The sequence below is a fragment of the Lolium rigidum genome, chromosome 4, assembly GCF_022539505.1.
Source record: "Lolium rigidum isolate FL_2022 chromosome 4, APGP_CSIRO_Lrig_0.1, whole genome shotgun sequence".
NCBI classification, from domain to species: domain Eukaryota; kingdom Viridiplantae; phylum Streptophyta; class Magnoliopsida; order Poales; family Poaceae; genus Lolium; species Lolium rigidum.
Genome location: NC_061511.1, coordinates 164650867 through 164722955, shown reverse-complemented (window position 1 = coordinate 164722955; position 72089 = coordinate 164650867). Strand labels below are relative to the sequence as shown.

At 43.3% G+C, this 72089-nt stretch overlaps 3 protein-coding genes and 1 non-coding gene across 4 annotated transcripts; 2 read left to right on the top strand and 2 right to left on the bottom strand.

The window, feature by feature from the left end:
- Positions 1–17152: 17152 nt before the first annotated feature.
- LOC124705535 lies at positions 17153–18300 on the top strand. The gene has a single exon (XM_047237237.1). The coding sequence runs from the start codon at positions 17153–17155 to the stop codon at positions 18035–18037; it is 885 nt and encodes a 294-aa protein (XP_047093193.1). The 3' UTR covers positions 18038–18300.
- Positions 18301–27003: 8703 nt separating this feature from the next.
- On the top strand, positions 27004–29391 carry LOC124706216 (flavin-containing monooxygenase FMO GS-OX-like 4). Its single transcript, XM_047237863.1, has 7 exons — positions 27004–27656; positions 27889–27959; positions 28049–28201; positions 28321–28403; positions 28510–28645; positions 28731–28907; positions 29032–29391. Exons 1-7 carry the CDS (start codon positions 27128–27130, stop codon positions 29209–29211), a joined length of 1329 nt encoding a protein of 442 aa, XP_047093819.1. The 5' UTR covers positions 27004–27127; the 3' UTR covers positions 29212–29391.
- A 203-nt stretch (positions 29392–29594) lies between these two features.
- TRNAG-GCC lies at positions 29595–29665 on the bottom strand. The gene has a single exon. It is a non-coding gene; the product is annotated as a tRNA-Gly (tRNA).
- A 387-nt stretch (positions 29666–30052) lies between these two features.
- Positions 30053–31631, bottom strand: LOC124705973 (probable xyloglucan galactosyltransferase GT19). The gene has a single exon (XM_047237656.1). It carries the CDS (start codon positions 31629–31631, stop codon positions 30261–30263), a length of 1371 nt encoding a protein of 456 aa, XP_047093612.1. The 3' UTR covers positions 30053–30260.
- Positions 31632–72089: the final 40458 nt, after the last annotated feature.

Below are 72089 nucleotides of genomic sequence, written 5' to 3'. Positions count from 1 at the left end.
TCATGAAAAGTCTTTGCTATATGATTCAATTGTTTACTCATTGCATTAACATTGTTTTGAATCGCTGCATTCATCTCATATGCTTTACAATAGTATGATTAAGATTATGTTGGTAGCATGTCACCTCGAAATTATCTTTTATCGTTTACCTACTCGAGGACGAGTAGGAACTAAGCTTGGGGATGCCGATACGTCTCCAACGTATCTATAATTTCTGATGTTCCATGCTTGTTTTATGACAATACCAACATGTTTTGTTCACACTTTATATCATTTTTATGCGTTTTCGGAACTAACCTATTGACGAGATGCCGAAAGGCCAGTTGCTGTTTTCTGCTGTTTTTGGTTTCAGAAATCCTAGTAAGGAAATATTTTCGGAATCGGACGAAATCAACTCCGGAGATCTTATAATTTCAGGAAGCTTCCAGAGCACCGGAGAAAAGTCAGAGGGGTGCCAGGGGGGCCCACCCCACAGGTCGGCGCGGCCCAAGGGGGGGGCGCCCCCCTATGGTGTCGTCACCCCGTGGCCCCTCCGACTCCGACTCTCGGCCTATATAATCGTCCCTGACCTAAAAACATCGACAGAAAAGACGGAAACAGAGAAAACCATCCAGAGCCACCGCCATCGCGAAAGTCCACCTCGGGGACAGAATCTCGTTCCGCACCTCGCCGGACGGGGAATTGCCCCCGGAGCCATCTCCACCGCCGTCTCCACCGCCATCTTCACCGCCATCGCCGCCTCCATGATGAGGAGGAGTAATCCACCCCCGAGGCTGAGGGCTCCGCCGTAGCTATGTGGTTCATCTCTCTCTTATGTGATCTAGTTGAATATCATCTATGTGCTACTCTAGTGATGTTATTAAAGTAGTTTTATTCCTCCCGCACGGTGTAATGGTGACAAGTGTGTGCATCCGTGTTAGTACTTGGCGTGGGCTATGATTGTAATCTCTTGTAGATTATGAAGTTAACTATTGCTATGATAGTATTGATGTGATCTATGCCTCCTTCATGGTATGATGGTGACAGTGTGCATGCTATGTTAGTTCTTGGTCTAATTGTGTTGATCTATCTTACTCTCTAAGGTTATTTAAATATGAACATTGAATATTGTGGAGCTTGTTAACTCCGGCATTGAGGGTTCGTGTAATCCTACACAGTTAGCGGTGTTCATCATCCAACAAAAGAGTGTAGAGTAGTCCTATTATGTGATCATTGTTGAGAGTGTCCACTAGTGAAAGCAGGATCCCTAGGCCTTGCTTCCAAGCATCGAATCTCCGTTTGTTTACTATTTTGTTACATGTTTGCTCGCTGCCATATTTTATTCAGATTGCTATTACCACTCATACTCATCCATATTACTTGCATCTCACTATCTCTTCGCCAAACTAGTGCACCTATACATCTGACAAGTGTATTAGGTGTGTTGGGGACACAAGAGACTTCTTGCTTTGTGGTTGCAGGGTTGCTTGAGAGGGATATCTTTGACCTCTTCCTCCCTGAGTTCGATAAACCTTGGGTGATCCACTCAAGGGAAACTTGCTGCTGTTCTACAAACCTCTGCTCTTGGAGGCCCAACACTGTCTACAAGAATAGAAGCACCCGTAGACATCAATGTCTCACTTCCGTTGCCCTCCTCAGATCCGTTGCTGATGAAGGACAACAAGACGGCGGCCGTGCCGACAGTGGTCATCGATGCCACGAACATTGAAGCCATCGCCTACAACATCGCTTCGACGGCGCCGAGAGTGCGAATCGATGACAAGAAGATTGAAGCCATCGTCTACAACCGCGTTGCAAAGCCGCCGATCCAACCCTCCGCAGATCCGTCGCTGATGAAGTACACCAAGACAGCGGCGGTTCCGACAAAGGGTCATCGATGCCACGAACATTGAAGCCATCACCGATAAAATCGCTTCAACGGCGGATGGCGCATATGACCACCCCTCAGCCGCCCGTCGTCCCGGCCTTTCTTGCCCATCGCTGCGCGGCCATGTTCGACGCCGCAAATTGGGATAAATTATGATAAATTTGTATTTTTCAATTTCCAATTGGGATAAAATTGTTCGAACTACTACCTCCATCTCAAAAAAAGCTTCTCCACATTCTTGATGTGTCCATGTACATCCGTATGTATGATTTGAATTCTATCCCAACTTGATTGGGAAGATATTGATATGTATTTGATCCGGGAGGCTAGTACATGCTTTCACTTTTGGGATCCCTTCACTTTTATAAAATGTTCATGCATGCTAAAATTATCGTGCACATTACTTAGCACAACTAGGAAATTGTACGCCAAAATACAAAGGCTTAGAGCCACAACAAAATACAAGTGGTTAGAGCCATCTAACTGAATAACAATTCTATACTAAATCGTCTACCAGAACCACATAACTGCTAGGACAGGGATGACACCTAATAAAACTGCCCAGATGAATCTACTTTTATCCTCTCCCATCACTTGAAGTTCATGTGCTAGATTTTCTACCACTTGATCAAATACGGCAAGATCTGTCTCAACTCTCAACTTCTCCTTGCGAATAAGCTCTGAATTCTTCTTTTCTTCCTCCACAGTACGCTTCAGCTCGAATATCATCGGGTTTTTACGGGCCAATTCATTACCTAAATTGGCCACCTTCTCCTCCAAATCCATCCTCTGGCTATACCACTGGGTTGATTCATCTTGGTATGCAATGTACCATGGATCATCGGCTTGCCTGGCTAACTGTAACAATAATGGAAAAAGGAACAACTGAAATCACTCCAACAGGCCATGACGGCACTTCAAATTCAACGGTACTATAGAGAGCTGAAGCTAGATACCTGCACTTCCGACGAGGTAGGAGAAGTAGAACGTGGCCACGACATGATCGAATCCCCACCCTCGCCGGTGTACCCGCTACGACCAGACATTAAGGACTATTTCGTACCTGCAAACTCCAATAAATTACGGGAACCGAATCGATTAGGGGGCGGGGGAGGCAGAAGCGGAGGTCTTACCAAGCTATACTACTAATTGGTGCGCGAAAAAAATCCCGGTCGTCGTGGGCGGCAGATCTGCTTGCGGCGGACTTTCCTGCGGTGGGTACAATGCGTGCGGACGAAACAAGTGTTGGAGTCGTGGTTGACGTGCAGCGCCGCAGTCCATCCGACGCCACCGGGGGAAAGACCCGGCGGCGCGACGAGGCGCCGGCGATGGCTGCTCCGTCCGACGGTGGGGAACTAGCTGCCAGCGGTTCTTCGGTGACTAATGATCGGTCTAGCTTAAGAATAATTAATTAGCAAACTTGTTGCTTCTCTCTATGATATTCTCTAAATAAATAGACGACCACACTTGTCATTGGCTGCGGCAGCCCCATAGAGCGGCAATATATGTCTTTTCCTGAAAAATAGACGACCCCACTGGTCATTGGATGCGGAGGCCCCACAGAGCGGCAATATATGATTTTCTCTAAATAAATAGACGACCCCACTAGTCATTGGCTACGGCAGCCCCACAGAGCGGCAATATATGTTTTTTCCTGAAAAATAGACGATCCCACTGGTCATTGGCTGCGGAGGCCCCACAGAGCGGCAATATATGATTTTCTCTAAATAAATAGACGACCCCACTAGTCATTGGCTGCGGCAGCCCCATAGAGCGGCAATATATGTCTTTTCCTGAAAAATATACGACCCCACTGGTCATTGGCTACGGCAGCCCTATAGAGCAGCCCCATTTGTCATTGACAGCACCGCGTATAAAATCATGAAATAAAACGGCCCACACGTCAGCCATAGATGGATGGCTGCTCCGACGTGTCTCCTGACCCTACCCGTCAGCACGAGACGGTCAGGGAGGAGTTTCCCCTGTGCAGCCCCACTCGGTCAGACTAACGGTCAAGGCCTCTGACCTGACGGCTACCGACCGTTCTAGCACTTGTGCGTGTTTCAAACTAGAGGAGGGGAAAACTGAGGAAAAACTAAGGGGCTGGGGAAAACTGAGTACAACTAACGAACCAGGGGCACGAAAATAGAAATCCCAATATATTTTAGCAATCGGCCATATGGCCAAATAGGCATAATATCTAAAGAATGATAAAAACACATAAATATATATATAATCTTTATTACACAAATAATTTGTACATAAATTAAATATCATAGTGCGTGAAGCAAATGAAATGTAAATTTCAACAAGATTTAGACAAAATAAGACAAAGTGGTCTACGCAAGGTTTTCTTCATTGTGTCTAACGTTGTTGCCAACATACTCTTACATATGTTGAACCAAATCAGTTTGAAGCTGATTGTGAACTATTTAATCACGGATTTCGAAATGCACATGAAGAATATCTTAGAACATTGCCGAACCACCCTGGGGAACTACCAACTCACCCTAGTCTTCCCAATCATTATCCAAATAGTTAATTATTCTGCTATTCCTCAACAATCATGTTATGTATGATCACATAAACGGTCATCACCTCCCACATGGTAGGCACACTCCATGTCAAGTACGGTGCCGAACAATAACCCAAGAAGTTTTGAGCGCACCGAATTCCCGCTCAACATCTTTGCAAGCACCCTCTTTTCTTTATTAAATCTTGACAATTTCTCTTTGGTAGGATTCCAGATTGTCTTGACCAATGTAGCCCAGGGTGGATAGATCTCATTTGTTAGATAGTACCCCTAGTCATATCGGTGGCCATGGGCCTCAAATTGGACATTAGTTGACTTGTATTCGCATGCCTATCAAACATTGGAAAGCATTAAAGCATGTTTATGTCATTATGTGAGCCATCCATTCCAAAAAAAGTGCCAAATCCATATCGGTTATTTGAAGCCACAACTTTAAGTATGACTGTGCAACCCTCAAACTGTTTCTTGTATTGTCCCTGCCAACCAAATGAGCAATTTTTCCACTATCAGTGCATGCATCCTATGTTGCCAAGCACCCTCAAGAAATCATCTGGAAGCGTTGATTGACAATACAGATGGGCATGGGCAGCCCGACCAGAACGACCTGATCCGACCCGGCCCAAAAATTCTGGGTTGGGCCAGGTTCGGGCCTGAGTTTCTAGCCCTAACGCCGGGCCAGGTCAGGCTGGGCTCGGGCTTGCGGAAAACAGAATTTACGCCTAGTTCGGGTCGGCCTTGTCAGGCTGGGCCAGGCTTTCGTATTTTCGGGCTGGTTTCGGGCCTGATTTGCATGCCCGAAGGTCGGGCCGGGCCGGGCACGGGCCTAGGAATTTAGGTTCAGGATTTTCCAGGCCCGGCCCATCCCATGGAATGCCCAGGTGTAATTGAAAACATACATGTTGTGTCCGCAACATTTGGTTGTCTCGGATATTTTTCCCAAACACAACAACCACTGCTCTACAGAACATGTACATTGATTCTACGCAACTGGAATCGTTCATCCGCACATACTCATCTATTAGATCACCGACAACGCCGTATGCAAATATCCTAATCGCTCACATGCATTTTATTGGTAAGAAGATAAGCTTACCTTTCCAATCACATCATGTGTACAGATGAAGTAGTCGTCGTAAGTTTCTACGCGTTCCATGATTTGTCGGAACAACGATCTTGACATCTGGAACCATCGACGGAACATATTTGGAGTGTACAATGCTCTTGTGCGGTGGAAGTAGTCGCCAAAGTGTTGCAAATGGCCGACTTGTCTTTTTTGATCCAAAGCCTCGACACGTCCCTTGACCTAGCCCACGGTACACCAGAATCTGTGCGTGACACTATGCTCATGAATGACTAATGCGGACAACATCAACAAGTCTTCGTCGGACTCCTCATCAAACGATGTATTGATGATGATGTTCTTGTACTCCCTCAGATCCATATTAGTTGATGCTAATATGGATGTATCTACAATTAAAATGTGTCTAGATACATCTATATTAGAGTCAAGTAATATGAATATGAGGGAGTAGGATAACTCATCTCTTCTATCAATCATGATCTCCGAAAAAAACATCAACGAGTTAGTTCAGAGAAACCGAGCAGGTCACTTGGTCGAACACCTTGTGGGCGGTGTAGGACGCTGCCGTGTAATAGGGTTACGGACGGCGTACTAGCCGAAAAAGAGTTCACGGCAGAATCTCACCTCTGACGATGCCGGCAAAGTTCACGCTAACTAGGGTGGCGTCGAGCGAAAAGGATGGGGATAGAGGTGCTCTGACGCCGGCAAGACCACCCGACCTCGTCCGACAAACAACCCCGAAACAAGGTTGACATCGAGGCAGGAGTTGGAGACGGTCGAAAAACGACGACCATGGGCCAACATCATGGCAAAGGGTAGGATTTCCTAGGAGAAAGGATGGGTGGACTAGCACTGAGACACCCACTGGCAGGCCAGCGGGGGGGGGGGGGGGGGGGAAGGATAGGATCGATGTCTACACTATGTCCGTGTTCACACAAAGTCGGGCCAGATTTAAGCTAGCTTTGGGTTTTCCCAGGCACAAAACCAAACATCTAGGACGCGTGCAGGGCCAATTTTTGCATGGGCTGAGAAGCGAAACGGGCCTTTTGGTTGCCTGAAGTCGTCCACGTTGTTGCACGTACCGGGTTTTAAAGCACCTCTAGGATATGCCCTGGTGGAACGCCCAAAATGGCAGTTTATGTGGAGCCTGGCCCGTTGTCGTGAGAAGATTGCACGCATGGGGAAGGGAGATGGAAACACCGGCGTCCCTTCGGTAACATAAGCCACAACTAGCCTCACCGCCCCCCTCTCATTCGTCTCACTCGCCTCTTCACTCTCATCGCCCCAAATTGTCACATTACAACCCCTACCGCCGGCAAATTCGCCGCACCGCCGCAAGGAGGAGCAGCGGGGTCGGAGGAGGAGACGACGACGAGGTGCACCGCGACCTTGGCCGGAACCTGCACCACGCTCTTCACCGACATCTCGAGTTCGGGCGCGACCTTGACCTCATCCTCGACCTAAACAATGGAGGTAAGCTCCTATTCCTCTTATCTTCGTCTTCGTTGTGCGACAACATGCCATGCTTGACCATTTGCGATGACATGCAGGATCTGCTAGGGTTTCCATTAGGATTGGGTTCAGATAGACGATTGCTTGGTGTTCGTCGTGATTGCTTGTTGTTCGTGTCGATTGCTTGGTGTTCAGAGTTGCGATTTGATTAGATCTGTTAGGGTAATCTTCAATCACGGTAGATCCTTTCTAGATCTGACTGAGATTAGTCAAACTGTCTAATTTTATTGTACATGCAAAGAGGGGAAGGGTTTTTCGTGCTGGGGTTTTGCATGTTGTGATTGCTATACCAAAGATTAAGCTGAGTCGCGCTAGTTTGTTTAGACCCGAGCGCTAGATGAGATAGACGAGTTGAAGAACGAGGTTGCTCTGCTCAAGAATGTGCAGAGAACTGAAGCACAAGTTATGAGGTCTAAGAAAAAGGAATGGGAGGCAGAAAGAAATGAATTGGTGGCTGAAAAGAGAAATCTAGAGTATGACATATACGATCTGCTCCAAGTGAATTTTGCAAACAAGGATAAGCTCAAGAGGATCAGGGCTATTTGTGATGGGTGATGAATGTGCTGGATATTTAGTGTAGGAGATTCTGCTAATGGTTGAGCCAGGTAGAATTTGTAATGTACCCTAAGTAGCATTTGTAATGTACACTGGCCTGCATTTTTAATATACACTAAGTATCACTCGTAATGTACTCTATTTGAACTGGTACTTATGTTGTTTGTGATTGAACTAAGCTGATGATTATAACTAGGAATCATAGTATGGGGAGATGATTGATCAGAACCTATGGCATAACTCAACATGACCATGCTATTGGTTCTGATCAAACATCTCCTCCACATGTCCTCATATTATGAGACATATGTTACCTTGCTTTGCATGTTTCTGCTTCTTCAATTCTGTATTGGTCAATGATTCAACAATGACACACTGGAAGGTAAGGTGATGCCCTCATACTTAGTCGTGTGTGCCATATTCCTTGCACACTAGACTTAGTTTGTAGACAACCCCTCTGCCCGTCGTGTGACCCAATATATGAGGCGTCTTTTTGGTGTGTTTTCTGCGTTGGCCAATAATTCAACAGTGGCGCAATGGAAGGCAATGTGCTGCCTTCAAACTTAGTCGTGTGTGCCACTTTCCTTGCACACTAGACTTAGTTTAGGAACAATCCCTTTGCCTGCCGTGTGACCAAATGTATGATGCCTCTTTTGGTTTTCTTCTGCGTTGGCCAATGATTCAAATATGACACCATGGAAAGCAAGGTGGTGCCCTCAAACTTAGTCGTGTGTGCCACAATCGTTGAACAATACACTTAGTTTGTGGCCACTCCCTTTGCTTGCCTTCTGACCCAATGTATGATGCCTTTTGTGCTTTTTCAATTCTACATTGGCGAGTGATTCAATAATGGCACAATGGAAGGCATGGTGTTGTCCTCAAACTTAGTTGTGTGTGTCACATTACTTGCACACTAGACTTAGTTTGGGGACGTTTGTAATATCCCAGGTTTAGAGACGATCGAGGGGTAGAGTTTAGAAAGGGATGTGCATTGCATCGTAAAATCTGGGGAAATTTCGCGCTTTTAAATAAAAACTGCATCTTAGGGGGGACAAGTTTCTCTCTCGACACCACATAGGGTTAGGGTTTCGAGAGTGCGATAAACTTGGACCTATCTAAACTCAACTAGGGTTTTCAAGAAGAGAGGGGAACATATATCCTCTCAACTTAAGTTGCATGATTGAAATCAAACAAGTTATGTTTGAATTTCAAATTCAAACATTAATTAATTACATTATAATTCAAATAGGGATAATTCATTAAATAATTTAATAATCAGGAATATAAAAGAATATAACACATATTTAAAGCTCAATAGATAAACCTTGAGCTTTATTGATTAACACACAAGATACAAAGTCATTTACAATATTCTTATGAATTATACTTATTACAACACATTACAGAAATTAAATAAATGAAAAAGAAAATGAAAATTACAAAGTTATGCAAATGGCTAAACTACTAGCTAAATTCTTCAAGAATTTTTGATCAAGAACTTCTTGAGCATTCCTTTGATCCATGCATATTAACACAACACATAGAAAAGCAAATTATGCCATGTGGCAAAGCCACTTGGCAGGTTAGTGCAAAAATGATCAAATTGAGAAGATAATCTCAACACTGCCGGGGAAGCCAAGCCAAAGAACCAAGTCCCAACCTGTGAAGCACACAAGCAGCTCACAGGGTGTGTTGCATGCACAACAGCACACACAGGCCAGGGGAGAGTCACCAAAGTGACCTGGTGGTGATGTCGACCACAGGAGCAAGGGGAGAACCATATAAAACCTTTTCACAGCCCAAACCCTAGCTGTTTGATGGCGTGTATTTCACACGTTCGTTGGGAACCCCAAGAGGAAGGTATGATGCGCACAGCAGCAAGTTTTCCCTCAGAAAGAAACCAAGGTTTATCGAACCAGGAGGAGCCAAGAAGCACGTTGAAGGTTGATGGCGGCGGGATGTAGTGCGGCGCAACACCGGGGATTCCGGCGCCAACGTGGAACCTGCACAACACAACCAAAGTACTTTGCCCCAACGAAACAGAGTGAGGTTGTCAATCTCACCGGCTTGCCGTAACAAAGGATTAACCGAATTGTGTGGAAGATGATTGTTTGCAGAGAAAACAGTAAAAACAAGTATTGCAGACAGATTTGTATTTCAGATATTAAAAGAATGGACCGGGGTCCACAGTTCACTAGAGGTGTCTCTCCCATAAGATAAAAGCATGTTGGGTGAACAAATTACGATCGGGCAATTGACAAATAGAGAGAGCATAACAATGCACATACATGTCATGATAAGTATAGTGAGATTTAATTGGGCATTACAACAAAGTACATAGACCGCCATCCAACTGCATCTATGCCTAAAAAGTCCACCTTCGAGGTTATCATCCGAACCCCTTCCGAGTATTAAGTTGCAAAGCAACAGACAATTGCATTAAGTATGGTGCGTAATGTAATCAATAACTACATCCTCGGACATAGCATCAATGTTTTATCCCTAGTGGCAACAGACACAACACAACCTTAGAACTTTCGTCACATCGTCCCGGATGTCAATGCGAGCATGAACCCACTATCGAGCATAAATACTCCCTCTTGGAGTTACTAGCATCAACTTGGCAGAGCCTCTACTAATAACGGAGAGCATGCAAGATCATAAACAACACATATTCAATAACTTGATAATTAACATAACATGGTATTCTCTATCCATCGGATCCCGACAAACACAACATAGAGTATTACAGATAGATGATCTTGATCATGTTAGGCAGCTCACAAGATCCAACAATGAAGCACAATGAGGAGAAGACAACCATCTAGCTACTGCTATGGACCCATAGTCCAGGGGTGAACTACTCACTCATCACTCCGGAGGCGACCATGGCGGTGTAGAGTCCTCCGGGAGATGAATCCCCTCTCCGGCAGGGTGCCGGAGGAGATCTCCCGAATCCCCCGAGATGGGATCGGCGGCGGCGGCGTCTCCGGAAGGTTTTCCGTATCGTGGTTTTTCGCATCGTGGGTTTTCGCGACGGAGGCTTTAAGTAGGCGGAAGGGCGAGTCGGAGGGCTGACGAGGGGCCCACACCATAGGGCGGCGCGGGCCCCCTTGGCCGCGCCGCCTTGTGGTGTCGCCACCTTGTGGCCCCACTTCGTATGCTCTTCGGTCTTCTGGAAGGTTCGTGGCAAAATAGGCCCCTGGGTCTTGATTTCGTCCAATTCCGAGAATATTTCGTTACTAGGATTTCGAAACCAAAAACAGCAGAAAACAAAGAACCGGCACTTCGACATCTTGTTAATAGGTTAGTTCCAGAAAATGCACGAATATGACATAAAGTGTGCATAAAACATGTAGGTATCATCAATAATATGGCATGGAACATAAGAAATTATCGATACGTCGGAGACGTATCACTGTTCATCGACAACAGCTCCACAGGGTAAGAACACAAGAACAGAAAGAATTCATAGCCATCAAAATCATCCAGAATCAGTTCCACCAAAGAACTGTCTTCTGTTGAGCATCAAACCATGGAGTAGATCAAGCACAAGCCACTAGGAGGAGCAGGGCAAGCACAGAAATCATCCAGAAGCAAAACCTCTACACCAACACCATTTTCTAGGAGCTGGAGTGAGGTATAACATAATCATGAACAAACCAGATGGTTTTGTTCACTATTTGCACAGCCATGATTACACAGACACACAAAAGAGGGGAATAACCCAGTATTGATCATCACTTGGTCATAGACCAAGAGTAACCTGGTGGAAATGGCAAAGACTAGGGATCAATCACAGCCTAAGACCATTGTTATGCCAACCAGGAAAGTGGTAGCATATTTTCAAATGGAAATAGGAAGAAAACTATCCCAGACTTTAACCTATATAGACCAAGGTTACTCTAGCCCATTTAAAACCATCAGACATGCAGAGAAATATGTTTCTGCAAGTACTTGTCAACATAAAAAAAAGCTTCTGGCAATTAAACTTGATCAGCCAGTAAGTATTTGTCCATGCACAGCAAGCCACCTGAGGTGGGAGCTACCAAAACAGCAAGGAATTGTTGTTGAGGCCACCTCAACCACAAAATCATCAAGCCAAATAGCATATCATTACCCAAAAGGGTTCAAATGGAGCTAGGGTCCCCAACAAATGGTTGGCATCCCTCTAGCTCTACTAAATCCACTTATGTGATCATCACTGCAAGGCAGTTCACATCATTTATCTATTTAATAAATCAGAACTACACAGATAAATGAAACAGATAAGTAAACCATGCACTAGGCCTTGCAGATGATTCAATGGATCATTGCAAGCAATAGCAAGGGCCTGAGCAAGCACCAGCAGGCATCAACACCAGCTTGAGCATCACATAAACTCTAGAAGAGCAACAACAATAGATTCACATGCAACAACAACCACCAGTACATGGTGAAGAGCTATATACACAAGCCATAGCAACATCCGAATTGAATCAAGCATACACATAAGCCACCAGTAAGCCTGATGATCACAGGATCATCCAAGACAAAAGATAAACAACCAATCTATCTTAGATAATCATATCAGCCCCTTATAATTGTATGCAGAAGCACACTACAACAAGGTGTAGAGTTGTATAACTAGCAACCATGTTCCAGAGAACATCACCATGAGGCACATGCTCTAGGAGCAACAACTAGGAGCACTGGCACTTGCCATTGGCAAGGATTCTTCACAGAAATCAAGCCAGGGGCAGATAAATGAATACATAGCAAAGACATAGCATCATTAGCAATGAATGGGAGTAGCTGCAGACAAGAAATACAGGCATAAGCAAGCCAGTAGCATCTAGGATCACACAGAACCATGCACAACATGTAGGGTGGAGCAGCATAAGCTAGGGCATGGAGAGAGCAGCAGCATAAACAGAGCAGCAGCACATGCATGGTCATAGAAGCAACATCATAGGCTGCATGGAGGTAGCAGCAACAACACACAGCAGCAGCACGGCACCATGGATGCCAAGGCATCCAGTGGTGGAAGAGGAGGAAGAACAGACGAGAGAGAGAGAGAGTGGAGCACACCTGGGCGAGAAGGCAGCAGTCGCGGCCATGGCGGCCACGGCGGCACACGCCGGGCGAACAGCGGCGCCAGGCCAAGCCAAGCCAGGCCACGGCAGAGCCGCAACACCCAGCACACCAAGACGGGTCTCATGGCGGCGCCATAGCGTCAGGGACGCCGGTGAGCGACGGATCGCCACGGATCCGTGCGGCCCGAGACACAAAGAGGTTGGGGGCGAGCGGAGACGGCGGCGAATACAGATCGACGCGGACCATGAGGTGCGCCGTCGAACGGCGGTTCGTTTGCGACCGATCTCATCGCTGGAGATGGCCGGAGGCGGCCGGAACAAAGCGGCGACGGCGACCACGGTCGCAGGAGCGTGCGGGAGAGCTAGGGTTAGGAGAGGAGGAGACGACGAGAGCGACTGGGTCGGTTGGACCAAGCCCAGTTGGCTGGTCCAACCTAACCAGCTCGGGCCGCCTGACAGGTGGGCCCGAGGGGCATTTTGGACATTTCAAAAATGCCTATTTAAGTGAATCTTTACAGAATTTCTAAAAAAATAAATATAGCTCTAAAAATAATATGAAAATCACTCAGCATAAAATTATCTATCATAATAAAATATGAAATGGAATTTTTGAGACAAATGAAATTAAAGCATAATTTAATGAATATTATAATCATTAAAAATCACACCTCATATTTTTAATGATAAAAATAATCCATAAATGCTTTTGGACTTTAAAAACACCTTGACATCATTCCAAGGTAGTATTTTACCCTAAACAGAGTATCCCTAAATTATTCTTAGTAAACACCTCTTACATGAAATAATAAAGCATCGGGAAGAGGGAAACAAACCCTAAAAGTTGAATCATGCATAATTGCTTCTTTAACCATTGCCCTTATCGGACAATGATGCTATCTTTCAGCAATAGAGGACAAGGGTCAGTCCACACCATCGAACTGCAACACTTTGCAGTCTTCAGGCAAGTTCATCGCTTGCTCATGTCATTTGAGTATTTTTTACCAAATTACTTGCAAAGTACTATACTTATCACTCTTGCATGAAAATCAAAAGTACTACTTTCATAACTATGAATATGACTATGTGGTTGGCAATGGAACCATGGAATGTGTTGACATGGTGGAGGTTCCATTGCAATGGGTTTATATCCATCTAGGATTAAACAACAAATGTCGTCCAGTGATTCTTGTGCCGTAAAACTCGTGTTAACCATAAGATCTGGAGTGGGACGGAGTAGTCAATTGTACTTCCACCTCTTGTTCATCAACGGATGCGCTAACCGTAGTCACTTGATCCAGAGAAGGACAAGCGGAGTGGTTGGGGAGCCCCAAGTCCCCACGGTAATGCGGTCTATGATGGGTTGCATCTACCGGCGAAGGAGTTTATGGTAGAGCTCTGAATTGTCGTCGTGGTCGGGGGCTATCCTTAAGTGGTGTAAATGCAACGACGTGGACCCAGGGTCGAGGATTGCAACAAAGGGTGGGTGTGCGAGGTAGCGGAGGAGTATAATTGGCTAAGACCTTATCCCGGGCCTCACACCAAAGGAAGTGTGGACGGGAAAGCTTCCCGGTTGGCACCATGGTTAAGATCTCTTATGGGTAAAGCAGCACACCTCCGCAGAGTCTAATGAATCGTGACCTGTCACTCCCTGTTCCGGGTTTTTGGAACTGCGAACGCTGCCGGAAAGGAACTCCATGAAGTTCTAGTAAACCGGTGAAAGCTGACGGACATAGTTCTTCTTAATAAAAGCAATCTTTTTAAGAAATGGTTATTAAAACGTGCATTGGTATTAGACTTTCTGGTCTAGTATCGTAGCTAGTGCATTAAACACCTCTTTCCTAATATGAACTTGTTGAGTACGCTCGTACTCATACCACTCTTAAATCCCCTGCTTAGATTGCCTGAATCGTCTTGAGGAGGACATCGACAACCAAGAAGGAGCAGAAGAAATCTGCTATGAAGAGCCAGACCTCTCCGGAGGTGTAGAAGGTGTAGACTATCTCATAGTCTACGGAGCCGGGAACGGTTCCGAAGGAGAACAAGCCTAGGATCATGGAGTAGTAGTAACTGAGCAGTAGGAACACTTAGTACTTACCTGCTCGAGGAGAATAAATGTATAACCTGCTAAAACTTCTATATTATAAGCTAAGCTGGGTTCACCTCGAACCCAGGAGTATTCCTCTCTGGACCCAGGAGGAACTCCGTGATGATATGTACATATGGTTTGTAATAATAAATGAATGGGTTATGGACCAGCTATGTTCTGTTGTACTACTCTGAGGGATGTAATATTTGCGGATTGGTACTTCGTGAATGTTATATCAACGACTGGTATACTACAACATGAAGTGGTATGCAAGGTCACCACAACGTTCCCTTGAGCTGCCATGTGAGCCAATGTATGAGGCTGCACTGATGTTTTCCATGCATGTTTTCATCTATACTTGTGAGCAGCCACACCTCTAATGACATGTGTTCTTCGTGCAGACTGAGAAAATCATGCTTGGAGCACCTGCTGAGGTTCCCGACGAGGGACCGTCGAAGAAGCGTCGGGGAAGGAAGGCTAACATCGGCCACTTCCACGACGAGGTAGGGTCGGACCACTTCGTCCGGATCATATTCAAGCCTAACTTTGGCCAGCTCCTAATCCCTCACAAGTTCTTCAAGTGGTTCGGACCCATCCCTTCGAACATCATCATCCGCACCAACACTGGCTGCAGCTGGAGGATGACTACAAGGAGAGAAGGTAATGACGCATTCATCGACCAGTGTGGACGACGCTTTGCTATCGCCCATCAGCTCAAGATAGACCAGTTCCTCACCTTCAAAAAGGTGTCTAGTCTTGAGTACAGTTTAGTCATCTTCGACCACACATGTACTAAGGTGATGAGCATGTGCCCGGACTATGGCGATGCCAACACGTGTGTCGTCTTCGAAGAAGAAGTCTGAACCATTAGTGGTATTGTCTCGTTGCTACTATGTCGTTTCTACTATCTAATGGTGTCGTGTCTGAACTATGGTGTCTGAACAAGTGTCGTGTCATCTCGTGAATTATGGTCGTGGAACTATGGTGTCTGGACACATGTCGTGTTGTATTGTCTCGTGAACTATGCGCATGTGACCAAATGAGAGTTCTTTTCTGATCCGTGATCCGTCTAAAACGTGCAAAAAAGTTCTTCTCCCTAACGCAGTGGTGCAAGAAATCAACCAATACTACCAAAGGCGTCCCTAGAAAATGGGTGACCACCCATTAAAAACAAGAGCACGAAATTGGCGGCCACCTTAAAGATGGCCTACGAAACAGAGGGAAGCCAGTCAACAAAAAGAAATAGCCAAAAGGGGGACATGGTGTTTCTGAACCCGGGTGCATATGCACCCTTTATTTGAAATACATATTAAATATATTTCTAAACGTTAAAAAAATAAAAATAAAAATGCCTCGTGTATACCTTGACATGTTACATGTTCACAAAGTTGTTTCAGCAAAAACCGATATGTTTTGTGCCCTGTACTAAAAAGACAAATTTTTGGTGTTAAAATAGTCTATTTCTCGAGGCATTATTTGTCTTTTTTACACAGAGTATAAAAATTGTTGGTTCTACGTGAAACTTTACGTGTACACATAGAACATGCCCCTCTACATGCTAAATTTTTTTCTAAATTTTTTTACTTTTTAAAATATATTTTATACATACCAGGTGCATATGCACCCATGATCAGTTTTGGTTTTCCGCCAAAAGGAAAGCTTCTTTCGTAGATACCCATATACCAGAGGCACAAACCAAACGAGACAAGCGCGTGCCACCCGGAGCTCCACGAAAGAACTGGACTCCACTCCATGGCCAATTACAAAAAGAGAAGAAGCAAGCGGCACGCACCACCGGCCACGGCTCCAGCAAAAGAAGTGAAGAAAAAAGGGGCAGAAAATCCAATTGCAAATGATCACTCCCACCCTTGAGTTCATCTGGGCCCGGTCTCAGGCGGTCACCCAACACCACAAATCCAGTCAAGATAAAATTTTAAAACACGAATCCAAACCAAAGCAAATCGAACGCAGAGCACAGCTCGAAAGACCAGCGCAAAGTGCTGTAGTAGTACCTGTTTTAATTAACTATTTTTACAAGTACGTCGATTTCAAAAGGATAAAAAGTACGGTAGTACAACAGCCATTGTCTGTAGATCAGCTGATCGTCTGGAGCCGCCAAACGTTTTGACCGCTCGCTGACGTTGGGTCCCTGTGTTCATGGGGGCCACATGTCGGTGAGTGTAGATAGGTATGGGTAGAGTGAGCCGGTGGAGGTGGGAGGCAGGTGTGATGTCACTGACACAGCGCCCCACGGTGGCGAATGAATAAATCGGCCCGCCATAATAACGCCCGGAGCCAAGCCAGCCAGCCGCGCGGCCACCACCACCACACCAGTCACCACCCGCCCATCCACCACCACCACCACCGAGCGCAATCCCCGAGCAACAGCGCGCCGCCGTTTCCCCTGAGCTCTGCTCCGTGCTCGTCTGCGGTGGCCGTCACAATGGCGACGGCGTGGGTGCGGTCCCTGAGCTGCAGATCCTACGGCGTGGCGGACGCCGTCGTCGCGCCGTCCCCAACGCCGAGCAAGAAGATGACGCAGACCTTCCCCGTCTCGTGCGCCGCCGCGGAGGACGTGAGGGACTCGGTGGCGCCTCCCGCGCGGCACGCCAGCTCGAAGCATGAGAAGCCGCCGCGGCGGGAGAGGCGGAGGGGCGGGCTGGACGAGCGGGAGAGGCGGCAGCAGGACGCGAGGCCGCGGGCCAGGAAGAAGCCGAAGCAGGCGTTCATGCCGTCCCCCTCGCCGGCCGCCCCGGCGCCCACGGCGTTCCTGACGATGGCGGAGCTGCCGGAGGGCCACTCGTCGCGCCAGGTGGTGGAGCTCATCTTCTCCTCCGGCTGGGGCCCCGCGCAGGCGCCGCCGGAGGTGGAGGCGATGTTCCGGGTGCACAGCGCGGCCAGGGCGGTGGCGCGGTTCGAGGACGCCAGGGCGGCCGCCCGCGCGCACGGCGCCGCGGCGCGGTGCGGCGCCGACGGCAACGAGATGATGCGCTTCCAGTGCCGCCCGGCCGCCGGCGCCGTCTTCGGCGCCGGCGTCGCCACCTGCCAGCTCGGCCCCTGCAGCTCCGCGGTGCGCACCTTCGCCTGCAGCGGCACCGCACACGCCAGGGCCGCCGCGTCGTTTTCGCCGTCGCCCGGCGCGGGCCGCAGGGCCATGCTGGTGTGTCGGGTCATCGCCGGGCGCGTCCGGCCTGCGCACGGCCAGGACCAGCACGGCCGCCACCACCGCTCCTCGGACTACGACTCCGTGGACATGGGCGACGGCGAGCTCGTCGTGCTCGACAGCCGCGCCGTGCTCCCCTGCTTCCTCATCATCTACAAGGTCTAGTATCCGCAGGGCGGCGCGCCAGTTAACCACCCGTTGATCCCCGTCCACCCGTACTTAAAAATCACCATCCTCTCATCTTTTTTGCCTCTCGTTTAACATTCCGGAGGCGGCAGGTTCTAGCCATTGCCACACTCCGGCAGTACGTAGGATTAACAGAGATTGGAGACCAGGCCCGTGTGTAAAACTGTAAAAGATTGCTTCTTTTCTTCTTCTTCTCCGCTTTGAATCTTGATGAAATGGTATAGAAATGTTTTTTTTTGCTTCTCCCTGCTTTATTACCATCCATTCAAACATCTCTTTCTCCCCCTCTTTCTCTGCATTGTACCATGTACGAATTCAGCTCTGAAATTTCATCTTTCTGTGGCGCGGACATCTTTTCCGGCGCAGAGATTTGTCGCCCTAGGTTTAAAGCTTTCTTGTCGCACATCTCTCGTGTTCGCTTCTCCTTTTGGCATTGCCAGGCAGAATTTGTCGCCGCCCTCAGATGATTAGGAAGCCGTATGGTCTGTTTTGTCAGGTAGGATATAAGAGGAAGTTGGCAACATCTTCAGAGTGCAAGCGCAAAGTTTTCGGGCTCGTGGTCTGGGTTTTACAGGAAACTGACGTTTTTCTGCAGGGTTGGCTTCGTTCTTGGTCCCTTTGCTAGCTGCTGCTTGTCCGTATAAATCCCTTGCCAAATTATTTCTCTAGCTAGTGTTCTAGGCTCTCCTGTCAGGAGTATGTAGAACTAGTAGGCATTCTTGGTATAGTTCTCTTCAGGTGATCTTGCCCCCGCTGGTTTGCACTTTTGCTGCATATATGTTGCAGTGTCGTTTTCGTCGATACCCTGATCCTGTCAACCACACATCACACTGATTCCAAGTAGCATGATATAATAGAGTTTCTAGGTTGTTGTATAATTTGCTGTCTTGTCTGTACCACCTCCTATGTTGGTAGGAGTACTTGTTTTTCATGTTTGTTTCAACCTTATGTCGTCTCATCCATGTTCATGCTACTACTAGGTAACACGTAGGCCCAACAAAAGTATATCCCCGCAAAGATTTCACCCCCTAGCTCTTGGATCTTGACGAGGGATCATGGTGTGTAGCATGACATGTTATGGTGTCTCTTGTTGAGGCAACTGAATCCAGCTCACTGCAGCTAACACTCGGCAGCATGTCTCGCCGCTCGCCGGACCACCCTCTGTGTGAATCATTGGGCAGACAAGGATATAGGAACCCTGGACAAATGGATAGGATAATATGACTTTGCTCTTATGGTAAACGCCTACGTGTTAACCGTCACTAGTGGCACTAACAGCAACTGCCTTCTTATTTTTCTTCTCGTTGCTGTTGTCACTCTGAGAAGGGACGTGCCAATCTACCGGGAGTGCAGGAAGAGACCTGGAGCAACAGGAATTATTAGTCTTTCGCTTAAATATTTAGAGGATTGGGATGAGATGCAGTGCTGCATATCTGACTGGCTAATTACTGCAGATCACGACCATGTGGTCAGGTCAAGCAGTCTGAACTTCATCTGAAGAGTATAATACACTACACCAGCGCTTGTGTTATCTACTACTCCCTCCGGTTCATATTAATTGACTCTAATATGGATGTATCTAGACATATTTTAATTCTAGATACATTCATATTGAAGTCAATTAATATGAATCGGAGGGAGTAGTATGATCCATCATCGATTCCTGGAGCCCATGCCAGTTATTCATCCTCGCCTGCTCTCGTTATGCTGCATCGCACTGAAGTTCTACTGTGCCTGCACGACCTGTAGCAGATGGCCGTATATCTCTGGACGGGTATAATTGGGCATATATAATTTGCCTGTGCTCCTTGCAGACCCCAGTACATGGCATTGTACGCACGTACCAGTAGACATGTAGGTACGTCAAAGAGTTCATACCACTTTGACTGCTACCTGGCTTGGCCTTGTCAAGTCTCCTTCAGTGCTACCCTGAATCCTGGAGAGGTAGACAGAGATCGTCGATGCATGTTTCTCTGACGGGCGGAGTAAATCTGGAGCAATGATGCGCGCAGCGGATGTGCGAGTGCGAGAACTTGCTGTGCCTTTGCCGCCTCCCACCGACCAGATCAGCCCTTCATTACGAGTAGATGTGCCACTACTGAATACTGATCAGCTGCTGCTGCTGCTGCTGCTCAGGTCATCATGGTGAGATCCTGTGTCTCGCCGCAACACTAGTGCGTCATGATATCTCTCGTTGAGCGCACAGCGATGAAATACCTACGAACGGCGCGCCTGCGAGCTTCATGAACGAAGGAATAGATGGCAGATCTCCGCGTGTTTTTCAGCATGTTCAATCGAGTTCAACACGGTGGATTGGGCTTTTCTCATCGTGGTCTTGAGGAAGATTGGCTTTGGAGAATGGCTACTTGCATGCATATATGCGCTGCTCTCCACGGGTCGGCGCGTATACCGCTGAATGGCTCCTTGGGTTTTCGGGTGACCAATAGGCTTGGACTTTGATAAAGGAACCCCTTCTCCCCGCAATTGTTTATTTTAATCATGAAGGTCCTGCATTTGATGATTGAGAAGACCACGAGAGAGGGGCTGCTTACTCGCCTAGTAGCATCGGGGTTGCACCACCGCACCTCCATCTAGGCGGACGATGTGCTGACTTTCATGCGTCCCATGGTGATGGATATCCGGATCTTATCCGCGATAATCTCAATGACTTTGGTGTATCGTTAGGCCTCCGCACCTTGACGAATGCCCAACAAACCTGATCCGCTGCACCAAGACAAATGAAGTACTTGTGGTATGGTATCCTATGGTGGCCTTCCCTTTGAGGTACCATGGGCGGCCCCTCGATCTGAGGAAGTTGGCTGTTGCCTAGTTGCAGGACCGGGTGGTCACAGTGGCAAACAAGTTACCATGCTGGAAAGCCTTGCTGCTCTATCAAGGAGACCGCCTCCAGCTCATCTGCGCGACACTCTCCGCAATGTCCATATTTGCCATGATGTCCCGATCAATACCTTAGTTGAGATTGAGAAGATCATTTGTGGATTAAGGATGTGAAGCAGGGGCGTATCCAGCAGGGTGGAAGGGTGGGGCCAGCCCCACCCTAAGAATTAGGCCCATATCGTACATATTAGTGCTACGATTCTGCCATTTAGGCTCAACCCAGCAGCAAAAACAAAGCTGTCTGTTCTCGATCACAAAAGTCCAAATGGATAACACATCCCGCCCCAGCTTAGGGGATGGCTGGCGAGGCGGTGGCTGATTACAGCGGCCTTCTGCCGGCGGGGCTGCAGCCAGAAGCCACAACTGCGTATGGGCGCGATCGCCCAAACGGCAGCAGTTTCCCTTCCATGCCCCTTGCATCTAGAGGTGCTAGATCCTTTGCATCTTTCAATTTTATTCTGAATTTTGTGTGCAGTTCGTACACATAAATTTCAGGTGCTTTGCCATAACTTTTTTTGCATTGCAATATTTCAACGCCAACGTTTCATTAGTGATCAGTGAGTATGAATATTTATTAAATATTTCAATCTAGTTGGAGATCCAAATGTAGATTTGCAGTTTTTATGATAGCATTTTACAAATGTGCTTTGCCATGTTATACTTTTAGCATTAAAAATTTACAACTAGTTGCCCCACCCTAGCGTAAAATTCTGGATCCGCCACTGATGTGAAGGGAGGCTATTGTACGTGTACTGGCATGGGGTAAGGTGTGCATGCCTAAGGAGTAGGGTGGGCTTGGCATACCTAACTTGGGTCTTATGAACATGGCATTGCAGGTTAGGTAACTATGGCTTAAACTAGTTGATGACTCCAAGCTATGGAAGGATTTGTGGGGGCCACACCATCGGCGACTATGGTGGTTAGGCGGATTTTCGCCGCATAGATCTCTAGCGTATGATAGGGTTGTTTCAAGGTTGCCTTGCCCTAGTGGACATGTGGAGTATTCAGGAGTACTTGGCTATTGTGTGTCTGTGTGCGCGTGCGTGCGTGTGTGTGTGCGCTGCCCTTGTGGAGCCTTAGTTGCGTTCATGGTGTTTGTGCCATAGCGCATTGTAAGGTGGCCTCTTGGCCTTTCTTCTATGAAACTGATATATCTATCCATCGACGTATCATTGAAAAAAGCATGTTGAATCGAAATATGTGTGTAGGGTTCTTTGCATACATGGAAGGGTTTTGTGTTGAAGTCAAACACATACAACATGGGTTGTTCTATCCTTCACTATTTTAGGGTAAACTCTTGTTATCACTATACGAGGAAGTTTCTTATGACATCAATCAACTAAGTCCATCAACCGAAGAACTTTCCATGCCTTCATTATTTAGAATAAGCGTTAAGATATTTTGGTTTCTTTTTCCGATTTTATCATCTAGCAGTAAGCCATATGGGCATGTTCTGAATCTCTAGCTCCCTCAAACCCATTTGATAGAGTTTGAAATCACGATGTCAAACATAAGGAAGTAAGATGTGAATGGCCTCAAGATGGGCATTAGCGTGAACTTAAGTCTCACTATTGTCTAGACATCTGACTTATGTGAATGTTTGTGTCATCGATCTTGCGTTGTTTCTCACAACATCTTCATCTTTATCTTGCTTGTTTTGTAAAGATCTTTTTTGTTTTCGTGATATTATTGCACTTCCACTAGGTCTCTCAACTAGAGACCACACATGTTTGTGGGTGAAGTTATTGAGTTCTTCATGCATATCATTCGCCCAATTCAGGTTTTTCAAAGCATATCCTACGCTCATAGTTTTAGCAAAATGAATAAATTGATTCTCACCATCAGATTTTAATTATAGAGTGATAACTCCCTTTACCGAGCCAACAAGAATGTTCTTGACTTCTGAAAGGACACGGATGTTGCCTAGGGCTGATGAATGGACGATTATTTTTTACGTTATGGGCTTAACAAATGTGAAATATAACTAGCGTTTAATTTGTTAAGCACAAAACCTATATAAAGTAGGGTTCACCTATGTGTACCAATAACTTAAGAAAGACAAGCTACTATGTGATAACAAGATATATAACATCAGGCACGAAGGCTATCACAAATTAAATTGCATAAGTAGAGAGTTCGGTTATAGGAATAAGGGTCGAGATCACGTCGATGGAAAGAAGAAGGTTACGAACCAAAGGACTACCGACTACAACAGCAAAGAGGACATCATGCTCTGCCATTCTTGGCTCTTTATTAGCCCAGATCCTATATGCGGTGACGAGAAAAAAGGCCAAGAATATTGGAGGAATGTCACCCAAGAATTCCATGAACGCTGGAAACTAGCTCCCTACCGCATTCATAGTACCCGCAACCAGAATTCTGCCCAAAAGAGGTGGGCGTACATCCAATAAGAGAAAAACAAATTTTGCGCGGCGATCTACCAAGTCATATCGGGCAAAGTGAGCGGCCTCAACGTTGTGGACGTGGTAAGGCTAATGCGTGCTTCATTTGAGCAATGTAGATGACTTGGCAAAACCCTAACAAATTGTGTATGTGCAGGTGCCCCAGACCTTAGATTGCTCAAGGCAGCGTGGGGAAATGGCTACCACATGGTCCAGTGTTGGCATGTGGTCAAGAACCCTCCAAAATGAAAGCTAGGCTACGCGGCATAGATGGTCAACATCAAGAATGGCAGAGCCGGTGTGGTGGTGGCCATCAACGGCGAAGAAGAAGCCCCAGTCCAAAATGCCCTTGCATATCGGCCAAGGGGCCCGAAGGCCACCAAGGTAGATCTAAAAGCGCGAGGCCAGGCCCTCGCGTTGAGGGAGACCCTACAGAAGATGATGGCAGAGACATAAGAGGCCCTGTCCAAGATGGAAGAGAAGCGGCGCTAGGAGAAGGAGGCCACCACCGCCACCTTCAGCGACCACACCAAGCAGTCCATATTGGCCAGAAGATGGAGGCCGCAACCAAGTTGCTCACCGACTTAAACATCATGGATCCGGAGTAAAGGGCATGGTTCAAGAAGAAACGAGCCATCATCCACGAACATGACCCTTGATCGCCCACATCTATCCTATTTTGTTTGTGCCCCTTTTGCAACTTGCCTAGCTTGTACTCATATGCACTTGGTGATTGAATAAATTAGCAGAATTTGGAACCAATATTTTTATTTTTTATGGCATGTTGATGAATTTGGTTCAAAATAAAAAACTTTGGCTAGCCTATCCCACCCAAATGTCATTAATGTAAATGAGAGTAAATTAATATCCCCGAGACCGCAATCTAAATGAAGCAAAACAAATTTTTTATGTGTCCAAAATAGGCCGGCCCGCTGAATACCCTTATGATAAAAAGCAGATGAGCTGCTTAATTCTCTCAATAGAAAAAGAGGAGAGTATAGGAGGGGGAAAAGGAGGATTATCGGATTGTCTTAGTTATCTTTTGCATCCAACAACAACATGGCTAAATAATTGATCTACCCTAGAGTGTAAGGCTAGCAATGGGTCGGATTTGGTCGGGTCAACCTAAACTAGACCCATGTCCATCATCCTTATCGGGCACACATGTACGACCCTACCCATGGGTAAGGAATGAGACCTATGCCCAAACCCATCGGGCAACCCGATCCTATCGGGCAACCCGATCCTATCGGGCAACCCATCGGTTACAAAAAATGGAGAGTTTGACGCAACCAAATATTTAGAACACATCGGCACATTGTTGGGCTGCCAGGACAAAGAGTGATGTGTTCTCGTTCATGGCTTTGTGACTGCAAGTAGTACTAATATGCACATGTTTGGTGTCTGGATATAAGAGCTTTGTGTGTAAACGATGTATACTATCTACATGTATAATGTATGTGTATCATAGCCCACGTACCATACAAAATAATTTAATTGTTTTAATTAGTAAATATTAATCGGGTGACCCATCGGGCAACCCGTGGGCATAGACTGATACCCATGCCCAACCCACGACTAATCGGGTTGCCCATGAGTCGTTTCGATGGGCGAACATCGAGACCCATACCCTACCCATTTGGGTCAGGTGCCCATGGCAGACGTATCCATGGGTCGAAAGGCCGGCTTGACTAGAGTGTAGCATTTTATAGGACGAGCTACATGTAGCTTTTTTTTTTGCAAAATTTGAAAATCATATTTTAAAGTTTTAAAAAAATTGAACATAAATCTGCATGTAGTTGGTGATATATATCACAAGTGTGTAAAATTTCAGTACGAACTACCTTTTGATTTGGTCTATACAAAAATAACAAAAATATAGAGCTGGGAATAGTGAACAATACACATTTTCAAAATTCCCAAAACTGTCAGAATTTGTTATTTTTGTGTAGCCTAGATTACAATGAGTTTTGGATTGAAACTTTGCACGATTGTGGAATACATAATTACATACAGCCAGATTTTTTCCACAATTTTTTAAAACTTAGAAATACTTATTTTAATTTTGTTTGTAAAACGTTCTATGTGTAGCCCGAGCTACAAAGTGAGTTTTCGGTCTTCCCTTGTGGAATTAAAAAGTAGTAGCTTCATCCCAAGGTTTAAGGCTTATATTCTTTGAAAAAATTAAAGCAAGTAAAATTTGACCAAAATTTTAGAATAATCTATCAATAAATATGATATTTTGTAGATAGCACATGAAAATATATTCATTATCTACGTAATAATATTAATTTTATATTTGACATGTTAATGATTTTTTTATAAAAACTTAACTAAACTTAACATAGTTTGACTTTATGAAAAAATATACCTTAAGCCTTGGGATAAAGATAGTACGTAGTACTTAAGAGCATCCCCAGCCGATGGGGCTCCCCAGGCCGAAATCCGGCGCTATTTAGCGCCGGATGGATGTATTTTGTGCCCTGGGGAGGCCCATTTTCCCAGCGGCGAGCCCATGGTCGCCTGATGACGCTCACCCACCGCGTGCATATCGACGGTCCAGTCGCCGGGAAGGGGAACCGTCGGAGTGGCCTCGACGCGTTGAACCGCCGTAAATGGTCCGCGAAGTGGTCTGGGGAGCCCAAACGCCTCGTCGGGAACCGTCGCAGTGGCCTCGACGCGAGAACCGCCGTAATGGAGCACGAACTCCGCGGAAGAGCAACCGCCGGTCTCTTCGTCGATAGACCTACATATACGGTTTTCGACAGCCGACGCCATTCATCTATTCTCTCCTCACCATCCTCTGTCAACCATGAGCGATCTCTCTTGGCCATCGGACACGGACATCGAGGGGAAGCAGCCTGGATGGCGCCATTGGTGGGATCAAGCTGCATCGTCCAGCAGCGACGATTCCCCACCGGCCAGCGAGGACGAATGGGATGACGACGAGGAGGAGAACGAAGAGGCCGAGGAGCATGCCGAGGAAGAGGAGGAGCAGGAGGAGGAGGAGGAAGAAGAGGCTGAGGACGATGACGACAAGGAGGACTCAACTTCCTCCAACGAGGAGGTGACGAGCCGGAAGCGTCGCTGCCACGACGATGAGGCAGAGCCATCTAGGAAGAAGAAGTAGTTTAACTTTGTTTTAAAGTTTTTATATGTAATTTTTATATTTATTCGAATTATATATAATATGTCTATGTTGCACCACTTGAGAGTTCAAAGCTTTCGTTCGACGAGGATATTATCGTAGATCAGGAAGACGAGGGTATTGCCGTAGATCGGGAAGACGAGGGTATTGCCGTAGAAACCTAGACTATTGTCGCCGACAGGTCGGGGCCACCAGACTGTTTTCGCGTTTTTCTCTCGTCCGGAATCCCGAACGCTCCCCGGGGGACCGAGGATGGTCTGGACTCTCCGGACAGATAAAAGACCTAATCCGGAAATCGAGAAGTCGGGACGCGACTGAACCGTGTTCGTCCATCCAGATGAAAAACACGCGTCCGGGGACCTCGTCGGGAGACAGCTCGGATGCTCGCATTGTGCAAGTGAACCATGATCCAGCAAGCAGCTAAAACGGTTGGTGAGGCCTAGAAGGCGCCGTCTTCCCTCCAAATCTCCGACGCCCACACGAACAAAACAAACAAGAACTCAAATCGAACACGACTCCTCCCTCGGCTGAAAAAATCGGGGATAGCACAGCGATTGCAAGCCATTCCAGCTTCTAGCTCCGCACACGCCTCTTCCCTCTCCTCTGCGGTCGGCGCCTCCCATGCCGTCGCCCTCGCTCCGCCTCGCCGTCGTCGGCGCGGGCGCGGCCGGCCTGGCGGCGGCGCGTGAGCTCCGCCGCGAGGGCCACAACCCCGTCGTCTTCGAGCGCGCCGCCGCCGTGGGGGGCACCTGGCTCTACGCTGCCCCCGCCCCCGCAGCCGCCACCGACCCGCTCGGCGCCGCCGCAACCCACTCCAGCCTCTACGCCTCGCTCCGCACCAACCTCCCCCGCGAGGTCATGGGCTTCCTTGACTTCCCGTTCGCCGCCGCCAGCTCCTATGTTGACGCGCGCAGGTTTCCCGGCCACCAGGAGGTGCTCCGGTACCTCGAGGACTTCGCGCGGCGGTTCGATCTGTACGGGCTCGTCAGGTTCGAGACGGAGGTGGTTGGAGTCAGGAGGGAGGCCGGCGGGAGGTGGGCGGTGACTTCGAGGAAGCTCGGGGAGAAAGGGGAGCAGGACGAGGAGGTGTATGATGCCGTCGTGGTTTGCAACGGGCACTACTCAGAGCCTCGCATCGCTTCCATACCCGGTAAATCATTCCCTACAGTACGAACTTGGTAATTCTGCAAATTTGATTTGAACTCCAAAGCACATTGATGAATTCTTGAACGAAGTGACGCAATTTAGTGCCTTGTCTGTAGTTTAGGTACAAACTTGCGATGCCATGATAATCAGATCCACAAACACAATTGTCAGGCACTTGAAATCACATGACAGGATTGAGTTTGGTCATGAAATCTGTATTTTTCAAACATTGACAGGGGTAGACGCCTGGCCCGGAAAGCAGATGCATAGCCACAATTACCGTGTTCCCGAGCCATTCCTTGATCAAGTGAGTTCGATTCTGACCGTGATTTCTCATTCCCTTGTGTGTTGCGGTGCTTAACTATCTTGAACTTGAAGCACACATTGCATTGGTAGGTAGTGATCGTAATCGGAGCCTCGGCAAGTGCTGTTGACATTTCGAGGGACATTGCAAGCGTTGCGAAGGAGGTTCATATTGCTGACAGATCAGCACCGGCTTCCACTTGCCAACAGCAACCTGGATATGATAATATGTGGCTCCATTCCATGGTAAACACCAGTTTTTTCGGTGTGAGTTGAATATGGAAGCTTCATCCATTAAAGGGTCCACCAGTGTTACGAAAGATTACATAACATATTATTATAACATAATTATGCTCTATTCGCAGATTGACCGAGCACAGGAAGATGGCAGTGTGGTGTTCCAGGATGGCCACTCAATCAAAGCAGATGTCATCATGCACTGCACTGGGTATAGTCATGTAGCATACCTGAAACCCATCTGTTACACAAACCTTTCCATATCGCTTTGTTGGTTCAAACTAATCATGTGTTCACTGCTTCTGTATGCTGTCTAGCTACCTGTATGACTTCCCATTCCTTGGCGATGATAGCACCATTTCGGTGGACGACAACTGCGTTGATCCATTATACAAGCATGTTTTCCCTATAGAAGTGGCTCCTGGCCTATCTTTCATCGGATTGCCATGGAAGGTCAATCTGCTTGCAACTTACTGCTCTTTACAAGTGCCTCTCCAATGTTCTAGGATCTATAACTCACGGCCTCTGTTTAATTCAGGTTATCCCTTTTCCACTGTTTGAACTACAAAGCAAATGGGTTGCTGGTGTTCTGTCTGGACGAATCAAGCTTCCATCCAAAGATGAAATGATGGAAGATATCCAAAACATCTACTTGAGACGGGAAACTCGTGGATGGCCTAAGAGATACACCCACAATTTTAGTGGTGGCTATCAGGTAGCCTACAGATGCATTTGAAGAGTTCTAGTTAACATATGTTTTTTATGAATTGTGAATGTCATACATGAACATTTCACAGTAGATGCAATCCTTGTACCCGCTAAGCATGATGCGTTTGCAGTTTGACTATGATGATTGGCTTGCGGAGCAATGCGGCCATCCACCAATTGAAGAATGGAGGAAGCTGATGTATGCTGCTAATTCCAAGAACAAGGCAGCTCGTCCAGAGACGTACCGTGACGAGTGGGACGATGATCATTTGGTGGCACAAGCAAATGAGGATTTCAAGAAATACCTATAATCTATGTTGTGGATCCTGATTCTCATCCCTATTTGGAGATATTTTACAGGTCAAATATGTTCAGTGCATACGAGGTCCCAAAACTAGAATGCGATTTCTGATCCCCATTGCTTTGACTTGTGAATCAGTTCATAATTTGAGGATTCCTGAATGCCATCTCAAATAATTCTCAGTGCATAAGAGGTCCCAGCTCCCAAAACTGGAATGTGAATCTTAATCCCCATTTCTTGGACTTGTGAATCAGTTCAACATTTGAGGATTCCTGAATGGCATGTCAAGTAAAAAAAAGACTGCAAGGTCATGATCTCTATTGCTTTGACTTGTGAATCAGTTCATAATTTGAGAATTCCTGAGGAATGGCATCTCAAGTAAAAAAAAGATTCTGCACCAGCCGGGAATCGAACCCGGGTCTGTACCGTGGCAGGGTACTATTCTACCACTAGACCACTGGTGCTTCTTGAGTGCAAATGCTAATGAATTTACTAGTCGATTAGTCCTTGAAGTACTTGGAAGGTTTGTTTCAAATTTTCAAGAAACAAATATTTTTTTAACAGGATCTTATTATGCGTTAGTAAATAGTAAGATGCAAAACATACCATCCTGTGGCTTAATTTACGACAGTACCAGTATGGTAACTGATGTCTGAAAACCCCCAGCAGCAAAAATCTGAAAAGAAACCAGCATGCATATACACATTCCTAAGGTACCTTATAAATTTCAGGAAATAATATGTTGTATTCTGAGCTATAAAAAGGTTAAATTTCTGATAAAAATAGTTTTCCATTGAAGTTGGTGCTAAACCATTTTGGAAGTGCGCTACTAGTCTAGTACTATGGAAACACTTAGAAAGTTAAAATGCAATTTCAAATGACTTGAGACATTTGTAAGGAAAACAAAACTAGCAAGGACAAAGAGGAAATGTCCACTCGACAAAGAGATGGGGAAAAAGAAAGATTGAAGTGAACCGTGAACTACACATTACAAATATGGGAAATATTCCCCAAATCTAGGCTAAGAGAATGTCGTCAAGAACATTTCATTTCTTAGTCCTACGTCTCGACAATGTCATCCTCCTGCGCGTATATCCTCTCCGGCTGGCCTTGGTCCAGCGCGAGCACCCGCCTGCGTATCCTCCGGAGCACTCCGTCCACGGCGAGGTCGATCGCGTCCTTGCCGGCCTCTCTCAGCTCCGTTGTGCTCCCGTGCCTCCGGTACAGCACCCTGGGCGCCATCTCCAGAGCGCGCTCCCGCATCCTGCGCACCTCTGCATCGGGCACGGCCGCGAGCGTCTCGGCGATGTTGACGCCCCCGAGCACCACCGTCTCCTTCTGTATGTGCACCGAGAACTCGTCGTACCGCCCGGGGGGGAGGTGCCAGCCGTACTGCCGCCTCGCCGCCGCGTCCTCGAAGAACACGGGCACGCACCCGGCGAGGATCGCGTCGAACGTCGACCGCCGCGTCGGCGTGTCCCCTGGCGGCTGCAGGCAGAACTTGGCGCGCAGCATCGGACGCATGTACCGGACGGGGTCGTGGGAGCACTTTCCGGCGGAGCAGTCCACGACGACGCAGGCGTCGGTGCGGTTCGCGCACTCGGCGAGGATGGAGCCCCGGATGTTGGGCCTGGACGGGCGCGAGACGCCGCCGGCGTAGAGCATCAGCGTGGCGCGGTGGGAGCGCCGCGCCCGCGCGAGCCAGGCGTCGAGCCGCGGGAGCGAAGCCGGGTGGAACGAGGTCGGGTGCGGGATCGCGTGCTCCTGCCACGGCCACGAGCGCGACTCGAACGCCAGAAAGGTGAAGTTCTCGAACTCCGGCAGCCGGACCAGCGACGTGGTACCCCAGAGCCGCGGCTCCGAGTGCGGCGGCTGCGAGTGGTCCCACGCGGACCCGGCCAGCACCATGAAGTGGTCGTGCCCGTGCCGCCGCGACAGGATCTGGGCCCGGTCGCGCGCCAGGAACTGGGCGAGGGACGCGCCGTGGAGCGCGGAGGAGTTGAGGAGGGACGGGTCGAGCACGTAGGGGAGGGAGTCGAGCGCCGCGTAGTACGGGATGAAGACGGCGTCCGCGGTTGAAGGGTCGGCGACAAGGCAGCCGCGCTCGAGGAGGCGGCGGTGGAAGAAGGGCTCGAGGAGGCGCGCGTCGGTGCGGTACCAGGAGTGGCTGCGTGCGTGGGTGCGCGGGCCGAGGCCGTGGTTAGCGAGCGACTCGCAGGGCGGGGCGGAGGTGGCCGCCGCGGACGGGTCGGCGAGCGGGAAGGCGGCCTCGCAGTGGCGGAGGAGCTGCGTGTTGAAGCGCGGGGGGAGGGTACGGATGTGGATCCGGCGTCCAGAGCATGGGTCTGGCGCGTCTCCGGCGGCGTCCCCGGAGTCGCCGGCAACGGCGCGGAGGACGACGAGGAGGAGGAGCAGGAGGGAATTGGGCATCTTGCGGGAGTGGGCGAGTGAGTGTGAGAGTGGGGTCCTCGTGTAACTGTCAGGAAGTTGTCAGATCACACATGTAATAAGGCCGTAACTGTCATGGGCTGAAGTCCTCAGAGGCTTTGAAGCCCAAATATAAAATAAAAAGCCCGCTAAATATAAGCAAGATGGTAGACCAAAGAGGGAAAACCTATACACCGACCAGGTCGGTGGCTACGGGCCACCGCACACCCCCTGGTCGGGTATGGACCAGGCCCAGTTCGCTGTGTCTTTTCGGTTTTCTGTTTCTTTTTCGTTTTTTATTTTTTTTCCTTTTTCTTTTCTTTTCTGTTTTCTTTCTTATTTTGGTTTTCTTTCTTCTTTTTATTCAAACTGAAAAAATTTCAAATTTCAAAAATGTTCAAAGTCAAAAAGTGTGCAAATTCGAAAATGTTCAAATTTGAAAATTTTCAAATTCGAAAATCGTTAAATTTTCGAAAGTTCTTCAAATTCGAAAATCGTTCAATTTTCGAAATTTGTTCAAATTTGAAAATCGTTCAATTTTCGAAATTTGTTCAAATTTGAAAATCGTTCAATTTCAAAATTTATTCAAATTCAAAAAATCATTTAATTTTCGAAAATCGTTCAATTTCAAAATTTATTCAACTTTGAAAAATCGTTCAATTTTTAAAATTTGTTTAAATTCGAAAATCGTTCAATTCGATTTTTGTTCAAATTTGAAACTGTTCAGATTTAAAACAGAGAAAAATGAGAAAGGAAAAAAGAAAAACAAACTTGGGCCGGCCCGTCCGCACCGAATCCACAGCAAACCAGTATCAGCAAATCGTGGGCCGGCCCAACAAAAACCTAGGGGTGGTCGGTGGCTGTTATACACCGACCAGGTCGGTGTAAAGCAGCTCCCGACCAAAGAAGACGGTATTATGCTATTAGCCCATTTCTGTTCGGCCCACGGCAGCAGCTCCTTCTCTCAAATGTTTCGTACCTGTTTTATCGTCGATGCTACTAATACAGTACCTGATTTAAAAAAAAAAAACTAATACAGTACCTTTTTATCTGAACATGCTAGTACCTTCATACCGGTTTATTAAGATAATACTCCCTCTGAAATATAAGATATTTTTAGATACTTTTAAAATAGACTAGATATAAACTAAATAGGTTGTCTGCTTAGCTATAACATGAATTGTCTCGCTAGTACACATCAAGTCAACTTGCGGAGAAAGAGCGATCAGGAGGCTATCGCGGAAGTTCCCAGCCGCCTCCCGCCGGCACCACCGATATGCCCCAAGTCTGTGGCCTTCGGGCCATGGAGGAAGGATGGATCTGGTTCCCGTGGCGGGAGGGCTTCGTTTTTCTGGTTTTAAGTTGAAGGTTTGGATGGGGTGACGTCTTCTCCAATAAATTCTTCCTGGCTTCAGCGCCATCTCGGCAGCGACGTCGAGAAGCTTATGGGAGTGTTGTGGTTCTCGAGGACCTTGTAAGGGTACATTGCCCATATGTGTGGTTTTGTTAATAAGTGATAACCCTATGGACTAATGTTTTCATTAAGTTTATATGAAAGAATATTCCATAGGTAATATTTGTAGTCCATGTATTGGATTCAAGTATGGATGCCATGAAGATAAAAATATATACCTTGAGTATTGGCATCAAGATCATCAATTTGAGATTTAATATAGCCCATGTGACATAGGCATGCCAAATAAGCATGCCGAATAAGGCACCTGGATTATCTGGCAAGGATACGAGGCCCACGACCCAAAGCTTTGAAAGCCCAGAAGCTCAGAGAATCTCGGATAAGCAATATAGAGTTGTATTAGGAATCGTGTAACAATACGAAAAAGGCCCGATAAACCTTCCCGCAGTTTGTAACTATTATACGGCACGCAATCCAGAGAAGAGGATCGATTTATTGTCAACAAAACCAAGTCTATAATCCGTAGGCATTAACAAGTTAATATCTTTGTCGGCTGAAACCTTCGAGATCTACTTGCCCTCTACTTCTTACGAAACCCAAGTCTATAATCCATAGGTATTAACTTAATACCTCATCATCATGAGAGGATGAGATCAAGTGGTGATCAACATCAAGGTTGAGTTGGGAAAGTTCAAGATGAGCATCTCAAATGGATCATATGCTTGAAGCTTTGCCGTCCATTTGGTGATAATGTACACGTGAAGATGTGCATGAATGGAGCTTTCCCAACATGGTGTATGGGGGAGCATTTGTGAGTCTTCACGAAGCAACAATGATCAAATGAGGTATTCCGGCTTGACTGGAGCTGAAGAGTTATCATCAAGATCAAGTGGGATGCGCAAGGCAAAGGTATGTCCTTGCTAGGTTTTCCTTTTACCGGTCTCAAGGTGGTTGTTAGGAGATCCTATCAAGAGGGGCTTTCAGTTGAGTAACTTGATCGCATCGTCTTAGGGAGCTCAATCCTTTGCATATCTTGCATCCCTATATTCTTGTTGCTTCTTGGTGTTTCTCTGTGTGAGGTTCTTGAGCTTTTTGCTAGATTTACAACAAGCCCAAGTTCATCAAAAACGGAATCCATATGCATCTTCTATTGCGTTTTCAAGTTTGGAGGTTTTACTAGTTTGATTTTTATAGGTCAAAACATTCGTCTTGTGGTTTTTACTCCGTGGGAGGACAATGATTTTTTATGCATAAAGTTGTAGGGCTTTTTTTTCTAATCCCAACAAGCCCAAGATCATCGAAATCGGAGTCCGGACGCAAAAGTTATTAGTGTTTTTGTAAACATGTGTTCCTGTTGGCGAGGCTCCTGGTCGACCGGCCGCCCCACCGGCCCACCCCGCACCACGCCTGGTGGCGCCGGCTGGCTCACGGACGGCCCGGCATAGGCCGGCTCCCACACCGGTGCACACCGGACGCAATCCAGGGGGCACTCAGTGCCCACCCGGTATCTCGCCCGGTTTCTGTCGGGCTGGCCCGGTGCCACTCCCGGCGTGACCGACTCTCCCACCAAGCTGCTAGGTGCCACGCCCGACATGTCGGCCCTCACGCCAGGATGCCCGAAAAATCTCAGATTGGCCCCAAACGGTCATATTTTTTTGGCTATAAAATGAGCTTCTCCCCCAACAGTTTATAGGGTTCTTGAGCACGTTTTTGACCACCATTGTTGAACCTCTTTAGCTTGCTTCATCTCCCTTTCCCTCCTATGATTCTTGCATATTCTTGGGAGATTTGAAAGAGAAGATCTAGATCTATAACCTCCTCCAATCCATTCCTCCTTTAAGTGAGGGGAACTCTTGAAATCTAGATCGTGGAGTCATTTGTTGATTTCCTCCATTGTTCTTCCTCTCTAATTCCATACTAGCATTTGTTGCTTTGGTGGGATTTGAGTGTGAACGATTTGAACACCTTTGTTGTTCTTGCTTTGCATCATTGCATAGTGTTGAACTCTCCACCACGATTAGTTCGAGTGAGAGATCGTGAGCTTGTTACTTTGGAGGGTGACCTCCTAGTTGGCTTGGTTGGTGTCCCGGTGATCTCTTTGTGGAAGGTTGTGAAGGGGTCCGGGCTTCTCCTTCGTGAAGATTGTGAAGTGGTTGTGGAGCTTGCCATCTCCGGAGTGGAGGAAAAGCTAGACATAAGGAAATGGCCATTATCCTTCTTGGAATTGGCTCGGAGAAGAAGGTGAGCCTTCGTGGCATTGGGAAATCCTTCGTGGAATCACCACCTCTCCAAATGTGACGTAACTTCTTGCAAATGAAGGGAACACGGGAATACATCTTCGTCTCTGCGTGCCTCAGTTATTTCTATACCCGACTTTACTTTCCTTTGTGATAACCATCGAGCATGAAGTACTTATTATATCTTGCTATCACTTGTTGTTCATATATATATATATATATATATATATATGTATATATATATATATATATATATATATATATATATATATATAGAGCAAGACTATTCTCGAACCCCCCTTAAGAGTGGTTCTAGAATAGCTATTCTAGAACCCCCCCAGGATGTTATAGACTAGTTATTCTACAACCCATCTCTAAAGACCTTCTAAACCCGACACAACCACCCAATCCGATCCAACCTTCCGCCGGCCCAACCCACCCACCTCCCGCCAACCCCACCCCACCTAGCTACCGCCCGTCGACCCCACCCTACCTCTCGTCGACCCTACCCCACCACCACCACCCACCAACCCCACACCTCCAACTTCCGAAGATCCCACCCACACCACCTCTCGATGACCCCACCCTACCTTACCTCCCGCCGACTCCATCCCGCCTACTATCAAACCCACGCCACATACCGCCGAACTCATTTTTGAAAGTTCGCTTCATTTTTTGGAAGTTCGCTTCATTTTTCGGAAGTTCACTTCACTTTTTGGGAAGTTCACTTCATTTTTCGGAAGTTCGCTTTTCTTTTTGGGAAGTTCACTTCATTTTTGGGAAGTTCACTTCATTTTTCGGAAGTTCACTTTACTTTTTTGGAAGTTCACTTCATTTTTTGGGAAGTTCACTTCATTTTTCGGAAGTTCACTTCATTTTTTTGGGAAATTCACTTCATTTTTCGGAAGTTCACTTCATTTTTTGGGAAGTTCACTTCATTTTTGGAAGTTCACATTACTTTTTCGGAAGTTCACTTCATTTTTTGGGAAGTTCACTTCATTTTTGAAAAGTTCACATTACTTTTTTCGGAAGTTCACTTCATTTTTCGGGAAGTTCACTTCATTTCTCAGAAGTTCACTTTAGTTTTTTTGGAAGTTCACTTTACTTTTTTGGGAAGTTCACTTCATTTTCGGGAAGTTCACTTCATTTTTTGGAAGTTCACTTAACTTTTTTTCGGAAGTTCACTTTACTTTTTCCGGAAGTTCACATCATTTTTCGAAAGTTCACATTACGTTTTGTCAAACAAGCTGAAATACTTTTTTTGTCAAAATTCACTTAGGTTAAAACAGTAGTTCACTTTGTACACTACGAGGAAGTTCACTTGGCACCACGTAGAAGTTCACCTTTTTGCACGCCGATAAAATTACTTCGTGTGGGAATTCACTTTTCTAAAAAATAAATTTCACTTTGTACCGCGTGGAAGTACACTTTCCATCTCATGGAAGTTCACTTTAAAATACATCGTACAACTACATTTTGTTGAAATTCACTTTGGTCAAAATGACAGTTCACTTCGTAACGTCCTGAAGTTCACATTGTACCTCGAGGAAGTTCGCTGTAAAAAATTGAACACGAAAAAGTTGCACCTAATCAATATCTTTTCAACAAAATTTCAGTTGGAACTCGAAAAGTAGAATCATGTTTTTTTCAAATCTGCTCTTAAACTGTGAATAATTGGTGAAAATTATATATATAAAAAAGTTGCGCCTAGTCAATAGCTTTCCAATGGCATATCATATGAATCAATCCAATAAACTGTTTGGAAATTAGACCTCAAAAACTGCACGAAATTAGTGAAATCCGCGAAAATGTTGTTTTGTATATTCGAAATTATTTTTAAACAATAAAGAATTTGGAAAAACAATGAACATGAAAAAGATGCAAAATTATTATACGAATCCAATAGTATATTATATGCATCATTCCGATAAGCGATTCAAAGATTAAATTAAAAATACTGTCTGCATAAACATTTAATTCTAATGTTCCGGAAAATAGAATTATGTTTTTTCAAATCTGCTCTTAAAGCTGTAAAGAATTGGGGAAAATGATCTATATGAAAAAGTTGCGCCTAGTCAACAGCTTTCCAATGGCATATCATATGCATCAATCCGGTGAACCGTTTAGAAATTAGACCTAAAAAAGCGCACGGAATTAGTGAAATCCCGCGAAAATACTTGTTTTGTATATTCAAAATTATTTTTAAACAATAGAGAATTTGGAAAAACAATGAACACGAAAAAGATGATAAATTACTGTACGAATCCAACGGTATATTATATGAATCATTCCGATAAGCGATTCAAAGATTAAATTAAAATTACTGTCCGCATAAATATGTAATTCTAGTGTTCCGAAAAGTAAAATCATGTTTCTTTTTCAAATCTGCTCTTAAACTATAAAGAATTGGAGAAAATGACCTATATGAAAAAGTTGCGCCTAGTCAACAGCTTTCCAATGACATATCATATGCATCAATCCGATGAACCTTCTGGAAATTAGACCTCAAAAACGGCACGGAATTGCTGAAATCTGCGAAAATGTTGTTTTGTATATTCAAAATTATTTTTAAACAATAGAGAATTTCGAAAAACAATGAACAAGATAAAGATGCGAAATTACTATACGAATCCAACGGTATATTGTATGCATCATTCCGATAAGCGGTTTGAAAATCAACATGGAAATACTGTACGCACGAATATGCAATTACGGTATTTCGTCGAGAAGTTCACTTGTGAAACACGCGGAAGTTCGAAAGGGTTCGAGAATAGTTATTCTCGAACCGGTTCGAGAATAGCAGACCTATATATATATATATATATATATATATATATATATATATATATATATATATATATATATATATATATATATAGAGCCCAACTATTCTCGAACCCCCTTAAGAGGGGTTCTAGAATAACTATTCTCGAACCCCCTCGACCAAACCGAACCGAACCTACCGGTGGAAACCTGACCGGCCGAACCCACCCAACCGCCCACGAACCCACTAACCTCGCACGCAGTCCCGGACCAAACCGAACCGAACCTACCTTCTTCGAGAAGCCCGACTTCCTCACCGCCCCGATCTCGCCACCACGCCCTTCCCCCGGCGGCGCCCCATCTCCTTCCCCCGGCGGCGCCCCACCTCCTTCCCCCACCAAGCGGCGCCTCACCTCCTTCCCCCGGCGGCGCCCCACCTCCTTCCCCCACCAAGCGGCGCCTCACCTCCTTCCCCCGGCGGCGCCCCACCTCCTTCCCCCCGGCGGCGCCCGCCGCCCCCGGCGGCGCCCACCTCCTCCCCCCGGCGGCAGCCACCTCCTTCCCCCTGTGGCGGCCCACCTCCTTCCCCCGGCGGCGCTCACCTTCTTCACCCCGTGGCGCCCCACGTCCTACCCCCGATGGTGCCCACCTCCTTCCCCCGCGGCTCCCCACCTACTCCCCCGGCGGCGCCCCACAGGAGTCCACCCTGCTTAGGCACAGGAATCCACCTGCGCGACCACGGGCAACCGGACTGGTCGCCGCTCATGCTCCCTCCCCGTCGGTGTCCTGGAGGGAAGCACCACGTGGTCTTCCTTCCACCACTACGTGGTGGTGCCCTAGTAGTCTACCGACCACTGCAATTGGAGCTCCCCGCCCCTGACCCAAGCATCCACAGCCGTAGACCTGGGAGTCGCGAGATCGGATTTGGAATCCCAGCAAGCACAAGGTTTGTGCCGTACTTGCCGGACCATGCCGCTTCTTCTAATTTATGGAGTTCACTCACATTGCCTGATACTTCTGTTTAGATTATTCATCCTTGATGGATTATCGGTGAAGTTATTTTCTAATGCTCTAGGTTGCGTGATAGACGATTGCCATGAACCACCGACGTATGGATTATTCACGCATAGTATGTAGCTACTGAGCCGCCTTTGGTTCGGTCGTGAATCACCGCTGGTTCAATACCGAACTATTGTTGCCGATTAATTGAGTTTCACATGCACCAACGCTGATTAGCTTGAGATGGAGCTTGAGAGCCATCAGGCAACGGTAACTTGATGATTATGTCAGGCAGTTCATTTGATTTATGCTTGTGTTTTCATTTGATCGACCAGTTCACTTGTTAGTTTGAGCAATTTGAATTGGGACAAAAAAGGAGTTCACGTACTTGTATAAAAAAGTGTCCGCATTACACTTGTTTATTTAAAAAAGTTCATCTGTTTGGTTTAGGCAGACCATATGTTCATTTACTTCAGTGTGAAAAGTCCACTACTCTGTCGGAGTTCAGTTCTATTGTCCGGAGAAATCACTTTATTCGTTAGAAAAGGTTCAATTGGTCTAGTGTAGGCAATTCACTCTATTTTGGCAAATGAGTCCAATTCATACATGAGGGAAATAGTTTGCATTTTTTGTCATGAAGTTCACTATTTTTAATCCTGGAAGTTCGAACCTAGTAAAAATGAGTGTTAACGAAAATTTATAGTCGTGTAATATAATGAAAATGATGAGGCAATCAGTAAAATAGGTCCACTTAGCCCGGAGATGAAGTTCACACTCTATTTTGCGGGAAGTTTGTTACATCGGCGTAGGTTTTAGGCCAAACACACAACATATTGCATCTTAAATAAAAAACTAACAGAGTGAAGTTCATGTTTATTTTCTGGAGAAGTTTAATTCATCTAGCATGGGGAGAACCTCCTGCATTGACGATGGCTGGCAGACCACACACATGAAAACATCAAACACAAATCCACTTTTTATTTTTGCCTAGAAGTTCAACTTTTTTAGTCAAGAAAATTTACTAAAATATTTAACAATGATTACTAAATATTTATCCGGCACTAAGACACACTGCACTCTAAAAACTATGAGCACCTACAGTATGTTCAGTTTAGTCCCTTCTCAAACAAAGCATCTTAACATTCATCCAAGATATTATCCAATCGGCCAATGCATGAGGGGCGACTACCCTGGAGTCTCAACGGTGTGAATTGCAGCTCAGGGCTGACAGTGAATTGCTGGCCAATGGGAACTGCACTGCTGAAATTTTATTGTTTTCTGAATTTCTGAACTCTAGTGTGTGAAATAATGATGTACTCCCTCCGTTCATGTACTTGTGTATATTTAGTTCTGAACTGTCATTAAAATGGGAGATAAGGATGTACTATAAAGTTCATTTGTTAATAAACATGAGATTCACTTGGTAAACTGCGCAAGTTCACTGCATACTAGTCTATGAAAAGAAAATGAAAATTCACTTTATAGATTACAAAATCAGAAAATTTCACTTATTAAGCTACAACAGTTCGTTTATTAAGTTGGAAGTTCACCTTCAACCGCGGAACTCCATTTTAAACGTGTTGGAAGTTTCAGCTTTGCTAGTGCCGTTGAGATTGTGATCTGCTACGAAGTTCAAATGATGAAAATGTGAAGGTTCATTTTACATTTTCTTGCAGTTCAGTTCAGAGAGCATTATCAGGTTGAGTTCATTTTAGGTTTTACATATTTTGATGAAAATGTGAAAGTTCACATGTTCTATCACATGACCTTGCTTTGTCTGCAGTACAATCCAGTTGATTGAACTACAACTCTTGGAGTCTACTATCGGTGTCCCGGGAGTCCACTGATGTCAGAAAAGGGAGTCCATCGACCATACAGGCCACTGCTGTTGTGATGCAGCTCTCTCTCTCTCTCTCTCTCTCTCTCTCTCCCTAGGTGCTTGTGATGCAGAGTTTTTTTTGAAAGATATGCAAAATGATCTTATTTTCTCATAGCAATTTGATGCTACCTAGGTGCTTGTTAATCTGCTGTTAGAACAAATATTATTATTATTCATGCAAGCAAAAATAAAATGCAGTATATAAGTACAGTGCAATACCAACATAAGCTTACTCAATTTGGTTAGTTTGTTTTATTTTGTTACAAGTTCAATTCGTATGCACTTAAAAAGTTCACAATTTCTGTAGGTAAAATGGTAGAGATAATATACTCGGAAAAAATGCAATTCACAATTTGTTGATCCACTGTTATATAGGTGCACATGGCTGGAAATTCACTTCATCTATGGGCGAAGTAAGCCTATTTTTTCTTGGGAGTTAGCTCCATCAACTATTTTGTCAGCAAGTTCACATCGCCCTTGTGTGGAAGTTCACTTTTTCTCTCCGTGAAAGTTTAGCGTGCTCCTGTTGTTTTGCTGTATAAAAGCATTATCTAGTGTTTCTTTAGCTCTTGACTATCTGCCAATGTCCACTAGTATCCTTACGCAAACCCTTTTCTGTATAAGTACTTGAACGAGCATATGCTATATCTAAGACATGGAATGGTCTTTTCTCGTATAGGTACTTGATCGAGCATATGCTATATCTAAGACATGGAATGGTGCTCCGGTAATACTTCGGGGATTTCAACGCTACACTCAAGGTAATTAACCAGTAAACAATTTATATTTGCATTCAAGATTACATTCGAGGTCCCTATTCTTATGTGTTTATACTCGTTCTTGATGCTAAGAAAGGTCTATATGCTGCCCAGAGCTCTCTGCACAATTTAATAAGAGAGCAAAAAAAGTTAGAACTTTTGGAAAGGCAAAATAAACTTGATTCTAGACAGTCCACTCTCAGTAAAACAAACTCGATTTATCTGGAGTGTATTTCAAAAGAACAAGTAACTATATTGGTTGGTTTTTCTTTTGGAAGTTCATATTTATTTATTTTTGCTCCTCCTAGTTTGCCAGCGTCTCCCTCCACTAAGCACCTTGCTCGGTTAGGAAGTCCACTGTGAGCATCCTAGGAGTTCACCTCCCGCGGTTTGGTTCTGTTGCAAATCAGTTATTTGAAAAAGTTCACAGTGGAAAAGTTAACTTCAGTGTTTTCTTGGAAGTTCACTGGTTGTGCCCGAAGGGTTCAGTCTTCTTCTATATACACACGGTTTGTATTTGTCTATTCAACCAGGCAGCAATATAGTTGTATTTGTGAAACAACTTCTATTACTCTACTATACAACTTTTATTGTTGGCTGATGGCTATTCTAATTCAAGCCAGTTCTTGCGAGTACTGGATGGGTAGTAACTTTCGTCATCCTAACTTTTTTACACTACCATGGACTTCACAACTCTAAAAGAACGAACATTGTGTCATATGGTGACTACTGCTGGCTATCTAAGTTCAGGACCAAGAGATAAACACTGGAGGTACATGCTTTTACCTCTAGCCATCTAAGTTCATAGTCATGAAGTGCACTTTTGTTTGCTGCGGAAATCCTCCTTTTGTTCATGATTACAATCGTCCATTCATAGTCATTAAAGTAGAAGTTCACTTGGTTCACATGAGTAATTCACTTTGGAAGTTTATTTCATCCACGATTAAAAATCATCTTTTGTCTACGTACTTCACACTGCCATGTTGTTGACATTATTATCAGATGCTTTCGGCTAGTATGGAAAAGTAGTAGCTCACATTGTTAGCAGGGGTAGTTCACTTTCTATATTTTGGGAATTTGCATAGCCTGTGACATTTACAGTTAAAAGCAGTAAGCACAAATGTTTATTTAGTGGGTTATACATGTGTTTGTCAGGGGAAACACACGACTACTTCCGTCTATTAATTTAAATGTGTGATACGTGTTCGTTTCATTGCATGCCTGCGTGAGCTCTGCTGTGTTCCTCTCTAGTAGTGAGCTTGATTAAGTGTTTGTTTTAATCTCCTCTCTTAGCTAGTAGTTCTAATGCTTGTGTGGAAGTGCACATTCATGTATGTGAAAGTTCATTTTTATATTACATGGCCACCCAAATACTGCCTGGGTGTTGCTCTACACAGCCTCGCTGCTGCCGGTTCGCTTGCTGATGCGAATGTGTATGCTGATATGAGCTGAAAAGCACTGCTCCTGCCACTGATGTGAACTAGTGTGCTCAACTGAACCGTACTGATCTACTCTACTTTGATTCCTATTTCTTGATGATAATTGGAATACACGTATGTGTTGTTGCTGTGTGCCTGATAGAAAAATTAGAAGTTCAGCTTGGTACAATGACGTAGGTTATTTATCACAAAGAAATTCACTAGATGTTCAAAGACAATTGCTGAGTTAATTTATGTTCCACCTCCCATGCGATAAGCGCTGCTGCAGGAGTTCAGATGCCCCGCTGAGGTAGTTCATATCGCTCTCCGCAGCGAGCATGTGCAACTCCATTTTCAGGTATGTTAACTGCGCCTCTTCGGCTGATTTCGGAGAGTTTGCAGTACCATCTGTTCCTATTCTATTTTCATGTCCGGTATTGATGCCTCTTTGTAAACAAATAATATAGTCATGCATGTGGTATTTTTAGAACTGATGAATGGCCATTTTTGTTATAGTGTCACACCTCTTATCTGCCATTTTTACTATTTTTCGGTGTTGCCTGCAGGATGACGTGCAATTTCAGGGAATGTATGATTTTTGGCAGGCTGTGAATGGAGTTACCAGTACACGTGGTAATAACATGTAAGTATTCCCTGTACTAGGTGCTACATACTGATACAACATAGTGACATAATTATTCTATTAGGAGCGTTTTTGGTGCCTCGTTCCTTACTATAAAAGACACTTCTGGCGGTTAAGTATATTTTCTATGAAATTCATTGAACTTCTGGCAGTTTGCTTAGTACCGGCTGTTTTTTTTCTTCCTTTTGCCAGCAAAGAATTATTGTTACCGTATTTTAAGACATGTAATTCCATGAAATTCACTCCTGGGTTCCGAGTAGTTCATTTCTTGCAATTTGAAAGCGCAGGTATATCGCGTTTGATGGTAGATTTATATTTTTTTGGTCGATGTTGAAAAAACATTGAATAAGGGGAGTGCAACCTTTGTGAGTCCCTCTGACATGTCTGGACGTTCACTACATCATCCTTGGAGATCGCTGATGTTAGTTCACTTCTATTTTTCGAGCATTTCTATATCGATAAAAGTTCACTACATCATCCTTGGAGATCGCTGATGTTAGTTCACTTCTATTTTTCGAGCATTTCTATATCGATAAAAGTTCACTACATCATCCTTGGAGATCGCTGATGTTAGTTCACTTCTATTTTTCGAGCATTTCTATATCGATAAAAGTTCACTTCGTGCAGACAAAATAAGTTCAGTTTTATTGCAGAAGTTCACCATGCCCATGGACTTCCTGTGAAGCCATCCCTGGCGTCCATCCTGTAGCTGAGTTCACCCCGCATGGAACGAGAGTCAACCGACAGCATAAACTTGATGGAATCGCTGCCAGCACCTTCAGGGATGAAGCATGCGGCAGTCAGTCGTGCCCTCCAAAGAGATGCGAGAATGAGACTACTTTTATAGGAGCTCAGTTGATTTGTTGAAGTTTAGATCTTACAGAAGCTGCAGTTATATTTCTTATGCAAAGAAAGTCGCTTCATATGACTCGTAGCTGATCCATTTTGGTCTGACTGTTCGAGCTGCTATTTATTATTTCAACAAATTATTGATTGAATACCGTTTGTTGGTTATTTCCTTCAGAAGTTCTTACTTATTTCTTAGAAAGTTCGGTTTGTATGTATGCGAAATTCTCTTATTGTTAAGAGTTTTGTCGAATTTGATTCTGGAAGCTCACTTTATATATGTGTAGAAGTTCAGTATGTATGTATGTACGTGATCTTGTGAAATTCAGTCTCCGCTTTGTATTTTGCATGTTGGTACTATGTGCGTCATCTGAAAATATTTGATGTAAACACCTGTATCTTTTTCCTAAAATATTAAAAAAAAACAAAGTTTGGTTTTTAAAACTACAAAACCATACACTATATATTAAAAAACAAACATGAGTTCACTCTTTAGGCTTCTGTGGTTATATATAGAAAATATTGAAGTCATATTGAAAATCGAACGAAAAGATACTTCCATACTTATATTTTGAACTACTCCTAAACCATGAAAATTTTCGGAAAATGTTCCATATGAAATTTTGCAGATTTTTCATAGTATTCCATTGATGTATTATTTGCATCAAATCGATCGAGAGTTTGAAAACTAGGACAAAAACTGTATGCAAAATTGAGAGTTTATATACCCCGTCAAGAAGTTCACTAACACCTAATGTGAAGTTCACTTTCATATGCAGGAGTAGTCCAACTACTCTGTATTTTCTTGGCGGAAATGATATGCATGAAAATCGTGTGTAAAGCCTCCGGTTGCCAAAATCAAATGCTGCTCCGTGCAATTGGCAATGATATGACTCTATTAATACTCATAGACGCTTCCATGCCACACCTAATCAATCTAAGCAAGCCAATTTTAAAATGTTCCTTGTCAGTGTTGTATCCAATTTTTGCGTATTTCTGAAATTAATCATAATCTATTTAAACATGCCCGGAACTTTTATACCGCGATGGGAAGTTCACTAATAGATATCGGGAAGTTCACTTTCATATTCGAGCAGCTCACACACTTGTGGGCGGAAATCATACACATAGAAACCATTCGTACGAGTACCCATTGCGTAAATCGACCAACTCCACATATAATTAGCACTAATATAACTCTATTAATACTCTAACATACCGCAATGGCACACCTAATCAATCTAGATGAGCCAATTTCGAAATGTTCTCGTGTCGGCGTTATTTTCACTTTTATGTATTTCTAAAATTAAACTAAAATCATTTAGAATTTGGAAAAACATTCAACATGAAAAATATGCGACTAATCAATCTCTTTTCAACGCAATATCATTTGCTACATTCCGACAAGTGGTTCAGAAATAATCCGCAAAAAATAGTTTGAAAAACCGAGAAGCTCAAAAGAGCAATCATGTATTTTCAAATCTGCTCTTAAACTGTAAAGAATTCAGAAAAGTGTTCTTCATGAGAAAGGTGCGCCTATTCATTAGCATTCCAACGACATATCATACGCATCAATCTGATAAACGGTTTGAAAACTGGAACCCCAAAACTGCACGAAAAGAGATAAGTCCGCGAAAACATTGTTTTGTATATTTAAAATTAGTTATAAACAATACAGAATTTTGGAAAACAATTAACACGAAAAAGTTGAGAAATTTCCGTACGAATTCAACGGTATATTGTATGCATCAATCCGATAAGCGGTATGAAAATCAACATGAAAATAGTGTCCGCACGGACATGCAATTCTGGTATTCCGTCGAGAAGTTCACTTGGAAACATCTAGAAGTTCACAAGTTGTTCCAGAGAAGTTCAGATGCGACGGAAGTTCGCTATATTTTCTGAAGTTCACTTCAAACTAGACTCAAGTTTCGGAAGTTCGCCCTGTACAATATTGAAGTCCGTCGGGAAGTTCGGATTCGGGGAAGAAGAAGTTCACATCCACAGAAGTTCGCTATAATTTTATTACATGCCTGAAACTTTTATACCGCGATCGGAAGTTCACTAACAGATATAAGGAAGTTCACTTCTATATTCGAGCACCTCATACACTCTGTTTTTGTGGACGGAAATCATACGCATAGAAATCGTCCGTACAACCACCAATTGCTCAAATCGACCAACTCAACATACAATTAGCACTAATATAACTCTACTAATACTACAACATATCGCAATGCCACACCTAATCAATCTAGATGAGCCAATTTTGAAATGTTCTTGTGTCGACGTTATCTCCACTTTTATGTATTTCTGAAATTAAAATAAAACCATTTAGAATTTGGAAAAACATTCAACATGAAAATGATTTGCCTAATCAATATCTTTTCAACGCAATATCATTTGGAACATTCCGATAAGTGGTTTGGAAATAAGCCCCAAAAACAGTTCGAAAAACCGAGAAGTCAGAAAAACGTAATCACGTATTTTCAAATCTGCTCTTAAACTATAAAGAATTTAGAAAAGTGTTCTTCATGAAAAAGGTGCGCCTAGTCAGCACCTTTCCAACGGCATATCATACGCATCATTCCGATAAACGGTTTGAAAACTGGAACCCCAAAACTGTACAAAAATAGAGAAATCCGCGAAAACGTTGTTTTGTATATTTCAAATTAGTTTTAATCAATATAGAATTTGGGAAAACAATGAACACGAAAAATTTGCGAAATTTCTTTGCGAATCCAACGGTATATTATACGCATCAATCCGATAAGCGGTTTGAAAATCATCATGAAAATACTGTCCGCACGAACATGCAATTCTGGTATTCCGTCGAGAAGTTCACTAGTAAAACACCCGGAAGTTCAGAAAGGGTTCGAGAATACTTATTCTCGAACCGGTTCGAGAATAGCAGACCTATATATATATATATATAGGTCTGCTATTCTCGAACCGGTTCGAGAATAACTATTTTCGAACCCTTTCTGAACTTCCCACTTATTTGCACGTGAACTTCCTGACGGAACACTATAATTCCATGTTTTGGCGGACAATGTTTTGAGGCTGATTTTCGAAGTGTTTATCGGCATGATGCATATGATATACCGTTGGGAAGCTACAGAAATTTCGCAACCTTTTGTTCGAAACTGTTCCCAAATTCGTAACGGTATAAAAGTAATTTCAAATATACAAAACTATATTTTCGCGGATTTCTGCATTTTCGTGCAGTTTTTTCAGTCTAATTTTTAAATCGTTTGTCCGATTGATGCATATGATATACCGTTAGAAAGGTATGCAAATTGCGCCATTTTTGTATGTTCAATAGTTTTCCAAATTACGTATGTTTTAAGAGCAGATTTGAAACTACGTTAATCTGTTATCCGAACTTCTTAATTTTTTGTACTGTCTTTTGGGATTTTGTCCGAACCACTTCTCAAAATGGTACAAATGATATGGCTCTTGAAAGATATTGGTTAGGCGCAAGTTTTTTATGTTGAATAGTTTTCCAAATTCTAAACGGTTTAAGATTAATTTCAGAAATATGGAAAATGAGTTATGACGTCGACATATGAACATTTTGAAATTGGCTTGCCTAGATTGATTATGTGTGGCATGGCGGTACATTTGAGTATTAGCAGAGTCATATCACTATCGATTGCACGGGGTGGATGCCGATTTGGGCAATCGGAGCACGTGTGAATGGTTTCTATGTGTATGATTTCCGTCCAGGAAAAATAGACTACATGAACTGCCTTGTAAATAGGTGTGAACTTCTCCGAACATGTTAGTGAACCTCCGATCGCAGTGTAAAAGTTCCATATTGTATATTGTTTTGTCAAAGTTTTCAAACCGTTTATCGAAATGATGCAAATAAAATATCGTTGGAAAGCTATGCAGATTCCACAACCTTTTCATATAGGACATTTCCTAAAATGTTTCATAACTAAAGACCAATTTAAAATGTACCAAAGTATGGAATTTTTAACTTGTCTATTTCTGTGGTATTTTTACGGTGAACTTCTTTGATTTTGTACAATGAACCGCTGAAGCTCAAAGAGTAAGCTCATATTTGCTCATATTTAAACGGTGTATGGCTTTCTAGATTTAAAATCGGAACTTCGGACATGCTAACAAGTGAACCGTTGTTTTTTTGCAAGTGAACTTCAAATTTCTTCTTCCAACTTTTGTTATATGTTTTTTGAGTGAGAGATCTTTCAATTGCTTTATTCAGCAAATTCAAATGATTTGTCGAGTTGAAATAAACAAAATCAAACTTCACGACACAAAAATATTACCTATTGTTCCTCGTGGATGAATTGAACTCTTTTGCCAAGAATAAATGAACTACCTTTGCTCAATGTAAAGTGAACTTCTCATACAAAAAAAGTGCACCTTAGAACTAACTTTTAACTAATACTATGCATCCAATAAGAGTGAACTGTCAAGATAAAAAAAGTGAACTTTTGCCAAGAATAAAAGATGAGTGGAATTGAACTATTCGATTAATTTAATAGGACTTCTCATCTTGCACGGTGCAATTCTGATTCTTTTTTATTGTGCACTTTTAACTAAAATTGCCAACACATATGGCACTAACTTCCGTAAAACAAAATTGAACTTTCAGCGTAAATAACAATGAACGTTTTTTTTCTATCACACATCAACACAAGTATATGCTATTCATTTCCCCAAATTATTACAAGTAATCACAACTGAAGGCAAAAGTGAACTGTCAGGCACAGTAGCACTTCACGGAGGAAAAATCCTACACAACCTCTGTGACACAGTAGCACTTCATCAAGTTACAGTTTTAATCCCCGGCCGCGCGAACAAGACTGGTAGTGTATGTGCTGGTGGACTTCCTGTCCGTGCACAACCAACTTCCAGGGGATCAAGCTGCAGAACGACTGCACAAGGGAGCATGAAAATGAGATCAAATATCAGAAGTGTCAGTTATAAACTATCACAATGTAAGTATGCTTGACAGATATAAGAGGTGACTTTTGCATCACCATTTGAAACAATAAAGTTCGATCCTCCCTATTAGTCTCTCCCAAAAATTACAATTGATGTAGATACTGCTAAGTTAAGAATTAATAAAAGCGCATCATAATTCACAGCCTAGCAGTTCAGCACTCACTTTAAATCCTAGCCATTCTTATGAATAAATTGAAGTATGAGAAGTGAATTCCCCGCATGAGGATAAACAGAACTTCAGTGAAGGTAAAACTGAACTGGACTCCGTAACAACGGTAGAACAACACTGCAGAACCTGGTGGTTTACCCCTAGCAGCATCTCTGCAAAACGAGGTCTCCGCGCTGGTCGGGTTTAGAGGACGCACAAAACGAAACTTGGATTAGCAATAAAAGAATAATCCACCTACCAGGATTATCTAAATTGAAGTGTCATGAGATGTGAACTTCAACAATTAGGAGAAGTGAACGTCACCAATTAGGAGAAGTTAATTCCATAGATTAAAAGAACTGAACTTCTGATGATGAAAAATAGTTTTTGCATATTTGTTTGTATAGCTACACCCCGCAATGTTTTTTATATAGAACTTCCTATGTCAACAAAGTGAACGTCCTGACAAAAATATAAATTTGAGGTACAATGTACCGTGCACTACACTGTGTGCTGCATTGTTACAACTATTTTATCCCTGCAATTTTGCAATACATCGCCCAAAACTAGAAATCAACAGTTCGCAAACCTGAAGATGGAGCTGCAAGTGTTAGAGCGATGTGAACTACAACGGACTGCTAGTGCTTTTAAGTGAGATCACCGAGTGAACTCCAGATCAAGTGCACCAACTGCCTAAAATAAACAAGTGTACCAGTGGCATTTTCCCCTCTCGTTTTTTACAAGTACGTGAACTCCCTTTCCCTTCTTCGCCCTAAAGAGAAGACCAAACTGAACTTCAGAAAAGAAAAGAGTGAACTCCATCGGAAAAAGAAAAAAGTGAACTCCGGATCATAATAGAGCGAACATCCATACACGAGCTAACTGGAGAAGAGTGAACTTTCCGTAAAAAATAAGTGAACTTCTCAGTAGCATCGGCACATACATATTAGTAAGAATGAATGCCCGATACGAGGCATCATGAACTACGTAACAATGGTTTCTTTTAACACGGAGAACTCTTGTTAATATTAGAGGGTACATTTTGAAATTAAAGTGTACTTCACGGCAAGGAAATACTCGACATTCATATCATGCATTTTGTACACATCATTTTTCATTTACACCAAAAGACTAAACTTCATATTTCTTGCATTTTCTAATGCTTCTTTTTACATGTCGGTGCAAATATGTAATGAATAATTCAAAAGAGTTAACACAAATTTACCAATTTTTGCCAAATCTGAACTCATTCACATATAGAATTATAGACAGTGATCATATGATTGAATCTACCTGTTTTTGTCACAATCTTGCGCTTGCATTTTTGAACGAAATTTCGGAAAGTATACGGTGCCATATCCCGCAACGGAAGCGATTGCAATGCACATATTACATACGATAGAGAATGACGAACTTGAAGTGTTGAAACCTTTGTGCAAATGAAGAGATGAAGTACAAGTATAGAAATATGCAAATCAACAGATGAAAAGCAGCGGACTGGAAAGCTAAGGATGTGGAGGCACTGTTAAGAAAAATAAAAGAGATCAGGGGTAAACATGAATAAAAGAGAATCAGGGGAAAACCTTTTCTCCTCCTGTACTACCTGTGTAGGTGTGGCTGAGGCTGCCAGTGGAGGAGGGCCAGACGCCCAGGTGACCACCAGTTCCTTAGCAGCGACGAGGGCACTGGGGCGAGGAGGCCTGGCGCAGGCTCCGCTGGACTCCAGCAGCGGGCATTTGAACCAAGTGAGCTTCCGAAAGAAGTTGAGGTGAACTTCCAAATATGTAAAATGAAAATAGCATAGATGTGAACTTGGCGAATTAAGAGAATGGGCTTCACAGATTATGATAAGTGAGCTTCACGGATTAGAAGAAGTGAGCTTCATGGATTATAAGAACTGGCAGAAATATATAAAATGAAAATAGCAGTAGATGTGTCGCGAATTATGAGAAGTGAGCTTCACAGATTAGGAGAAGTGAGCTTCACAGATTAGGAGAAGTGAGCTTCACTGATTATAAGAAGTGGCAGGAATATATAAAATGAAAATAGCAGTATATGTGAACTTCGCGAATTAAGAGAAGTGAGCTTCACATATTAGGAGAAGTGAGCTTCACGGATTATAAGAAGTGAGCTTCACGGATTAGTAGACTAGAATACCGCATCATAATCAATCGGTTGTCAACCCATTTCATATCTCATAATGTTTCAGTAATTGGTTATTAACGAATCAATTCAATAATCACTAGCTATCTATGAAACAAACAAGAAAAGGGATTGTGATGAGAATGTTGTACATACGAGAGGAAGTTTGAAGCAGACACCATTGACGACCATCCCCTGGTTATTGGTATACACGAGCCTCTTGCCGCAGAGCCATACCATCTTGGCGTTCCCAAAGCCCCCAAGAGGCCTACTTGGCCAAAATTGTTGCAAAGATATAGGAGTTCGGAGGAGCAGCTTACTTGTGACAAACAACAACAAACTGAACCGCACCATGGCTAACGATGAACTGCATCACTACTACTTGATCGAGATAGCATAGTGGTCATGGTAACCTACCAATAATTAATAAGAATAGGATAAATTTTTCAAAATGTAAGATTGTAAGTCATTATGCTTTAAACAGGGCCAATAAGAACGAACTTGCTATGAAGAACTAGATAGTCAAATAAAAGGTGAACTAGATAGCCAAACTGTCCAAGGATCCCGACTACTACATCCTGGCGCTGCCGTCCCCCAGCGGTAGGTGCGGGTGAACTCCCTGGCGGCGCAGGGCGAACTGCCTACGAGGAGCGAGTAAGGGAAAAGGGGATCATGGAGTTCTTTGCCACTCTTTTTCTTTTTAATGTTTTGTGATTTGAACTACTATACATTACTAGCGTCCGAACTACTATACATTTAAATCTGAACTTCAATTTAGAGATAAAACACAAGTAAAAAAAATGCACTACAGAAAATAAGGTACGTTCTCATGTTTTTCCTTTGAGAAGTGGAATATCATATATTATTTATATTTTACAGACTGGATTAGGTTTTTCAAGTAAATTAACCGCTCTATCTTAATAGGTGGACTTCCTTTTCTAAGTATACAAACCGGTCTGGAGCTCACGCACAAGACAGGGCTTCCGAATTACAATAAGCGAACCTCTTGACAAAAATATGAACAATTTTGACTCCACACTCAAGTGGAATTGAATTTCTCCCACGAATAAAGTGAACTTCCATGGATTCCTTTCTTTTGTAACATATTTTGTGATAACACAAATAATATACCGTTACTCAAGTGAAATATGAATGTTCTATTTATTACCGAGTGGACTGCCTGGTTCAAACTAGTGATCTTCCCCCAAATTAACAAGTGTGATACTGGTAAACATTTTGTGAGCTACCCGAAATAGAGAAGTTTACTGCCAGGTGGATTACCCCGTATAAACGATGTAAATATACAGGGTAATCAAGTGACCTTTGTGACAGTAAGTGAACTCTTGCTCAGAGCTTCTCACGTTCACCAACAGAGAACACCAAAGTGAACCTCACATAAAGAACATAGTGAACTTGAGAAGTGAACATGGTGAATACCTGAACATGCAGCTAACGGGGAAAAAACCACACATCAACAGGTGCTAGGCTCAAGTCCTCCAGAAAGAGAGAGGCTCCAGCAGCTAATGAGTCAATGGAGGCCAACTGCAAACTGCACCACATTCAACCGTGAATAGGTTAATTCATTGCATTAAGCATCAAATCAAACAACAATGAACTACACCACAAGTGAATGTGAACTGTACCCATGGGTGGTGGCACCAAGCAGTAGGACCTGCACAAGAGCACGAGGCACACCAACAGAGCAGGGTATGTGCCAGACGACGGAGATGCGCACCAGCTTCAGTTCAGAAAAGGCACGCACCCAGTTTAGAATAATTTCATCTGGAAATTCAGAAAATTAGCAACTTACATGTACAAGGAGAAATAGAAACGAGAGATACACCTCTCATTATGCTCAAACGAACTCAGTGAAACGAACAGCTAGGACGGCGCTCGCCGTCGAGGTACAGGATCAAAACGGGAGTTCAAAGAAAACTAGAAAAGGGTGTCGTAGTTCACTGGTACCAGGCCTTTCTTGCTGCTGGCCGATTTGCAACCCTCAAATAACTAAGAAATGGAAGTATGAGTAGTTCAAAATTGGACCAATTTTATCACATATGCATCGATGGTTGTTTACATTCAGAACTACTGGCAGGAGTTCAGGAAATTAAGAACGACGCACTCAACATGTTGCTTAGCTGTCAAGATAGATTACTCTTTTTGCTGTACAATAAACACTTATCCAATATTCATATCAGAACTGAACTTACGGCAGACATGCAAACAACACACACTAAAGTAATTTGATAGATTCACATCGGAACTGAAATCTTTCTACAAGAAATTATTTTATTAGTACATTGTAGCTACCTTGCAGCAAGGAGGGGATTAGCACCAGCAACAATGCATACGGGGAGGATGCAGAAGTAGGACCGTGGCATAATATGACTGAAGGTGGAGAAATGCATACTCGCGGCGGGAGGTTCAAAGGCACCAGCTCGCACTTGCGCCTGTTCTATTTTTTCAAGCTATACTGTGTTAAATATCCCTGAAAATATGAAAAAACATACTACCGAAAAAATAAAAGTGAACTTGCCACAAAGCAAAAGTTAACTATGCTCGGTGAATGAAGTTCTTAGAAAAGTTAAAGTAAACTTTCGTTTTGTTTTTGTGATTCTAACGGAATGCTTAAGAGAAATGACCCACAGAATACAAGGATAATAGTTTAGATTGGATGATGCATTTTTCTATATTAAGAATTAAGATAAGCCTTTTTACTCCAACCAATACATCAAGGACAGGGATAGTGAAGTTCACGACACACCACACAGTATTAGCAGTTCAGACCGGAAAAAGAAATTCAGAATAGCAGAAAACTAACTTCATACGACGCAGCGGGTTGTGTGGAATCCCGGATCACCAGCCGTTGAGGATTGCCGTGACGACTGACGAGGAAAGCAGTGTTCCTGCGTCTTACGAGCAGTCGACGCTCGTTTGTCGCTCCGACGAAATCCAACGAGATGAGGTGATGAACTCTAGCGCGCTGCCACGGTAGACTGGCCGGCAGGCGCGAACGACCTCCTGGTCAGCGGCCAGCGCAGGGCGCATCGGCGGCGTAGAGAACCTCCTGCCCGGCGGACACCAAGACGGTGGTCTGGAGTTCGGGGCAGTGCAGAGGATGCCAAGACGGCGGCGCATGGGGGTTGCAGGCCGAGCGGCGAGCGGGGGTTGCAGGCCGAGCCGGTCGAGGCGCGGCCCCTCTAGGCTGCGCGCGGTACAGATGGGGATCCGACTATGCGTGGGAGAAAGACTTGGCCTGTCGCCGGGAAGAAGGCGGGCGGCGATGTCGGCTGCCGCCAGAAAGAAGGTCAGCGGGAGTTGGGACCGGGCGGCGACGCCGGCTGCCGCCGGGAAGAAGGTGAGGCGGGATTGGGGCCGGGCTGCGACACCGGCTGCCGCCGGGAAGAAGGTGAGGCGGGATTTGGGGCTGGGCGGCGCAGTACCTCCGTCGGTAGGAAAGAGAGTGGGGAGGAGATGGTGGAGAATTTGGGGGCAGGGTCGTGCGGGAGGTGGGGCTCGGGTGGGTGGTGGCCGGTTCGGTTGGTTTTTCCGGTTGACATGAGGGGGTTCTAGAATAGCTATTCTAGAACCCCTCTTAAGGGGGGTTCGAGAATAGTTGGGCTCTATATATATATATATATATACGACGCGGATTTGCTACCATGGTGGCTAGCTACGCATGCTGTTTTGGCCATCCGATCATGCTTAGTGATTTGTGCATTTTAACGTCCGTTATACATCTCCGTTGCTCTGCTGCTAGGCAGAAAGTTACACTCCCGAAGTGTAGCTGAAATAGCATCCGAAAGTGCAGCTGAAATAGCATCCTAAAGTGTAGCTGGTTGAAACTCACACAAACCATCGCCCCGAAGTGCAACTAAAATGGCATCGCAAAGTGAAGTGCAACTAAAATAGCATCCCAAAGTGCAATTGAACCAGCATCCTGAAGTGTAGCAAGTGCCGCCGGCACAGCAACCGGATTTGTTATCAGTTTTCAGCGCGGCATTCACTCTGTGGAGTGCGAGGCCTTTACATCACGAGCTAAATGCATCGTTATTCGAGTATATTTTTTCAAATAGCACAGTGAGCAAATATATTATGCTAGAAATTTCAGTGAAAAGGTAGCCCATTGTACCTCTGAATCGGGACATACTTCCGTCAGAAATACCAACAAACAGTACGCAAAAACAAGGTGAGAGATCAAACTAAGCACAAACGGAATTTACATTGATTTCCCCCAGTGTTTTACACGGAGGGGGGATGGGATTTTTACAAGGTTTTCTTGTCAGGATTTCTTGAGGATGAGGACATGCAAGAACATCAATAGAAACCCATGGTTCAATCTGATACTGCTAAGCGTTCTGTTCCTGTCAAGCAACAATAACATTGTGCGAGCTTGACTGCGCTGGCGGCACTGTCACCCTGGCCGACTTGGAGGAGTGGTGCGTCAACCCATAGACGCGCAAGGCTGACATCAAAACTGCACACGAGATAGTTGAAGCAGGAGGTGGAGATGATATTTTTCATCTGTCAACAAAGAAAAGAATCATAAAAACGCCAATCCACTTCATTATCCAGTCCAACTAAATACGTCCAAGATGAATTAAAAATCAGCTTTGAAACTGGAAAATCTTCAGCTCCCCCTAATATCAATGTAATTTGTGTTTTCACTAGCCAAATATTCGTCCACAAAATTGAAAGGCGACCAAATTGTACATCTGAATGCATACATGGAAGAGAAAAAGTGTCGCTCTGCCACTGAATGCATAGAAAATGAAAATTATAACGAATAAAAAATTGGATCTGGATCGGGAGGCACAATACATATGTAATAAAACACCTTGTTCGCTGAAACGTTGAAGCAAAATCGATCCAGATCGGGGGAAAAAAGAGGAAGCAAATCCAGATGCAAAAAAGACAACGCATTCAGACGAACACATATCAACAAATTATTAGAGAGAATCAGAGGCGCAAGATGAGAAAATTGTTTTGGCAGGAGCACATGACGTTTTGCCGCTGCATCTGTGCTCCTCCCGATCTGGAGCAGAGGATTACCGGGAGCCATCGTCCTTCTCCCGATCGACCTCTAGCATGGCACATCTTCTTTCCTACCAACTCGTATGACGTCGCCTCTTCTCCAAATCGTCGCCGCCGGCTGGGCCCCTCCGTGCCCCTGATTTACTTCGACGGCGCCATCAGCGGCGGCCATCCCTGCACCTGGGTCCGCCATCACGCCCGCAGGCTCGCAGCCGTGCAGAGAGATGCCTAGGGAGAGCGCGGCGGCCGTGAGAGCAGGACTCCATTGCAGGGGAGGGAGAGGGGTGGAAGATGTGCAGTATAGCAGGTAGGTGGTGGTGGGGGTCGCATGAGTAGGCTCTGTGGTGGGTTTTCCGGGACAGGTGGCCGATTAATACAGTTAACGCCGTTAGTTCAATCGACAGTCGAAAATGTCCTATAGGATGATCAAACGGCTAACTGAGGGTGCGTAGCTAGCCACCTGGGTAGCAGACTATTTTGGATATATATATATATATATATATATATATATATATATATATATATATATATATATTGTGTCTATCTTGCTTAGCTCTAGTTGTTTTAATTGCACTTAGTTGAGCCTAGCGTAATTAGGGTTTTTGCTTGTAAAATAAATGTTAGTTTAATTCCACATTCTTACAAGCCAAACCGTAGGAGTTTTTAAAATGCCTATTCACCGCCCCCCTCTAGGCGACATCTCCTCCTTTCAATTGGTATCAGGGCAAGGTCTCTCCTTGTTTAAGGCTTCACCTCCTTGAGAGTAAAGATGTCGGCTAGTAATATAGTGCACAATGGCACAATTATATTTGATGGCACAAATTATCTTTAATGGAGAAATCGCATGCTTTGTAATCTTAGGACCCTGTGTCCAAATATAGAGCGATTTCTAGATGTAGGTTTTTGTCCTCCGATGGATCCTCAAAATATATCTTTAGAGGATGAGAAAAATTTACATCTTTAAGTTCAAGTATCTAATGCCCTTTTATCCTCATTGAGACCAAATTTTCGTAGGTTCTTGATATTTACAAAGCGAAAGTCATATCATGAGATGTGGATCAAGCTTAAGGAAATATTTAGTGGATCCATTTCTCATATAGTCGGTGGTGTCTCCGAGGAGCTCTCTTCACCTTCACATCATGAAGAGCTCCAAGTTGCTTCCACCTCCGGCCGTGATTAGTTCTCATCTTCTTCCACTTCACCAACGTGTAGCAATACAAGAGGTAATGATATGGTGAGTGATGAGGAAAATTGCAATGTTGATATTATGCTCAATAGTGATGATTCTTCATCTCTATCCCATTGAAATGTTTCCTCTTTGGACTTAAACACCTCTAGCACTGAAAATGTCTTACATGCCTATGTCGATACTCCTTGCATATCATGTATAAATTGCTTACATAACTTCCATGATGATATGCTTGCTATGTGTTCTTTCCATGAACAAAATGCTTCTATTTCCTCTAGTTGTTTGCTGTCTAACAATGTAAACGAAATTGAACACTCCATGAGGCATGAGACTCTCATGAATGGAGATTACATCTACATCGTGATCCTCCGGTATGCACATGTGCCTTATGGCAAAGGGACCAAAGGTAAATCCTACTTTGAATCCCAACACATCTTCTAATAATGAGACTGATGATGATGAACAAGATGAAGATGCTATACTTAAAGGCCTCGACAAAGTTAGATGCACCCTTCGTGGTGATGCCCTTGTCAAATTCGATTTCTTGATGGACTCCCTCAATGAAAGGGATGAGTCCATTGAGGTGTTGGAATCTCATATTGAAAATGAGAAACGTAATTCAATCTCCTTAGACAAGAGCTGAAAGATGAAAGGTGCATAACTAATGGTCTTAAGCAAGAAATGGAATACTTTGAATCTTATGTGCTTGAAAAAGAAAATTCTATTATTGATGCTTGTGCTATTAACTCTACTTCTTGTGAAGCTTCTATCTTAAAGGAGAATGTTGACCTAAGGCCTCAGCTTGATTTTCTAATTAACTAGCAATTATAGGGAATTGGAAGAAAGTCATAAAAAGCTCTCGGGCTCTCATGATGATCTCCTAATCCCCTATGATGGGCTAAAGTTGGCTCTTGAGGCAAGTATCACTAAGGTAACATCTTGTGATCCTCATTTGGACATGAGCACTACTTCTACTCAAAACGCTATAGTGTCATGTGCTAGTCCTAGTAATCCCTCTAGTCATACTATTGATACACCTTGTGTTGGATTACTTTCTTTTCAATTGTTGCTCTAACAATGAAGTTTCTACTTCCTCTAGTACTTGTATTTCTACTAACCATGTAGAGGAAATCAAAGAGCTCGAGGCCCAAGTCATTTCTTTGAAGAAAGACTTGGAAAAGCGTCACGAAGGGAAATTCACACTTGACAAGATGTTGAGTGTGCAACAATCCCCCAATGACAAGAGTGTACTTGGATGCAACTCCAATAACAAGAACAAGTCCAAGAGCAAGAGCAACAAGAAAAAAGGGCCAAGAACAAGTCAAGAATTCGGCCAAGATTGTTTGTTTCAAGTGCAAGGTTGAAGGGCACCATGTTAGATCATGCCCATTGAAGAAGAAGAAGAAGCACTTGAGTGAGAAGCAATAAGGGAAGCGGCCACAAGGTCAAGCTCAACCTCAAGTTGAGAATAGGCCACTTCCAAAGGAGAATCAAGCTAAAGCTCCTCAAGTCAAGAAATCAGAAAATAAGAAGAAGGGGAGCACACGTTGCTATGTTTGCCGTGAGAAGGGGCACTTTGCCTCTTCATGCTTAAACAATACCATATATATCTAACCCTATCACTGTTGATGATGATTATTCTCTTGGGAAGGATAAGGATGGCAATGTGTTTGCCAAGTTTGTTTGAACTCAAAGTGGTGTCAAGAAAACAACCATTTGGGTTGGCAAACCTATTGTAACTAACCTCTTAGGACCCAACTTGGTTGGGGACCAACAAGCTCAAACTTGATCAATAGGTGTATGTGGAGGGCCTTGGAGACTTGGCTACTTCATGAAGAATTAAGGGATCTTCATATATTATATTTTGACCAAGCCAAGTCGTATGGATTATCATCTCCCTATATTATAACCAATGTGCCTCTTTGCGGTAACTTGTACTTCAACTCTTCATATTATATGTAAGTTACTTGCCCCTTCGCATGTTTGGTTTTGTACCAAATATGTGTTTGTATGTGTTGTGTCTTACTTGCCTATCTTGTGTATTCAAGTATGTTTGTTTGACTCATCATTTACTTGTGTATTGTTTTGAGCCTAATGCATCTTGATGATATATTTTTTTGGCTCACTTTGAGTGACTAATGGAACATCCCATTTTTGGGTAGTGATATGTCTTGTGCATCTCTCTTTCTTTAAAATGTGAGTACATGGGTACCACCACTTAGTACTGATATTGCAAGATTATCTAGTCACTATGTGGTATGTCATACTCATGAGAAATTCAAATTCTCAATGTCCATTAATCATCTCTAGTCAAATTTTAATTGCCTCTTGATACGTCTCAAACGTATCTATAATTTCTTATGTTCCATGCTAGTTTTATGACAATACTCACATGTTTTATATACACTTTATATCATTTTGATGCATTTTCCGGTACTAACCTATTAACAAGATGCCGAAGCGCCGGTTCTCGTTTCTCTTGTTTTTGGTTTCGAAATCCTACACAGGAAATATTCTCGGAATTGGACGAAACAAAAGGCCACGTTCCTATTTTTCCAGAGGCTTCACGGAGTCCGAAGGAGAGACGAAGGGGGGCCACGAGGTGCCCACACCATAGGGGGGCGCGGCCCACCCCTCTGCCGCGCCACCAGGTGGGGAGCCCACCTCGGGACTCCACCGACATCGCCCCTTCGCCTATATATTCCTCCGTCTCCGAAAACCCTAAAATAACCAGTCATATTCCACGAAGAGTTCCGTAGCCGCCGCCATCGCGAAGACAAGTTTCGGGGGACAGAAGTCTTTGTTCCGGCACGCCGCCGGGACGGGGAATTGCCCCCGGAGTCATCTCCATCGACACCACCGCCATCTTCATCGCCGTTCTTGTCTCCCATGATGAGGAGGAGTAGTTCTCCCCGAGGCTGAGGGGCTCTACCGGTAGCTATGTGGTTCATCTCTCTCTCCCATGGTGTGATCTTTATGTGATCATGAGCTTTGTATCACTATTAATCTATGTGCTACTCTAGTGATGTTATTAAAGTAGTTTATTCCTCCTCCATGATGTAAAGAGGACAATGTGTGCATCATGTAGTACTTGGCATAGGCTATGATTGTAATCTCTTGTAGATTATGAAGTTAACTATTACTATGATAGTATTGATGTGATCTATTCCCCTTTCATAGCTATTGTTGACAGTGTGTATGCTATGTTAGTACTCGGTCTAAATTGCAACGGTATTATCTTGGATTATGATTTGATGAGGATATCCCTATGAGTGGTGTTCGTAGCCACTACGTGATGATTAGTGATTCCAATAGGAGAGTAATTCAGAGTAGCACAAGCGAAGAGAAGTTATCTAATTATCCAATTATGTGATCATTGTTGAGAGTGTCCATTAGTGAAAGTATGATCCCTAGGCCTTGTTTCTAAGCATTGAAACACTGTTTCCAACAAGTTCTGCTACATGTTTGCTTGCTGCCATTTTTATTTCAGATTGCAATTACTACTTATAATCATCCATATTACTTGTATTTCACTATCTCTTCGCCGAACTAGTGCACCTATACATCTGACAAGTGTATTAGGTGTGTTGGGGACACAAGAGACTTCTTGTATCTTAATTGCAGGGTTGCTTGAGAGGGATATCTTTGACCTCTACCTCCCCGAGTTCGATAAACTTTGGGTGATTCACTTAAGGGAAACTTGCTGCTGTTCTACAAACCTCTGCTCTTGGAGGCCCAACACTGTCTACATGAATAGAAGCATGCGTAGACATCACCTCTTGATTAGAAGAAATGTTTTATCACATTATGGGGGAGTAATATGTTTTGTACATATCACGAGCCTAGAAAATGTGAACATATGAGGATTTGCCACTTAGAGTTGATATTGTTAGTTATCTTGTTCCTAGGTGGCATGTTTGCTCAAACAAGCTCCACTTTCTACAGGAATAGAAGCGTGCGTAGACATCAAGCTATTTTCTGGCGCCGTTGCCGGGGAGGTAAGGTAAAAGGTATTCACATCCTCCGACTACTAAGCTATTTCCTAGCACTGTTGCCGGTGTGTGGGTGCTCGAAGTTATTTCCTTTAGATTCTGCAATTGCATCTTTTTGTTTCTTGTTTTTATTTTTCACTAGTTAGGCATAATGGAAAACAACAAAAAATTTAGTGAGCTTTTTAATCTTTTTCCTGAGTTAAGACATGAATTGTTTGATGCGAAAATTAAAAAAACCTATGGAACCTTATTTGCATGCTAGTAGCAATGTTATTAGTATGAACGCAATTCTCGCTAATGCTATGGAAAAGTCTAAGCTTGGGGAAGCTAGTTTTTATGATCTTTTTAGCTTCCCATCTTTCGGGGAGAAAATTTGCTCTGATAATACTTTATCTCCCATATGCGATAACTCCAATGATGCTTGTGATATTTTTAATCCACCTACTGAAAGTATTCCTTTCAAGATACCTATGAAAATTGTTGAACTTGCTATGAACAATTGCTATTTTGGAGATGGGACTGTCCATCCTAGTGATCATTTACTCTTTATACATGAATTATGCGAGTTGTTCGAGAGTGCAGGTATTTCAAAGAACCAAGTTAAGAGGAAGCTATTCTCTATATCTCTGAAGGGCAGAGCTGCGGAATGGTATAAGATGCTGAAGAATGGTCGATCTATTGGTTGGGAGGAAATTGTACCTCTCTTTTATTCTAAATTTTATCCTCCTCATGAAGTGCATGTTGATAGGAATTACATTTATAACTTTTGTCCTCGTGATGGAGAGAGTATTTCCCAAGCATGGGGAAGATTGAAGTCACTAATGCTCAAATGTCCCATTCATGAGCTCCCCCGTAATGTTATTATTAATAATTTTTATGCAAGGCTTTCAGGACACCACAAGGACTATCTAGATGCCTGTTTGGAGGGATCTTTCACAAGCAAGGAGGTTGAAGCTAGATGGGATCTTCTTGAAAGAATTCAAAGCAATACTGAAGATTGGGATAACGACAAAGGTAAAGAATTAGGTATAAACTACGAGTATGATTGCATTAAGTCTTTCGCTCAAGCTGCTGATTTTCAAGAGCTTAGTGCTAAATATGGTCTTGATCCTCAAATTATGGTCGATTGCTATAGAGCCTTTGCTTCTCATATTAATGTTCCTAAAGAAAATTGGTACATGTATCATGAACCTTTCAAAGACACTTTCATGGAAAATGAAACTGTTATTAATGATTGCAATGAACATGCTCAAACTTCTGAAAATGCTATTTCCTATAAGCATGTTAATTTTTGTGGAATTCATAGACCTTGTGAAAATAATAAAATTGAAGAAGAATATTGTATCAATCACAGTAATAAAAAAACTAGAAAGTGGTCTAGGGCTTTAGATGATCTTGGTGAAAAAGTTTGTGCCCTCTATCCTTTTATTTGTGAACTTTGCCATAGAGTGGGTCATTTTAATTTTCAATGCTCCTCCAATGATAATTCGAACCTCATGAGTGCTGCAAATTTGTATTGTGATGATGAAATCACTCCTAATCAGCATGATGAACTTACTTTATTTTTGGAGTGTGAAGAGTTACTTGAGAAAAACTTCTTTGGTGGATATGAGTGCTCTTGATATTAATAGTGTCCTGCATGGGTGTCTTTCTTATTGCATTGATAATTGCCACACAAATACTTACATACAAAATATTTTAGAAGATGACACTTTGCCAAAATATGATAGGACCGTTGTGTGTTTCGAACTTATTAATGAAAAGGAGGAATCCTCCCAAGTTTCTTCTATTGTTTCTGAAAATAAATCAGGTTATGTGGAGAAGCCTCCCTTCAAGCCTCTTCCTCCTAAAGAAGGGAACGAGGAGAAGGAAAAGAAGAAGAAGAAGAAGGGAACGAAGAAGAAGAAGAAGAAGAAGAGGGGGAATAAAAAGAAAGAGGTAACGGCATATCCCCGCGAGTATGAGATAACGATAGGTAATCGTAAGTATGTTGCTCCTAATGATTATTATGATAATGAATCTGAGTACAATGATCTTCCTATGCCCTTTACCTATATTAGTGATCATGATTTGGAAGAGCACACTACTTTTGATATTGAAGATCTCTGGGACACTAATTCTGAAAATGATGATGTTAATAATTGACATAGTATTAGTACTATCCATGTTTATTTCCACAATGATATAGAAAGTTCTAAGCTTGGGGAAGCTGGTTTTGATGAGCATGATATTTTTAGTCCCCCAAGCATGGAGGAGAAAATTTACTTTGGTGATACTTTACCTCCTATATATGATGATTACAATGATGACTATCATACTTTCAGTCCACCTACTATTGAGGAGAGAATTAATTATGATTACAATATTCCTCCTATATATGATGATTATGGTGATGAGAATAATAATGATAGCTATTTTATTGAATTTGCTCCCACTACAATTAATAGTAATGACTATGCTTATGTGGAGAGTAATAATTTTATGCATGTAGCTCATGATAAGAATGTTTCATGTGATAGTTATATTGTTGAGTTTGTTCATGATGCTACTGAAAGTTATTATGAGAGAGGGAAATATGGTTATATGCATCTTAATAATATTAAGTTTCCCCTCTTTATGTTGAGAATCTTGAAGTTGCGCTTGTGTTGCCTTTCTATGCTTATTGCATTATGCTTACATGACTTGTTTATTTACAAGATTCCTTTTCATAGGAAGTGGGTTAGACTTAAAAGTGTTTCGTATTTACTTTTGATGCTCTCTTTTGCTTCAACTCTTATTTCTTGCGAGTGCATCATTAAAATTACTGAGCCCATCTTAATGGCTATAAAGAAAGCACTTCTTGGGAGATAACCCATGTTTTTATTTTTGCTACTGTTTTGTTGTATCTTGGAAGTTGTTACTACTGTCAACCTCTTATTATCATGTTTATTTCGTTTTTGTGCCAAGTAAAGTCTTTGGTAGTAAGGTTGATACTAGATTTGGATTTCTGCGCAGAAACAGATTTTTAGCTGTCACGAATTTGAGTTGATCTCTCTGTAGGAGACTCTTAAAATTCTGCAAAAATTCATGCGTGATCCTCAGATATGTACGCAACTTTCATTAAATTTGAGCTTCTTCATCTGAGGTTAAATTTGAGACTCTTAAAACTGTTCTGTTTTGACAGATTCTGCCTTTTATTTCACATTGCCTCTTTTACTGTGTTGAGTGGATTTCTTTGCTCCATTAACTTTCAGTAACCTTGGGTAATGTCCAGAAGTGTTGGGAATGATTGTGTCCTTGCTGAACATGTGAATTTTTTATTATGCACTAACCCTCTAATGAGATTGTTTTGAGTTTGGTGTGACGGAAGTTTTCAAGGGTCAAGAGAGGAGGATGATATGATATGATCAAGAAGAGTGAAAAGTCTAAGCTTGGGGAAGCCCCCGTGGTTCATCCCTGCATATTTCAAGAATACTTAAGCATCTAAGCTTGGGGATGCCCAAGGCATCCCCTTCTTCATCAACAACTTATCAGGTCACCTCTAGTGAAACTATATTTTTATTCCGTCACATCTTATGTGCTTTACTTGGAGCGTCTGTGTGCTTTTATTTTTGTTTGTGTTTGAATAAATTCGGATTCTTGCAATCCTTGTGTGGGAGAGAGACACGCTCCGCTTTTTCATATTGAACACTGGTGTTCTTAGTTTTACTTTAATGTTCATGGCGAAGTTGAAAGTCGCTTCATTTATTGCTATTTGGTTGGAAACAGAAAATGCTTCATGTGGTAATTGGTATATTATCTTGAATAATTTGATACTTGGCAATTGTTTTGAGATCTTAAGTAGATCATGTTTAAGCTCTTGCATCATGTGGTTTAAACCTATTAGTGGAGAACTACCGTAGAGCTTGCTGAAATTTGGTTTCCATGATTGGTCTCTCTAAAGTCTAGATATTTTCTGGTAAAATTGTTTGAACAACAAGGAAGACAGTGTAGAGTATTATAATGCTTGCAATATGTTCTTATGTAAGTTTTGCTGTACCGGTTCATACTTGTGTTTGCTTCAAACAACCTTGCTAGCTAAAGCCTTGTACTGAGAGGGAATGCTTCTCGTGCATCCAAAACCTTGAGCCAAAACTTATGCCATTTGTGTCCACCATAACTACCTACTATGTGGTATTTTTCTGCCATTCCAAAGTAAATTGCTTGCGTGCTACCTTTAAAAATTTCATTCCTTGTCTTTGCAATACATAGCTCATGGAAAAGTAGCCTAAAAACTATTGTGGTAAAGAATATGTTGCTTATGTATCTTAGTTCTTATAAGTTGCTTGTTGAGTGGTAACCATGTTATCTGGGGACGCCATCAACCTGTTACACCTTTGTTGAATATCATGTGAGTTGCTATGCATGTTCGTCTTATCTGAAGTAAGGGAGATTTTCCATGAGTTAAATGGTTTGAGTATGCATATTGTTAGAGAAGAACATTGGGCCGCCAACCAATGCCATGTATCATGGTGGAAGTTTCAGCTTGGACATTAATCCTCAATCTCTTATGAGAATATTATCTGTTGTTGAATGCTTAAGCATTAAAGAGGAGTCCATTATCTATTTTCTATGTTGTCCCGGTATGGATGTCCTCAAGTTGAGATCTATCAAAATTGAGAAATAAAATGTGATCTATCTCCTTGGACCTTTGTACAGGTGGCATAGAGGTACCCCTTTGTGACACTTGGTTGAAACATATGTAATTCAATGATAATCCATGGAAGTCCGAGCTAATTAGGACAAGGTGCGGGAACTATTAGTATTCGATGCATGAGGCTTGCAACTTATAGGAGGTTTTATGCATAACACATATGAATTATTACTACCGTTGACAAAATTGTTTCCATGTTTTCAAAATAAAAAGCTCTAGCACATGAGTAATCCCTGCTTCCCTCTGCGAAGGGCCTTTCTTTTACTTTATGTTGAGTCAGTTTACCTACTTATTTCTATCCTAGAAGCAAACACTTGTGTCAACTGTGTGCATTGATTCTTACATACTTGCTTATTTGCACTCATCATATTACTTTGTATTGACAATTATCCATGAGACATACATGTTGAAAGTTGAAAGCAATTGCTGAAACTTAAATCTTCCTTTGTGTTGCTTCAAACCTTCTATTAAGACTCTATTGCTTTATGAGTTAACTCTTATGCAAGACTTGTTGATGCTTGTCTTGAAAGTACTATTCATGAAAAGTATTTGCTATATGATTCAGTTGTTTAGTCATTAATTATCTTTACCATTGCTTTGAATCACTTCATTCATCTCATATGCTTTACAATAGTATTGATCAAGATTATGACAGTAGCATGTCACTTCAGAAATTATCCTTGTTATCGTTTACCTACTCGAGGGCGAGTAGGAACTAAGCTTGGGGATGCTTGATACGTCTCAAACGTATCTATAATTTCTTATGGTCCATGCTAGTTTATGACAATACTCACATCTTTTATATACACTTTATATCATTTTGATGCATTTTCCGGTACTAACCTATTAACAAGATGCTGAAGCGCTAGTTCCTGTTTTCTGCTGTTTTTGGTTTCAGAAATCCTACACAGGAAATATTCTCGGAATTGGAAGAAACAAAAGGCCACGTCCCTATTTTTCCAGAGGCTTCACGGAGTCCGAAGGAGAGACGAAGGGGGGCCACGAGGTGCCCACACCATAGGGGGCGCGGCCCACCCCTCTGCCGTGCCACCAGGTGGGGCGCCCACCTCGGGACTCCACCGACATCGCCCCTTCGCCTATATATTCCTCCGTCTCCGAAAACCCTAAAATAACCAGTCATATTCCACGAAGAGTTCCGTAGCCGCCGCCATCGCGAAGACAAGTTTCGGGGGACAGAAGTCTCTGTTCCGGTGATATGTCCCAAACGTATCTATAATTTCTTATGTTCCATGCTACTTTATTGATGATACTCACATGTTTTATACACATTATATGTCATATTTATGCGTTTTCCGGAACTAACCTATTGACGAGATGCCGAAGTGTCAGTTCCTGTTTTCTGCTGTTTTTGGTTTCAGAAATCCTAGTAAGGAAATATTCTCGGAATCGGATGAAATCAACGTCCAGCATCCTCTTTTTCCACGAAGCTTCCAGAACACCCGAGAGCCACCAGAGGGGAGCCCTGGTGGGCCCAGATGATAGGGCGGCGCGGCCAGGCTAGGGCCCGCGCCCCCCTAATGTGTCACCGCCTCGTCAGCCCTCCGACTCCGCCTCTTCGCCTATTTAAGGGTCCCTGACCTAAAACCTCGATACGAAAAAGCCACGGTACGAGAAACCTTCCAGAGCCGCCGCCATCGCGAAGCCAAGATCCGGGGGACGGGAGTCTCCGTTCCGGCACGCCGCCGGGATGGGGAAGTGCCCCCGGAAGGCTCCTCCATCGACACCACCGCCATCTCCATCAACGCTGCTGTCTCCCATGAGGAGGGAGTAGTTCTCCATCGAGGCTCGGGACTGTACCGGTAGCTATGTGGTTGATCTCTCTCCTATGTACTTCAATACAATGATCTCATGAGCTGCCTTACATGATTGAGATTCATATGAGTTTTGTATCACTATTAGTCTATGTGCTACTCTTGTGATGTTATTAAAGTAGTCTATTCCTCCTTCACGGTGTAATGGTGACAGTGTGTGCATCATGTAGTACTTGGCGTAGGCTATGATCATAATCTCTTGTAGGTTATGGAGTTAATTATTACTATGATAGTATTGATGTGATTTATTCCCCCTTCGTAGTGTGATGGTGACAGTGTGCATGCTATGTTAGTACTCGGTTTAAATTGCAAAGATCTATTATGCTCTAAAGGTTACTTAAATATGAATGTCGAATGTTGTGGAGCTTGTTAACTCCGGCATTGAGGTGCTCTCGTAGCCCTACACAACGAATGGTGTTCATTATCAAACAAGAGTATATGTGGCACAAAGGAAGAGAACTTATTTATTTATGTGATCAATGTTGAGAGTGTCCACTAGTGAAAGTATGATCCCTAGGCCTTGTTTCCAAATACTGCAATCATCGCTTGTTTACTGTTTTACTGCATCTTTACTTCCTGCAATATTACTATCATCAACTGCACGTCAGCAAGCACTTTTCTGGCGCCGTTACTACTGCTCATATTCATTCATACCACTTGTATTTCACTATCTCTTCGCCGAACTAGTGCACCTATACATCTGACAAGTGTATTAGGTGTGTTGGGGACACAAGAGACTTCTTGTATCGTGATTGCGGGGTTGCTTGAGAGGGATATCTTTGTCCTCTTCCTCCCCGAGTTCGATAAACCTTGGGTGATCCACTTAAGGGAAACTTGTCTGTTGTTCTACAAACCTCTGCTCTTGGAGGCCCAACACTGTCTACAAGAATAGAAGCACCCGTAGACATCAAGCACTTTTCACGGCGCCGTTGCCGGGGAGGAAAGGTAAAAGGCATTCATACTCCGGTCCCGGGTAAAAGTACTTTTACGGCGCCATTGTGTGAGTGTTGGAAGCTATTTCCTTTAGATCCTGCAATTGCATCTTTTTGTTTCTTGTTTACACTAGTTAGGCATAATGGACAACAATGAGCTTCTTATTCTATTTCCTGAGTTAAGACATGAATGGTTTAATGTGAAAATTAAAAAACCTATGGAACCTTATTTGCATGCTGGTAGTAATATTAGTATGAACTCTTTGAACACCATTGTTCATAATGATATAGAAAGTTCTAAGCTTGGGGAAGCTGGTTTTCAAGATCTTTTTAGTCCCCAAAGCATTGAGGAGAAAATTTTCTTTGATGATACTTTGCCTCCTATTTATGATGATTATAATGATAGTGGTCTTTTGGTGCCACCTACTATGGAGAGTAAATTTTGTTGTGATTATACTATGCCTCCTACACTTGATGAGAATAATAATGATAGCTACTTTGTTGAATTTGCTCCCACTACAACTAATAAAATTGATTATGCTTATGTGGAGAGTAATAATTTTATGCATGAGACTCATGATAAGAATGTTTCACTTGATAGTTATATTGTTGAGTTTGCTCATGATGCTACTGGATATTATTATAAGAGAGGAAAATATGGTTGTAGAAATTTTCATGTTACTAAAACACCTCTCTTTTTCTTTGAAAATCTTGAAGTTGCACTTGTTTTATCTTTCTATGCTTGTTGCATTATGCTTCATGAATTTGTTTATTTACAAGATTCCTATGCATAGGAAGCATGTTAGGCTTAAATTTGTTTTGAATTTGCTTCTTGATGCTCTCTTTTGCTTCAACTACTATTTCTTGCGAGTGCATCATTAAAACTGCTTGAGCCCATCTTAATGGCTATAAAGAAAGAACTTCTTGGAAGATAACCCATGTGTTTATTTTGCTACAGTACCTCTATTTTATATTTGTGTTTTGGAAGTTGTTACTACTGTAGCAACCTCTCCTTATCTTAGTTTTGTGCCTAGTTGTGCCAAGTAAAGTCGTTGATAGTAAGGTTCATACTAGATTTGGATTACTGCGCGTGAAACAGATTTCTTTGCTTGTCACGAATCTGGGCCTAATTCTCTGTAGGAAACTCAGAAAATTATGCCAATTTACGTGAGTGATCCTCAGATATGTACGCAACTTTAATTCAATTTGGGCATTTTCATCTGAGCAAGTCTGGTGCCTCAATAAAATTCGTTTTTACGGACTGTTCTGTTTTGACAGATTCTGCCTTTTATTTCGCATTGCCTCTTTTGCTGTGTTGGATGGATTTCTTTGTTCCATTAACTTCCAGTAGCTTTGAGCAATGTCCAGAAGTGTTAAGAATGATTGTGTCACCGCTGAACATGTGAATTTTTGATTATGCACTAACCCTCTAATGAGTTTGTTTTGAGTTTGGTGTGGAGGAAGTTTTCAAGGGTCAAGAGAGGAGGATGATACAATATGATCAAGAAGAGTGAAAAGTCTAAGCTTGGGGATGCCCCGGTGGTTCATCCCTGCATATTTCAAGAAGACTCAAGCATCTAAGCTTGGGGATGCCCAAGGCATCCCCTTCTTCATCGACAAATTTATCAGGTTCCTCCCTTGAAACTATATTTTTATTCGGTCACATCTTATGTACTTTACTTGGAGCATCTGTTTGTTTTTGTTTTTGTTTTTGTTTGAATAAATGCCTGTGTGGGAGAGAGACACGCTCCACTGGTTCATATGAACACATGTGTTCTTAGCTTTTAATGTTCATGGCGAAGGTTGAAACTGCTTCGTTAATTGTTATATGGTTGGAAACGGGAAATGCTACATGTAGTAATTGGTATGATGTCTTGAATAACTTGATACTTGGCAATTGTTGTGCTCATGATTAAGCTCTTGCATCATATACTTTGCACCTATTAGTGAAGAAATACATAGAGCTTGTTAAAATTTGGTTTGCATGATTGGTCTCTAGAGTCTAGATATTTTCTGGTTAAGGTGTTTGAACAACAAGGAAGACAATGTATAGTCTTATAATGCTTGCAATATGTTCTTATGTGAGTTTTTCTGTACCAGTTCATGCTTGTGTTTGTTTCAAATAACCTTGCTAGCCTAAGCCTTGTATTGAGAGGGAATACTTCTCGTGCATCCAAATCTTTGAGCCAAACACTATGCCATTTGTGTCCACCATATCTACCTACTACATGGTATTTCTCCGCCATTCCAAAGTAAATTGCTTGAGTGCTACCTTTAAATTTCTATTCTTTATCTTTACAATATATAGCTCATGGGACAAATAGCCTAAAAACTATTGTGGTATTGAATATGTACTTATGCACTTTATCTCTTATTAAGTTGCTTGTTGTGCGATAACCATGTTTTTGGGGACGCCATCAACACTTTGTTGAATATCATGTGAGTTGCTATGCATGTCCGTCTTGTCTGAAGTAAGGGAGATTTACCACTAGTTGAATGGTTAGAGCATGCATACTGTTAGAGAAGAACATTGGGCCGCTAACTAAAGCCATGAATCATGGTGGACGTTTCAGTTTTGGACAAATA

What these genes read in the sequence shown, in the direction of transcription:
- LOC124706216 (XM_047237863.1), top strand. Translation starts at nt 27,128, where the DNA reads ATGCCGTCGCCCTCGCTCCGCCTCGCCGTCGTCGGCGCGGGCGCGGCC. An exon ending in TCGCATCGCTTCCATACCCG is followed by an intron (nt 27,657 to 27,888) that starts GTAAATCATTCC and finishes AAACATTGACAG; the next exon opens with GGGTAGACGCCTGGCCCGGA. An exon ending in ATTTTAGTGGTGGCTATCAG is followed by an intron (nt 28,908 to 29,031) that starts GTAGCCTACAGA and finishes ATGCGTTTGCAG; the next exon opens with TTTGACTATGATGATTGGCT.
- LOC124705973 (XM_047237656.1), bottom strand. Translation starts at nt 31,631, where the DNA reads ATGCCCAATTCCCTCCTGCTCCTCCTCCTCGTCGTCCTCCGCGCCGTT.
- LOC124705535 (XM_047237237.1), top strand. Translation starts at nt 17,153, where the DNA reads ATGGCGACGGCGTGGGTGCGGTCCCTGAGCTGCAGATCCTACGGCGTG.